The sequence below is a fragment of the Meles meles genome, chromosome 8 (assembly GCF_922984935.1).
Source record: "Meles meles chromosome 8, mMelMel3.1 paternal haplotype, whole genome shotgun sequence".
Lineage (NCBI taxonomy): Eukaryota > Metazoa > Chordata > Mammalia > Carnivora > Mustelidae > Meles > Meles meles.
The window spans coordinates 16715802-16787890 of NC_060073.1; the positions used below are offsets into that span (position 1 = coordinate 16715802).

A 72089-nucleotide genomic window follows, 5' to 3' on the forward strand; every position below is an offset into this window, starting at 1 on the left:
CTGTCTGCCTCTCTGCCAACTTGTGATTTCTCTCTGTCAAATAAATAAAAATAAAGTCTTAAAAAAAAAGAAAAGGCTGATTATCCTCAGGACCTACCCCCCACTACCCTCTTTACTCCTAGTCCTATAAATAAAACATGAGTCCCAGCAGACCTAAAGGTGAGGTTTAAAATGAGACCCTTGGGGAGCACACTACATTATAAAATAACCACGTGCTTTCTAATTTAAAAGGGCAGAAATAGGATAATCATGGAAGAAACACAAAATTCAATCAAGCCAAATTTCTTGATATGGGTTCACTAAAAAGAGATTCTTTTTTTTTTAAGATTTTATTTATTTATTTGACAGAGAGAGATCACAAGTAGACAAAGGGCAGGCAGAGAGAGAGAGAGAGGGAAGCAGGCTCGCTGCTGAGCAGAGAGCCCGATGTGGGACTCGATCCCAGGACCCTGAGATCATGACCTGAGCTGAAGGCAGCGGCTTAACCCACTGAGCCACCCAGGTGCCCCTAAAAAGAGATTCTTTATTTAATATTGTAGCTGGGGAACTGAGTAAAAGCTAACAATTTTTCTGCTTGGAGGCTGAAATATGGACCATATTTCACAAATTAGAATTTGACCTGACTTGATTCTAGGAAAGGGAGAGATGTAAAGACATAGGAAGGTTGGAATGTTAGATTGGATTTGGCATTTGAGATCTGCTTAATCTCCCTGGGAGGGTCCAGAAGACATATCTTTTATCATGACAGTGAGAAATAAATTTGTCATGCTAGTCCCAGCACCCTTGAAAACCTCTGTGATCACTGTAGTTTTGTAGACCAGATCATTCGTGTCACTAAACTGGGAAGTCTCCATGCAAAGGGAGATAGTTTACCCCGTGTAGTAGTTGCCAAGTGGTAGCACTCAAGTTCCTTAAAGGCAAGGTAGGCATGCCTCCCAAAGAGGAGAGAAGACTCAATACAACAATCAGAATAATCAATATACTTCCATGAGGTAGGCACGTGCTGTGACGATACAAACAATACACTTGTTGTGATGTAATGTTCCAAGATTCTTGTTTACATATAACACCAGTGTTCCATGCAATATGTGCCCTCCTTAATACCCACCACAAGGCTCACCCATGCCTCTACCCACTTCCCTCTAAAACTCTCATTTTTTTTTTCTCAGGATCCACAATCTCTCATGGTTCAACTTACTCCACCCACACAACTTTTCTTTTCCTTCACCTAATGTCCTCCATGTTATTCCTTATGTTCCACAGGTAAGAGAAATCATATGATAATTGATTTTCTCTGCTTGACTTATTTCACTCAGCATAATCTCCTCTAGTCCCATCCATGTTAATGCAAAAGTTATGTATGTATTCATCCTTTCCGATGGCTGAGTGATATTCCATTGGATATATTATAGACCACACTTTCTTTAACCATTCACCTGCTGAAGGGCATCTCGGCTCTTTCCACATTTTGGCTATAGTGGAATTGCTACTATGAGCATTGGGGCACAGATGACCCATCTTTTCACTACACCTGTATCTTTGGAGCAAATACCCAGTAATGCCATTGCTGAGTCATAGGGTAGCTCTATTTTTAACTTTTTGAGGAACCTCCACACTGTTTTCCAAGGTGGCTGTATCAACTTGCATTCCCACCAACAGTGTAATAGGGTTCCCCTTTCTCCACATCCTCCACAACATTTGTTGTTTCCTGCCTTCTTAATTTTTGCCATTCTACCTGGTGTTAGGTGGTATCTCACTGTGGTTTAGATTTGAAGTTCCCTGATGGCTAATGATGATGAGCATTTTTTCATGCGTCTTCTAGCCGCATGTATGTCACTTCTCCAGAATTCTAACGTTATCATAAAAACAGAGATTCATGGCCTCACACTCAATTCCCAGACTGGAACCAGTTTATAGACTCAACATTCCATCAATAAAGGGGGGGGGGACTGGGTCTCCTTCAGGAAGGATTTTGGGATATTGTTAAAAATGACTTAAAATAATCTTTACCTTGACTTTCTCCAAAAGACGCCTACAACCATTTTTCACTCAAATTATGCACTGGATAAAAGAAAATAAGCAGCTATTTCAGAAAATTCTGGACACTCTCTTTGACCTGAAATTGATTCCTAGAAACCCACAACAAAAGTATGATCCATCTGCCAAAGCGGCAGCTTACAGAGGACAAGTGATCGTTGGAGTTTTATCCCAGGCTTACTTTGCACTGGGTCCAGTAAGTCACTGAACAGATTCGATGGTTACCTCCCAAGCTCTAGAATGCATAATTTGAACAAACATACTTTGCACATGACAGAATACCCACATTGGTTCCCTGGCATGTGGACAGAGGACTATTTTGGCAAAAAGCCAAGTGGGAGCCTCTAGACCTGCCTCTACATAGGAAAATAATACTCCAAAAGTGATACCACATTCCTGGAGGAATCTGAGATTAGTGCCACCATCAAAGACTTGAACCATGAAGAGGTGGTGATTCCAAAACATAAACATTTAACTCACTTATTTGCCCTTCCCAGGAGATAGATGGATTTTGGAGAATGACAGTGGATATTTATAAGCTTAACCAGGTGGAAACTCCAGCTATTTACAACTGTTGTACCAGATGTGGTTTCCTTGCTTAAAGAAATTAGGACATTCTCTTTTACCTGGTAAGCAACAAGTTATTTGATAATTGCATTATCTCCTTTTCAGTAAACATCATCAGAAGCCATGTGATTTCAGCTTACAAAGTCAAAAATATGTCTTCCCTGCCTACCCTAACAGTGTTTCAAATTTCCAACACTATGTCATGTATTATTTCATTGGGAACTCTATTGTTTCTCATTCTAAATAATATCAATATTGGTCCATTATATGGATGACATTATGCTGAGTGGTTCTAATGCTCAAGACTTAACTACTCTAGATTTGGTGGTATACTTCTGAGTCAGAGGTTGGAAAACAAATACAATTAAAATTCAGGGAACTGAAAGTCAGTGAAATCACCATGGCCCCAGTGGTATAAAGCATATCAAGGTATTTCCTTTGATGGAAAAATAAAATAGGATAAAAACATAGAGGAAAAAGACCATAAGACGCTCTTAACTATAGAGAAAACCTGAGCGTTGCTACAAGGGTGGTGAGTGGGATAAGGGATAATTGGATGATGTGCTTTAAGTAGAGCAACTGACATAATGAGCACTGACTGGTACACACCGCTGATGAATCACTAGTTTTACCCCCAAATTAAGAGTCCATAACTTTAAATAAAGCCAAAGAAAACAAGAACAACAACAACAATGATATCCCTTTTAAGGTAAAGGGTTATCTTACTCCATCTCTCTCCTCCAACATCAAAAATTGTACAGTACTCACTCAGCCTCATTGGACTGGGGAGGTCAAAGGTACTTCATATGCATGGGATAGTTATCAAGTGACTCAAAAAGCTGCTAATTTGTCTGGAGCTCAGAAAAATAAAAGGCTCTGCCACAGATATAGGCTTTGTCCCAAGCTTCTATTCAAGGTGGGTGTTAACAATTCTTCACATCACATGCTACAATACTTGATGTGTCAAGAAGAAAAGGATGTTATTGGAGTCTTTGGCAGTCCTCCATACATGAATTGTACTTCAGGTCCTCAAGTTTTTGGAACAAATTCCTGCCATCCTGTACAGATAATCACTCTCCTTTTGAGATATGGCTCTTGGCCTCCTACTGGGCCTTAGTAGACACCTAACCACGGATAATCAAATATCTGTGAAACCTGAACGTCTCATCTTGAACTTGGTGTTTTCTAACCCATAGAACCATAAGGTTGAGTGAGCAAAGCAGTAATCTCTTATCAAATAGAAGAGTCTCCTTGTATATAAGGTTTTGCTTTCCATGGTTACACTTACCTGAAGTTCAGCAGCAGATGATCCTCCTTCTGACATATTAGAGAAAGTAAGTAGTAGCTTCATGCTACAACATAATGCCTTTGTCATTAATCACACTTCATCTTATCAGAACAATATTTTATCATCTCGCATCATCACAGGAAGAAGGGTGAGTACAGTACAATCAGGTATTTTGAAAGAGAGAGCGGGAGAGAGACAGAGATCATATTAGGGTAACTTCTCTTATAGTATATTGTTATAAATTTTCTATTTTATTATTATTGTTGTTACTCTCTTACTGCATCTAATTTATAAATTAAACTTTATCTGAGGTACAGATGTGTAGAAATACCATATTATATATATAGGATTCAGTACTATCCATAGTTTCAGGTATCACAGTGGGTCTTGAAACACATTGCTCCCCACAGATAAGGAGTGACTAATGTATAGGTGATCTGCCCCAAACAGGAACTGAAGAAAATGTTACATAAGAAGTACCCAAATGCTCACATTCCCCACTTTTACTACCATGCCTTCCCTGTCCCAGCCTGTGCCCAAGGTCTTATGAGAAGTTCACCATGATCACATGATAGAAGAAGAGAAGATGTGGTCCTGATACACAGATAATTCGGCAGTGATGTGTTGGTATAGCTCGAAAGTGAATAGATACAGCACTCAGCTGCATTCTGGAAAATGTGAAGGCAAATTTTTTCAATGGGTAGGACGTGAAGCAATACACCTGGTATTCACTTTCTTGGAAGGAGAAATGGCTGGATATAGAAAGTATACTGATTCATGGGTTTTGGCCAAAGGTTTGGATGAATAATCAGGGACTTGAAAAAAATATATATTAGGTCATTGGTAACAAGAAAATTTGAGGAAGAGTCAAGTTTCCATACCTTTCTGAATGAGTAAAAACACACAAATTTTGTCCATTGTGAATGCTCACTAAGGACTGACCAGAAGAGGAGGATTTTAAGAATCAAGTGGAGCTAATGACGCAGTTTGTGCATACCAGTCAGCCTATTTCTCAAGCACTCCTGTCATAACTCAATGGGCTCATGAACAAAGTGGCTGTGGTGGCAGAGAGGAAGGTTGTACATGAGCCCAACAGCATAGACTTCCACCCACTAAAACTACTGTGGACATGACCACTGCCAAGTGCCAACTCAGCAGATGCAACCTGAAGTCCCCAATGTGGCAGCATTCCTTGGCATGATCAGCTTGGGTGCACGTTGACTACATTGGAATGTTTCCATCATGGAAGGGCAGTATTTTATTGTGACTGCCATAGACCTTCCTTCAGAAAGGGATTTGCATTCCCTGCATGCAATGTTGCTGAGAAAATTACATCTATGGACTTATAGAATTTTTTTTAATCAAAAATCACAGCATTTCAGGCAACATTGCTTCTGATCAATAATCTCTCTTCACAGTAAATGAACTGTCACAATAAATCCATGCTTATGGTATTCAATGGTGATATTTATCACCCTGCTGAAGCAATTGATCTCATAAAATGGTGGAATGACCTTCTGCAGAATTAGTTATAATACAAAGTAGGTAACAATATGTACCAGGGATGGTGCAAGGGTCTTCAGTTGTCTGAAATTCCATATATGCTCTGAATAAGCATCCATGCCATATTCCTGCTCCTCCCATAGCAAGGTCCTGTAATCAAAGGATAGAAATGGGAGAGGCAACATGCATCACTACCCTAAGTTACCCACTAGCAAAATTTGTGCTTCCTGTTGCCATTTACTTACGCTTTTGTTCCTTTGAGGTCTGCATTCCAAAGGGACAAATGCTTCTAGTAGTAGACCCAAAAACATTCTATTGAACAGTGTTAAGACTGCTGCTTGACCACTTTGGGTAGCTCATGCATTTAAATCCATAGGGATAGAAGAAGGTTGCTGTGCTGGCTGGGGTAATTAATTTTGGCAAACAAGGGGAAATTGGACTACTACTCCACAATGGAGGTAAGAAAAAGTATATCTAGAGAACAGGAGATCCTATAGGACCACACTTAATATCACCATACTCTGTGATTAAGGTGAATGGAAAATTACAATACCCCCAAATAGTCAAACTATTAATGACCCAGACCCTTCGGTAATGAAGTTTTGTGTCACCCCATCAGCTAAAGAAGCATGACCAATTTTGGTGCTTATTGAAGGCACATTGAATATAGAATGGGTAACAAAAGAAAGTATTTATAAATTAATCATGTGACTTACAAAAATGAAGACTGTAATTATTGTATTTAATCCTTATATTATGAATATGTTTGTGTATGAATATATATATATCAAAATCTTTGTGCTCTTCCTTTTTTTATTACCTTATCATGAAAATCATTTAATATTCTTATTTGCCACTGTAGCATTTGTCTTACTGAATATCAAGGGGAAAGTAAAAATCACCCAATATTTTACTTTCTTATCCTCTGGAACTTTTAGGGCATTTTCAGTTCTATGCAGGACTATGATGATAGGTGGAATTACTACCTTGTTTGTTTGTTTGTTTGTTTGTTTGTTTATTTAATCTAGAGATTAAGTATGGTTTAAGGAGATGTGTCTAGGTGTTAGTGGATAAACAATGAACTTGTACTGGTTAATTTTATCTGTTAACATGACTTGATCACAGGATGCTCAAATACTTGTTCAACTATTGTTTTGTGTTGTTACTATAAGCTTTTTCTGGATGATATTAATTTTGAATTTGTAGACTGAATAAAGTAGATTGCTTTCACTAATGTGAAGTCTTCATCTAACTAAAGGAAGTCCTGACAATTACAGAAGGCTAACCTCCCCTGAATAAGAGGGAAGTCTCCTACCTGAGAGCCTTCCAACTAACCATTATCTCTCTCTGTCTGATGACTTGCTCTCTGATACATTAAGTCTTCCTGATCTAAGGAGCCTCCTGCCTATGGCCCTCTACTGGGACTTTGGCTTTTACTGGTTTATAGCAGTTTCTGGTCTTTACTAAAAATGGAACATAGACTTGCAGATTTTGCCCTTGCCAGCTTCTATATGCATGAAAGTCAGTTCTTTTTCAATAAATCTCTTTGTGTGTGTATGCATGCGTGTTTGTGTGTGTGTACTCTGAATGATTATACATATATATTTTAAAGATTTTATTTATTTATTTGACAGACAAAGATCACAAGTAGGCAGAGATGTAGTCAGAGAGAGGAGGGAAGCAGGCTCCCTCCTGAGCAGAGAGCCCGATGTGGGGCTCGATCCCGGGACCCTGGGATCATGACACAAGCCGAAGGCAGAGGCTTTAACCCACTGAGCCACCCAGGCGCCCCTGAATGATTATATATTTTCATGGATCAGGAGACTCAATATTGTTTAGAAGTCAATAATATCTGAAACAATACACTTTTAATAAAACCCATATCAAAACTCCAATGGCAACTTTTGAGGATATAAGAAAATCACCTGACAGTTTCATATGGAATCTCAAGAGATCTTAAGTCTAAAGAAAAGAAAAAAAAATATTGAAAAGAAAATGTGTAGGTTTCACATCTCCTGATTTTAAAGCTTATAATAATGTTACAGTAATGAAAACAGTACGCTAATAGCATTATCTGAAAGATGTTCTTGCAACTGGCAGAATCCCTACATTGGTTCCCTGACATGCAGGCTATAATAATGAAAAGACAAGTGGAAGCCTCTAGAACTGCCTGTATTGAGGGAAGAAGTACAACAAAAGCAATACCACCCCCCTGGAGGAATCATAGAGATTAGTGCCACCATCAAGGACTTGAAAGATGCAGAGATGGTAATTCCCGCAACACACACATTTAACTTACTTATTTGGCCATTGCAGGAGAGAGATGGATCTTAGGGAATGACAGTGGATACTTACAAGTTTAATCAGGTGGAGATTCAAAGAATTGCAACAGCTATAGCAGTTGTGGTTTCCTTGCTTCAACAAACTGACAGATTTTCTACTATGTGGTATGCAGTGCCTGACTTGGCAACTGCTTCTTATCTCCCTGTCTGTAAGGACCATCAGAAGCAGTTTGATTTCAGGTTACAAGGCCAGCAATATGTCTTCCATGCCCTACCACAGGGTTGTGTCAACTCTCCAGCAGTATGTCATAATTTAGTTCATAGACATCTCGATTGCCTTTTATTTTCCCATACTGTACCCGTATGTACATTATATTAGTGACATTAAGTCACTGATCTAATGATCAGGACGTATAGACTCTAGATTTATTGGTAAAACATTTTTTATCAGAGAATGGAAAATAAGTGCCATTAAAAATCAAGGGAATAAAAAACAGGGAAAAATCCAGTTCCAGGAGTATAAAGCATATCAAAATATTTCTTTTGAAAGAAAAGTAAAACACAATAGAAGAAGAGAAGGAGGCAAACCTTAGGAGTCTCTTAAGTGTATAGACAAACTGTGGGTTGCTGGAGGAGATGGGGGTGGCTAAATGGGTAATTTAATGATGGATGTTAAGGAGGACAGTTGATGTAAGGAGCCCTGGGTGTTATCAGCAACTAATGAATCACTAAATTCTCTCCCCCGCCCAGAAATAATACTTTGCATTTACCTAAACTGAATTTAAATAAAACCAGAGAAATAAAGATATCTCTTTGAAGGTAAAGCTTGTCTTGGTCCATCGATCCTCTCCAACATCAAAAAGATAGAAAATACCCTAAAGGACTCTTTAGACAGGGAAGGCAACAGCTTGTTTCTTATTTCTTTATTACTTTGGCCTATTTTTCAAGTGACTCAAAAAGGTGCTAGTATGAGTTGGAGTAAAGGAAAGGCAATGCCGCATGTCCAGACTGTGGTGCAAGCTTCTATTCCACATGAAGGTTAAGATTCTGCACAACCAATGTTTTTTCAAGTGTCAGTGGAAGAAAGGGATGCTTTTGGAGTCTAGCTGTTCTCCATATATGGTTGCAGTGCAGACCTTCAGGATTTTGGAGCAAATTCCAGCCAGCCTATACAGATCATTACATTCCTTTTGAGTAATGGCTCTTGGCCTGATACTGGGCCTTAGTACAGAATAAGACTTAACTGTGGGCTACAAGTTTCTGTGAAATTTGAACTGCTCATCATGAATTTGGTGTTTTCAGAAGCAGAACCATAGAGTTGGGGTCCAAAGCAGCACTTTTTTATGGAACAGACAGTCTCCTTTCATATATGGTTTGCTTTCCATTTTACAGTTACCTGAAGTTCAAAAACAGATGATCCTCCTTCTGACATTATGTCAGAAGGTCAGTGGTAGTCTAATGGTACAACACAATGCCTGTGTCATTCACCACATTTCACCTCATCAGAACAGCATTTTATCATCTCACATCATCAAAGGAGTAAGGGGGAGTACAGTACACTCAGGTATTTTGAAAGAGGGAGACCATACTCAGATATATTTGTTAAAATATTTATTATTATTTACATTATTGTTATTATTATTATTATCTGTTACCTTGCCTAATTTCTAAATTAATCCTTATCACAGGGATGGAGGTATACGAAAAAACTTTATGTACATAGGTCTCAGTAATATCCATAGTCTCAGTTATCCACTTGGGGTCTGTTTTACATCACTCTTCCCACTTAAGGAGGGGATATATTTTGGGGGATTGTCCCAAGCAGGAACTGAAGAAAATGTCATGCAAAGAAGTGCCCAAATTCTCATACTCCCCACTCTTGCTACCATACTTTATCTCTCACAGCCTACACCTAAGGCCTTGTTGGGAATTCACTATGATCAAGCGACAGAAGAAAGGATTTGGGACTGATATATAGAAAATTCAGCAGTGATGTGTAGGTACACCTCAAAAGTGAATAGATACAACACTATATCCGCATTATAGAAAAATCCCTGAAGGTCCATGGTGAAGGGAGTTTCTTTCAATGGGTAGAACTTGAAACAATGCACCCAGTGTTCACTTTGTTTGAATGAGAAATGGCTGGATGTAGAAAGTATACTAATTCATAGGTTTTAGACAAAGGTTTGGCTGAATAACCAGGGACTTGGAAAAACAAACAAACAAACACTATTGGAAAACTGATAACAAGAAAATTTGAGGAAACGTCATGTTTCCATACCTTTCTGAATGAAAAACACATACAAATGTATTTATGTCCATTGTGAATGCTCACCAAAGACTGACCAGCAGAGGAGGATTTGAAGAATCAAGTGGAAAGAATGACCCAGTTGGTACATACCCGTCAGCCTATTTCCCATTCATTCTGTCATTACCCAATGGGCTCAGAAACAAAGTGATCTCAGAGGCAGAGATGGAGGTTGTACATGATCCCAACAGCATAGACTTCCACCCACTAAGGCTACCGTGACCACTGCCAAGGGACAACTCAGCAGATGCAACCTGAAGTCCCCAATATGGCAGCATTCCTTGGCACAATCAGCTTGGGTTCAGGTGGATTCCATTGGAATGTTTCCATCATGGAAGGGCAGTGTTTTGTTCCTACTGCCATAGACACTTCCTTCAGATAGCGATTTGCATTCCCTGCTTGCAATGGTGCTGACAAAACTACTATCCATGGACTTAGAGAATTTTTTTTAATCCCAAATCATAGCATTTCACACAACATTACTTCCAATCAACAATCTCACTTCACAGCAAATGAACTGCCACAATGGGCCCATGCTCATGGAATTCACTGGTCTTATCATATTTCCCACTATCTTGAAGGAATTGGCCTGATCAAATGGGAGAATGATATTTTATAGAATTAGTTCTAGTATGAGCTATGTAGCAATGCCTTCCAGGGTTGGAGCAAGCGTCCTCAGTTCTCAGGAAGACCCTATATGCTCTGAATCAGCATCAATTTCATGTTGCTCTTCCTCCCATAGCCAGGTCCTATAATCAAAAAATAGAAATGGGAGAAGCACCACACATTGTTACTCTTAGTGACTCACTAGCAAAATTTTTGCTTCCTATTTGCTTATGCTCCTCTTGCTTTGAGGTGTTCATTCCAAAGGGAGAAATGCTTCCAACATGATACACAACAAGATTCTATTGAAAAGAGTGTTAAGAATGCTGCCTGACCTCTTTGGGTAGTTTATGCCTTTAAATCAATAGACAAAGAAGATTTATGTGCTGGTTGGGGTGAATGATCCTGACAACCAATGAGAAACTGGACTACCACTCCACAATAGAGGTAACGAAGAGCATATCTAAAATATGGAGCTCCTGTAGACACTTATCATCATGTTCTGTGATAAGGTCAATAAAAACTATAGCAACCCAATCCATGTAGAGCTATTAGTTACCCAGACCCTTCAGTAATGAAGGTTTGTGTCACTCCAAAAGCTAAAGAACCACAACCAGTTTTGGTACCTACTGAGGGCATTTTGAAAACAGAAGGGGTAACAGAAAGAAGTAATTATAAATAAGCCATGTGACTGTTACAAAAATGAAGACTATAATAATTGTATTTACTCATTGTATTATGAATAATTCTGTGTCTGAATATATATAAAGAAAATGTCTTTGTTTTCTTCCCTTTCTTATTACCTTATCATGAAACTGAGGATATATTGATATTCTGCCCTAAATTTACGATTTTATTTTCCATCATAGTTTTTAACTAATGAAATATCAAGGAGAAAGTCAAAATCACTCCCAAATTTTATTTTTTCTTCTTGTGGAGGTTTTAGTGTATTTTTGTTTATGTATAGGATTGTGATATCACATTAGTTTGTATTATAACAATTTGTAGTGTGTATTGGAGGTTAAGTATGATTTACAGAGATGTGTAAAGGTGGTACGTAGATAATCAATGGGCTTCCAGTGGTTAAATTTATGTGTTAACTTGAATAGACCACAGGGTGCTCACATAGTGGCTTGACTTGTTTTCAATTATGACTATGAGAATTTTCTGGATGATATTAACTTTTGAGTTGGCAGAATGAAAAAAAAGTAGATTGTTCTCATTAACATAGGGTCTTCATCTAATGAAATGAAGGCCTGAACATTACAAAGGGCTGACCTCCCCTGAGTAAGAGGGACTTCTCCTGCCTGAGAGCTTTCAGACTGAACCATTAGCTCCTCCTGTCTGATGACTTGCACTCTGACACATTAACTCTTCCCTGATTTTATATTTGTCTCCTGCCTATGGACCTGAACTAGGACATCGACTCTTTCTGTTAACTGAAGTTTCTGGTGTTTAGACTCAAAAGGGGACTTATATTATGCAGATTTCCTACTTGATAGTTTCCATATACACAAAAACAAATGTGTGTGTGTGTGTGTGTGTGTGTGTGTGTGTGTGTTTACAGAGAGATATCAGATCTTCATGGATCAAGAGACTCAATATTGTTCAGATGCCAATAATATCTGAAACACTATACATTTTATACTATCCCTATTAAAAACTCCAATTACAATTTTTGCAGACAAAAAAATCAGCTGAAAGTTTCATATGGAATCTCAAGGGATCTTTAATCAAATAAAAATTCTTGAAAAGAAAAATTTGTATGTCCCACATGTCCTGATTTTAAAGTTATTTTATAAAGCTATGTTATCGGGGCACCTGGGTGGCTCAGTGGGTTAAAGCCTTTGCCTTCGGCTCAGGTCATGATCTCAGGATCCTGGAATCGAGCCCCACATCGGGTTCTCTGCTCAATGGAGAGCCTGCTTCCTCCTCTCTCTCTCTCTGCCTGCCTTTCTGACTACTTGTGATCTCTCTCTCTCTCTCAAATAAATAAATAAAATCTTTAAAAAAAAGCTATGTTATCAAAACTATGGTAATGGCATTAAGCCAGGGACTTAGAAAAATGGAATAAACTGCAGAGCCCCAAAAATGTACCATCCCTTATATGGTCAACTGAATTTCTGCAAAGGCGCCAACACCATCCAAGAGGAACAAATAGTGTTTTCCGCCAATAGTTTAGCTAAACTAGATATTCAAAATCTAGTTATGCAAAAGAAGACTAGATATGCGAAAGAACAAGGGCAGGCGTGCCTGGGTGCAGTGAGTTAAGCCTGTTCTTCCACTCAGATCATGATCTCAGGGTCTTGGGATTGAACCCCATATGGGGCTTTCTGACCAGCAGGTATCCTGTTTCACCCCTCACTCTCTGCTTGCCTCTCTGCCTACTTGGAATCTCTCTGTGTCAAATAAATAAAATATTAAAAAAAAAAAAGAATGAAGGCAGATCCCTAAATTACACTATAGATAAAATAAACTCCAAATGGATCAAAGACTTAATTAGAAGAATAAAACTATAAAATGTTTAGAAGAAAAAACTAATGATGTATTTTATGTTGGCTAGCCAAACACAACAACAAAAAAGAATAAAATATAAATGAAATGAAAGCTTCAGGACATTACCTTAGGAAATAATTTCTTGAATATGACACCATAAATACACGGGTTTACAGAAGAAATAAATTAATTAATTAAACTATCTCAAAATTAAAAATTGCTATGCATCAAAGGCACAATCAACAGAATGAAAGGCAATTCATGGAATTCCTCAAACTCAGTATCAAAAAAAGACAAACTTTTCTCTAAATATATATATATATATATATATATATATATATATATATGCAATGAGCAGCTGAACAGACACTCAACATCATTCACACTGTCCATAAGAATATAAAAATGTTGAAGCAACTGTGAAAGGCAATAAGAACTTCTTTAGAAAGTTAACAATAATGACCAAGCTATCCAGCCTTTCCATTTCTGGGAATATAGCAAAAGCACTGGAAGTGGGGACTGGAAGAGATGTGTGTAACCTCATGACCTTATCAGCATTAGTCATGATAACCCAAATGTGTAAGCAACCCATGTGCCCATCAATGTATGAATAAACACAATGCAGAAGGCATACAATGGAATATTATTCAGCATGGAAAAGGAAGAAATTTTTGACCCATGCTCAACACAGCTATACTCTGATGATATATTAAATGAAATAAACTGTGTATCTTCATGTCTAATTCAATACCTCCAGACACTGACAGATTCTCTAAATATCCTTTCATTTATTTATTCCAGTTATGTTGAAAATACAAAGTTATATATTAGTTTCACTTGTGTATATAATGATTCCACAATTCTAGAGCTTAGTCAGTGCCCATCACAATAATTCTACTCAACATTCCTTGTTTTTGATAAACTTGAAAGTTTTGAGGAGAACTAGTTAAATATTTATACAAAAAAACTTTATTTAGGGTTTGTTTTATATTTTATTCGAGATCGGACAGGACTTATGGGGTTTTCGGAGAAGACTCACAGAGGCAAAGTGCCATTTGCATCGCATCACGTCAGCTGGTACCTACTTTCACTGTGACTCATCATCCTTCAGGTTAACCTTGATCATCTAGTTGATGTAGTGTTTGCCACATTTCTCCATAAATTTATTCCCCTGCTGCATTCTACAATATGCCTTTTGGAAGGAGTTCACTTGTGTGCAGCCCACAAATAAGAGATTGAGTGTTTCCTATAACCCTGTGAGAGCAGAATACCAACAAAATAATTAATATAATTTTAATGGAAACTTTCTCTATTAGACCCTATTTGTTAGCTATTTATTTAAGTATTCATATCACTACAAACTTGTGGATTTTTTTTAAACTATGAGTTATATAACAATTTGTGTTATTTATTTTGTTGTTCAATTCTTTTCTAGCTCTAGGCATTGTGGGCTCTTTCCAGTGGCTCTTGTGTCCCTTTTGCATATACTTATCACAGTGTAAGTTACCTGTGTGTGTGTGTGACCACATTCTTGCCAGTTTATCTTGTACATTCCCCACCTGAGACCTAGAATCAGCCTTTTGCTTAAGAAATCCTGCCTTTTTTTTTTTTTTTTTTTTTTTGGTTAAAGGTATCAGGAATCAAGTCCTGCCCCTAGATCACTAGATAATCACTGCTTTTTTATTATTATTATTATTCTAGTCAAAACTTGTCATTTATGGCCCATGTAAGCACTTTAATTGCAAGAAGATGTCATCTTTTCCCAAAAATCCAATAATATAGAGTGAAGATTAAGTTCTTATCACATCTAGCTCATGAGTCGTAATTAAAAGGGAAGGAACACTTTAGGGAATGACCTCCCCAGACTCCTATATTTTACATCACTCATGTTTAAGTACTGCTGTAGGAATGGCAAAAGACAAATATTTCCCTTTCAAAATTACAAATGAGAGTCGATATCAGAAAGTGTGAGAAGAATGCTGGACCAACTTTGTTTTCTGGCATGCAGGTGAGAACCTGAGCCTCAGTGACATCAAAAGAGATCAGACAGAATTTTAGAAGGATATTTTTTATTCTCATTGGAGTAAAGAGTGACCGAATTACATTGAGAAGAAAAGAGAATGACAGAACACCCCACCCTTTGCATAAGCTCTTAACACAACTGGTGAGTTTGTGTTGGGGATTAATTTAGTTGTATTTAATACTCAGAGATAATTCATCTGATCTATGCCAAATGTGCACCTAACACATAAAAGGCATTTGTGGACAGACAGACAGTTTAGGTAATTTTCTACAAGTGCTTGACAATCTAAACTGAGAAGACAGAATAAAAGAAATACACAGTAGCTCCTGGTGGAGAGAGAGGCAAATGAAAATTGTATCTAGTCCAGTATTCCAGGATGCTCCATGGAGATGATGATTTTACTTGTAGTAGGCTTCCCTTTTCAGCGGTAACAAAGTTTTGCAGGACTAAATACTTTTGGATTGTATCAAAAGGGGATTCTCTTAACACTTTCTTTTGCTTTATAAATACTTATTATTAAATATGTACATTTTTCTAGATGCTTGAATTCAGCAGTGAACAGATACATATTACTTTCCTTATGTTGCTTCTTTAGGATATATGCCACTCATATCTATTCTTATTTGAGTTATACAAATCTTTCAGTCTGTATCTTTGTAAGATAGATGATAGGTAATAGATGATAAATAGAAAGATTGATTGATAGATATGTGATAGGTAAATAGACAGATGATAGAAAGGTAGTAAATTGAAAGTAGATGTATGGATGAATGTACAGACAGACATCACTTTACAATACTTAAAATTGTTAGAATCCACAGACAGGTTTTCACTCCTGTTTTCTGAAGAGTTGGACAAAGAGCATATTTTGCAAACTCCTAAGAGTGTAGGGGAACATGAAGTGAATGGCAGTGTGGTGGGGGCATGATGTAGTAAAGACCCCTGAGTCCAGAACTGTCTCTACTGTGACTCACCCTCTTACACAGACATTTAAATCTTACTCTAACCCTAGAAATTTTGTTGTTTCTGCAGCCTGTGTCAGAATACAGTTGTTATGTGCCAGTAATATGCCAAAGGCAGTAATAAACCAACTGCTAAGAGAAGATCTTTAAAAGGCTTTATTTTGTTGCAGTACCACTATGACAGATTTTCAACTACCAATGGGACTATTATAAAAGGTAAGTCATCCTCCTAACTTTGATCCCAAGAAAACAATTTCCCCACCCTGAAGCCACACATATGCTATCTCAATACTCTCGTAAATAGGATTAATTGATATGACTCTGTGTGTGTATGTGTGTGATATTATTCTGCTGTCAATGAAAATATTACCATTTTCAACAGACAGTCCTGAACTCTGCCATTTTACAACATATTTTAGAAATCATTGTATATATATACACTTCCCTTTGTTTGATGATTCCCTAAAATACCATCCCTGAATCATTTAGCTTCCTTTTGGTGGGCATTGAAGTTGTTTCTTAACTTTGCTCAACATGGAAAGGATTTCTGTGATGATCTTCCTGCCTACGAGTAAGATTATCTGCAGAAAATGCATACACTAGACCTGTGTCTATGTGACATTGAAATATCATCAATGCTAAAAATCATTCCAGTAGAGATTGTATCACATTAAACTCCTCCCAAGAATGAGTGGAATCAATTGTGTCCAATATCATTTCAGAACTGTTTGTTAAGAGACATTTATCAACACTGTCGTTTTGTTAATCTAAGTGAAAAGATAAATAATTGGATTTGAATGGAATGTATTTTTCTATGAAAGAAATTGATAATCTTTTCACATTATTTCTAATAAGAGTTCCTTTGAGATCAGTTCTTTTGCCCATTTTCATTTTAACTGTTTTCTTTTTTTTTAATTTTTGTGACTTATTTAGAGAGAGAGAGAGAACACAAAAGCAGGGGAAGCGTTAGAGGGAGAGACAGAATCTTAAACAAGCTCCATCCCCAGCTCAGAACCTAGCATAGGGCTGGATTCCAAAATCTTGAGATCATGACCGAAGTGCAAATCAGGAGTCGAATATTTAACAAGCTGAGCTACCTAGGCACCATATGGATTGTGTTTTCAATCTTGAGATCCATTTATATTTGAGAAAATTAGGATTTTGTCTGCAATACATGTTGTAAATATACTTAAATGCCTTGGCAAATATACATTTAATTGTGCTATTATATGGGAAATATAGGTGATGAATACAGAAAAGGATTCTTCCAGTTTGGTATATATAAATGAATATTCATTCCTTTCCTGTTTCTATCTTTTACTGAAGTCAGGGCTTGGGACTTACAAGACCATATGTTCCAAGAGTCATATGAAAAATTTTAGCTATGACCTGCAGTTTATTTAGCTCATTGTCTAAATCCCTGGTGCTGAAAATAACATGAAATTTGAAACAATATTTTGATATATGCCAAATGTTCCCTATTTATCCTTTATTTTAGAATCAGTCTCTCCTTGTGTCCTAAGAAAATATGCTGAAAGACCCATCAAAATACTGATGAAGAATTCCACTTTGGACAACATAGGATAATTTAAAAAGTACAAAATGTTATGATAGAAGCTGAATTCACAACTATAAGCAACTATAAATTATAGAGAATTAAAGTAAAAGGAAATAAATTTAGTCAAGGAAACAGATCAAAATAAATTTAGTAATGGACTAAACAAATTGACCGAACATTCACTGCTAAAATATTTCTTGTTTCTCTCTTGTCGTTTTTCTCTTTCCCTCACCCTGTCTGAATCTCTCTCTCATAGATTTCATTAAAAACAGACAAACAAACAAACAAAAAACTATTAAAACTAGACGGTATCATGCTTAGTGAAATAAGTCAATCGGAGAAAGACAACTATCATATGATCTCCCTGATATGAGGACATGGAGAGGCAACATGGGGGGTTAGGGGGACAGGAGAAGAATAAATGAAACAAGACGGGATTGGGAGGGAGACAAACCATAAATGACTCTTAATCTCACAAAACAAACTGGGGGTTGCTGGGGGTAGGTGGGGTTAGGAGAGGGGGAGGGGGTTATGGACATTGGGGAGGGTATGTGCTATTGTGAGTGCTGTGAAGTGTGTAAACCTGGCGATTCACAGACCTGTACCCTTGGGGATAAAAATACATTATATGTTTATAAAAAAAAAATTGGAAGGGGAGGCTAACCATAAGAGACTATGGACTCTGAAAAACAACCAGAGGGTTTTGAAGGGTAGGGGGTGGGAGGTTGGGGGAACAGGTGGTGGGTAATAGGGAGGGCACGTATTGCATGGAGCACTGGGTGTTGTGCATAAATAATGAATACTGTTACGCTGAAAAAATAAATAAATTTAAATACTGAAAAAAAAATAAAAATTAGAAAAAAAATTTCCCTGTCACTTATTGAAGTTTTAGTATATTTACTAGAAGATACTTTATAAGTATATATCAAGTTCAAAAAAGTATGAAAGCGCATTATATATATCATGCATGAGTTCTCTCCTTTTCACAACATTCTAACTTAATGTGTCCATGGTGTTAAATAAGGAAGGATATTCAGCTCAGAAAGATACCCTTTTGTAATAAATCATTAATTTAATGTTTATTATGCCTGAAGAATTGGGTACTTTCTCATTATTAATATATTTCATTCTTTCCATAAGCAATCAGGTGAATAGATTGTGAATAAATATTATAATCCCTGTGTTAGTCAAGGGAAAACAAAACACGGAAGATTAAGGGTTTACCCACTGGTACGCGGCTCTTCCATGAACAAGCATATGAATTTCATCTCCAAATGGAGTATTCATTTCCTCATATTTCTTTCTTTGCAGATTATTTCTAGCCTGCATTTTCTACACTTGGATTGAAATAATGGAGGAAAATAACACTGTTACTGAGTTCATACTGCTAGGATTGACCCAAGATCCAATAAAAAAGAAGATGGTATTTGTAATCTTCTTCATTTTTTATTCGGGAACTGTGGTAGGGAATTTGCTCATTATTGTGACCATCAAGTCCAGCCGCACACTTGGGAGCCCCATGTACTTTTTCCTATTTCATTTGTCCCTTGCTGATTCCTGTTTCTCAACGTCCACAGCCCCCAGACTCATTGTGGATTCACTCTCTGCACAAAGAACCATATCTTACAATGAGTGCATGACTCAAGTCTTTGCAATACATTTCTTTGGCTCTGTGGAGGTCTTTGTTCTCATCTTCATGGCTATTGATCGCTATGTGGCTATTTGTAAGCCCTTACATTATCCAACCATCATGAGACAGCAGGTTTGCACAATCCTGATCATTGTTGCATGGATAGGGGCTTTTATCCATTCCCTCACTGAGATCATGCTGGCCTTGAAATTGCCTTTCTGTGGGTCCAATTTGATTAATCATTACTGCTGTGATTTGCAGCCCTTGCTAAAACTTGCATGCGTGGACACCTATATGATCAACCTAGAATGGGTGTCTAACAGTGGGAGCATTTGCACAGGCAGTTTTGCGATTCTGATGATTTCATACATTGTCATCTTGCATTCCCTGAGAAACCACAGTGCAGAAGGGAGGAGAAAAGCTCTCTCCACCTGCATTACTCACATAATCGTAGTAGTCTTATTCTTTGGTCCATGTATATTCATATATGCACGGCCCCCAAGCACTTTCCCTATGGACAAGATGGTGTCTGTATTTTATACTATTGGGATCCCTTTTCTCAACCCATTCATCTACACACTGAGAAATGCAGAAGTGAAAAATGCCATGAGAAAGCTATGGCATATCACAACTACCTCAGAAAGCAAGAGAAGAATTGAGGGTTTTGGTTGATTCTTTAATCTGTACGGATATCAAATATAATAGTGTCTATCCTCACTTGTCGATCATACTCTATTACAATGCACCTGATTTCCTTACTTTTTCTGTAATTCTTCCCTCAAACTTGTAGCCTCCCTCGTAATGCCAGTCAGGTTCTTCCCTCTCCTAAGAGTTCAATTCTGACTTTGTTGATATGAATACTCCTCACATTTCAGTCTACACTCTGGTTTGATGATAAAAAAGATATTTATAAACTCACAACTGTTCAAACAGTGAGTATTCATAAATAAAAAAGAGCATATTCTCTATGATTTGTAATTCTCTCTATAGAAAATTTCTAACAAGGTATTCTGCTTTCTCTTGAACACATCAGAACAAAGGAAATAACTTTGTGTGTCAAGAATTATTTTTATTATATCATTCATTCATTTTAAAAATTCCCATAATGGTGAATCCCTCAACAAAAAGGTATATATAATTTATTATTTATAATAAATTATTGTTACTGTTCTCCTTATTTTTTCCTTTGATTCTCAGGTTAATTGAAGCATTATGTATGGGATTTTTTTTTAAAAGATTTTATTTATTTATTAGACAGAGAGAGATCACAAGTAGGCAGAGAGGCAGGCAGAGAGAGAGAGGAGGAAGCAGGCCTCCTGCTGAGCAGAGAGCCCGATGCGGGGCTCAATCCCAGGACCCTGAGATCATGACCTGAGCCGAAGTCAGCAGCTTAACCCACTGAGCCACCCAGGGGCCCCTGTATGGAATTTTTTAAATGTAGCATTACATGGCTTGGAGATAATCAGCTAAGTTGTATTATTTGTATATAGGAGCTACAAGGAAATTGTACAACTCTAAAAGGAAAAGAAGCAAAATAATGTGTGTCATCAAAACTAAATAATAAATTAAAATACACCATAGATAAAACACATTTTCTCAGGTTGACATACAGAAATGTAGAACCCACTTTGAAAGGGGAGGAAGCATATTTCTATGGTCCAAATAGTTAGCTATTTCACTAACTGCTATGTTTTATAAATGGAATAAGAGAAATTACCAGAGGCATTCAAAAATACTCACTTGAATATCTCTAGTTAATGGAGTTAGAGTGAACCTGCTTTTGCAGTAGGAAGCCACTTTGTTTCTCTGTTTGTCCTTTCCTAGGGAAGTGGTAGTGCGATTGATAGGTTAGAATTACCAATAGAATTTTGGTGTTCATAGTTAATGGAGCAGATTAGCAACCATGCCTTGAATATGTGCATTCCAGGGGTTTTCTATTGAATTTTTAACTCATTGATTTCAGAGAGTACAAGAGTGTTAATTCAAAGGTATACATGCCCGTGATCTTTATACCAGCATTATCTGCAATAGAAAAACTATGGACACAGCCCAAGTTTCCATTGAATGGTGAATGGAAAAGACATGGGGTATATATTACTCAGCCATTAAAAAGAATGATATCGTGCCATTTGCCATGACAAAGTTTGAGCTAGAGACTATTAAGCTGAGCTAATCAAGTCAGTCAATGAAAGAGAAATACCACATGATTTCCCTATGTGGAAATTCAGAAAAAAATGAGTATAGGGAAAAACAGAGAGATGTGGGCAAATCAAGACATGGGTTCTTAACTATAGAAAACAAACAGATGGTTACCAGAGGGGTGGTGGCTAGAAAGAGGGGTTAAATAGGTGATGGGGATTAAGGAGTGGACATGTTGTGACGAGCACTTGGTATGGCATGTAAGTGTTGAGTCTCTAAATTGTACACCTGGAAATCATACTACACTGTATGTTAACTAACTGTAATCTAAACAAACAAACAAACAAACACACAGAGACACTTAAAAATAAATAACAAATAAAATTCATTCCTTTCAATGTATTCCAGTTTACAACATCTTTAGTAACTGTTACAAGATTCCATTTTATTTTTAGTTCCGTTGCCCATTTTTTACCTGCAAAAACCTTTTCAATGCCAAGAGTTTCCTTTTGTCAAAGGTTATTTTAAAATAAATTCATGGAAGTATCATGTTTTCAAAGTTCTCACTACTTTTTGATATCTGGGTTATTATGAAGTTAATGATGGCACTAGTGTCCAAAGTCAGCATGTTGATGTACAAAAATGGTATCTCTCTCTCTCTCTGTGTGTATATATATATATATATATATATATACACACACACATATATGTATATATATATATATATTTAGTTATAAAAATTGATGTTTCATGTACTTATAATATGAAAATATCACCACAATCTAAGTAATTAGCACTACTAACTTCTCTATATAGTTACTACTGTGTGTGTGCATGTGTGTGTGTGCGTAAAAATTTTTTTTTAAAGATTTTATTTATTTGTCAGAGAGAGAGAGGAGCGAGAGTGAGCATAAGCAGTCAGAGAGGCAGGCAGAGGCAGAGGGAGAAGCAGGCTCCTCGCCAAGCAAGGAGCCTGATGTGGGACTCGATTCCAGGGCGCTGGGATCATGACCTGAGCTGAAGGCAGCTGCCTAACCAACTGAGCCACCCAGGTGTCTTTCTGCATAAAAAATTTTAATTCAAATCAATCCTGGTTGCAATTTCAAGTATTCATTATGGTGTTGTTAGCAATAGTGACCATGCTATATATTAGATTTCTAGAACTTATTTATTATACATAATTTATTATTTTTTAAAGATTTTATTTATTTATTTGGCAGAGAGAGAGATCACAAGTAGGCAGAGTCAGGCAGAGAGAGAGGGGGAAGCAGGGTCCCCACTGAGCAGAGAGCCCGATGTGGGGCTTGATCCCAGGACCCTGAGATCATGACCTGAGCCGAGGGCAGCGGCTTAATCCACTGAGCCACCTAGGCGCCCTCTACATAATTTAAACCTTGCACAATTGGGGAAACATCTCTCCATTTTTCTCAGTCCCTGGCCCCTGGTAACCACCCTTCTACTCTCTGTTTCTGTGAATTGAACTATACCATTTCCGCATATAAGTGAGATCATGCAGTATTTCTCTTTCTGTGTCTTTCTTGTTTCACTGAACATCAAGACCCCAGTGCCATCCAGCTCTGATTTGTTACTGCAAATGGCAGAACTTTCCTCTTTTTGATATCTGAATACTACAGATCTCACATTTTCTCTCTTGATTCTTCAGTTAGGGGTGAAGTTGTACCTATACCTTAGCTTTGGTGAATAATGATGCATTGAACTCAGGAATGCACATAGCCCATCATAATCATGATTTCAGAAACTTTGTTTATATACCCAACATTATGACTGATGGATGGCTGTTCTACTTTCGATTTTTTGAAGAACCAGTATATTCTCTATAATGACTGCACCAGTTTATATGCCCATCAGTAGTGTACATGGGATCCCTTGATTCCCCATCCTCACCAATATTTTGTATCTCTTATCTTCTCAATGACAACTAAGATGATGTGATAATTCATTATGATTTTGATTTTGATTTCCCTGATGATGAGTGCTGAGGAGCACCCTTTGAGGCACCTGCTCACCATGTGTAAGTCTTTGAAAAATGTCTCTCTGCTCATTTTGTAATCAGAGGAGATGAAGGAAATTGCCATAGCTTCTGCTCCATTTTCCTGTGAGCCTGAAACTGCACTAAAAAATAGTCCTTTATTTAAAAGATGTTAAGAAGAAGAGAAAATTGAATATTAGATAAAAATCATCTACTCAGAAGAACAGAAAAAGAAAGAAAATAAGTTACAAAGAGGAGAAAAAAAGCAAATTTTAATAATATGAACTGACTCCCAAATACATAATAATTACATTAAATGCTAATACAATGTACTTGAAAGGCAGAAGTTGATGGAATAGACAGAATAATCTTCAGCACGAAAAGTAAAGGACTGATACAAACATCAATATGATAGATCCCAGAACAAAGAAACCATGCACTACGAGTACATGCTGTGATTCAATGTGCAGGAATAGACACTACTAAAACGGAGTGATACAAATCAGGACAATAGTTGCATCTGAGGGAATTAACTGCAAAGGATAATGACAGAACTTTCTGGGTTAATGAAAGTATTCTAGGTCTTGAATTTCTTAATGGCTATGTGAGTATATACATTTATAAAAAACTTATCAAACCATATACCTAAAAGTTCTGCATTTCATTATGTGTAAAATTTATCTCAGAAAAAGAATTGTATTACTAAACAAAACAAAAAAACTTACTAATATATATAAGCACCCCCCACCAAAAAAAAAAAAAAAAAAAAAAAGCCTTTCAAATTTAGTGGTCATTTCCAGGGCGGGGGAGGGGGTGGTGGAGAAACAGTGACTGTCATTAAGAATGTCACTCCCATGAGTGGAAGATTACAAATATTTTATTGAAAATTATTATATCATGGTTACTCTGAATGGTGGCCTTAGATTTCACAAAAGTGAAAACATTTGTAATGAAAATTACATCATCAACAAAGTGTAAAGCCAACCCACAAACTGAGAAAAAACACTTGAAAATCATGTTTTTTTATTTCTTTTCAGTGTAACAGAATTCATTGTTTATGCACCACACCCAGTGCTCCATGCAATATGTGCCCTCCCTAATACCCACCACCTGGCTCCCCCAACCTCCCACCCCCCGCCCCTTCAAAACCCTCAGGCCGTTTTTCAGAGTCCATAGTCTCTCATGGTTCATCTCCCCTTCCAGTTTCCCTCAACTCCTTTCTCCTCTCCATCTCCCCATGTCCTCCATGTTATTTGTTATGCTCCACAAATAAGTGAAACCATACGATAATTGACTCTCTCTGCTTGACTTATTTCACTCAGCATAAGATAAGGAACTTGTTTGCAGATTTCATAAAGAACTTGTTAATACCACTTAGTAATAAAAAGGCAACAACCCAACTTAAAAACTGGCCAAATATCTGAGTAAACATATCTCCACAAAAATATTCAAATGGCAAAAAGAACCTGAAAATATACTTAACTCCTTTAGGTAATAGGAAATGCAAACCTCATCCATTATGAGATACCAATTTCCACCCACTAGGATGTCTAGGAAAAAAAAAGTAACAAGTTTTATTGAGGTGGTAGAGATATTGGAATCCTTATAAATTGCGGATAGTAATGTGAAATGGTGCAACCGCTTTGGAAAACAATTTGTCAGCTCCTCACATGATTAAACATATAATAACAATGACCTAGCAATTCTAAATAATCTTAGGCATCTACCTAAGGGAAATTAAATATATATGCACACAAAAACTTGTACGTGATTGTTCATTGCATCATTATTCATAGTAGCTAAAGTGGGAGAACAATCTACATGTCAAACAACTGATGCATGTGTAAATTATATACTCATAAATTGAAGTGTTACTCTTCTACAGGGTGAATAAAACTTATGGTAAGAACATTACTCTAAATGAAAGAAACAGGTTAAAAAACAACTGTCTAATTCCTTTTATATAAAATGTTTAGAAAAGCTAATCTATAATGAAGCAAAGGAGATTACGGGACACCCTGATGGCTCAGTCCTTTCAGCCACCAACTCTTGATTTCTGCTCAGGTTATGATCTCATGATTATGGGATCAAACCCAGTTGTGTTTTGTATTCAGTGCTGAGTCAGCTGAAGAGATTCTCTTTCTCCCTCTACCCCTCCCCCAGTGCTCCAAAGGGGAGATCTTTTTCTCTCTCCTTAAAACAAAAGAAAGAAGATTAGTACTTGTTTAGGACCCCTTGTGATGGTGATGTAGAGGAATGATAAGTGACTATAATGGGTATGGAGTTTCTCTTTAGGGTCCTAAGGGTGTTGTAAAATTAGATAGTGTCCATTGTTTCCCAGCCTTCTATACTAAAAACCTTAAACTCTATACTTTAAATACATGAATGGTATAGTATGTGGAATATATCTCACTGATAAGGCAAAGCAGGAAAGAGGCAAATACCCATGGGGTGAAGGTGAATGTCACCTGACCGGTCAAGCAAGATTTTGCCCTTGCCAGCTTCTATATGCATGAAAGTCAGTTCTTTTTCAATAAATCTCTTTGTGTGTGTATGCATGCGTGTGAGTGTGTGTGTATATACTCTGAAAGATTATATATATATATATATTTTAAAGATTTTATTTATTTATTTGACAGACAGAGATCACAAGTAGGCAGAGAGGCAGTCAGAGAGAGGAGGGAAACAGGCTCCCTCCTGAGCAGAGAGCCCGATGTGGGGCTCGATCCCAGGACCCTGGGATCATGACCTGAGCCGAAGGCAGAGGCTTTAACCCACTGAGCCACCAAGGCGCCCCTGAATGATTATATATTTTCATGGATCAGGAGACTCAATATTGTTTAGAAGTCAATAATATCTGAAACAATACACTTTTAATAAAACCCATATCAAAACTCCAATGGCAACTTTTGAGGATATAAGAAAATCACCTGACAGTTTTATATGGAATCTCAAGAGATCTTAAGTCTAAAGAAAAGAAAAAAAATATTGAAAAGAAAATGTGTAAGTTTCACATCTCCTGATTTTAAGCTTATAATAATGTTACAGTAATGAAAACAGTATGTTAATAGCATTAAGACATGTACACAGACAAATGTAATATATTGGAGAGCCCAGGAACACAACATCACCTATATGGTCTCCTGACTATCTACAAGGGTTTCAACATCATGTAATAGAAAAATAATAGTTTTTTCAACAAATAGTTTGGAAAAACTAAAGATTCATGTGCAAAGGAATAAAGGTGGGCTTAACTTACACCCTATGCAAAATAAATGCCAACTGGATCAAAGACCTAAGTATAAGAGCTAAAACTCTAAAATATTTAGAAGAAAATAAAAGTGAAAAAAGTTTCAAGACATTACTTTAGGAAATAATTTCCTGAATATGACACACAAAAAAGCTTACAGAAGAAATAAATGAATAAATTGAATAAGGTCAAAGTGAAAAACTTCTATTCATCAAAGGCCACAATCAATAGAGTGAAAAGGCAACTCATGGAATTGCTAAAACTCAATATCAACAAAACTCCTGAATAAACGTTTATCAAAAAAATACGTACAAATGTGCAAAGAGCAGATGAGAAAATACCCAACGTCACTAAACACATATGTTCATACGAATATAAAAATGGTGGGGCCACTGTGAAAGACAGTATGACATTCCAGAAAGTCAACAATAAATGAGAAAGTGATCTCTAATTTCCAACTTCAGGTATATAACAAAAGCATTGGAAGTGGGGATTGGAAGGGATATGTGTACCCTCATGTCCATATCATCACCAGTCGTATTAATAAAAATAGGTAAGCAACCCAAGTGTCCACCAACATATGAACAAACAAAATGTGTTACACATACAATGAAATATTATCCAGCATAGAAAAGGAAGGTTCCTGGGCCATGGCACAGCAGAGATACATTTTGATGACATATGACGTGAAATAAGCCATTTATGTTTTAAAAACTTCATATTTTATAACAGGTTTATATTAACAGGTAAATGGTGTAAAAGAGATTTCCCACATGCTCTTTCCATTTCTCTTGTGTCCTTTTGTTTCCTCTGTTACCATCTTACATAGAAGAGTATATTAGTTCACAAGTAATTAACTTCATGGGAACCCATTATTTTTAACCAACAACCATATTTTATTCAGATTACTTTCACTAATGGCATTTTTCTTCTCCAGAATCTCATCCAGCATGCCACATTAAATTCAGTTGACATATCTTCTTCAGCACCTACAGACAGTGAGTTTCTCTAGATATTCTCTTATTTATTTCAAGTGCAATTAACATACGGCATTTTATTACATTCAGGTATGTAAAATAATGATTCTACATTTCTATAGCTAATGCAGTGCCCATCACAATAACTCTGCACAACTGTTTTTGTTTTTGATGAACTTGACTGTTTTGAGCAGAACCAGTGAGACATTTTATATAAAGACATTCACTTGGGATTTGTTTGATATTTCACTCAAGATTGGACAGGGGTTATGGCTTATTAGAAGAAAGATCACAGAGGCCAAGTTCCATTTGCATCGGATCATGCCAGTGGGTACATCATTTCAATGTGACTCATAATCATTGATATTAAACTTGATCACCTGCTTAAGGTAGTGTTTTCCACATTTCTCCTCTCTAAAATCACTCCTTCCATCCCACTCCGTAGTAAGCCTTTGGATGGTACTCATTTGTGTACACTCTACAAATAAGAGACTGAGAAGTAGCCTACAATCCATTGAGAGCAGAGTAACTACAGTATCATTAGGGATTCTTTTATTATGAAGGATTAGTCTATTGTTCACTATTGATTATTTACTTATTTAAGTGTTTAATATCATTATGAACTTGCGGATTGTTTAAACTATGTGTTATATTTCAATTCAGTGTCATTTATTTTGTTCCTCAATTTTTTTCCAGCTTTTGTCAACAGGGGCTCTTCCCATTTCTCTTGTGCCCTTTTGCCATATTCTCATCACAGTGTGTGTGTGTGTGTGTGTGTGTGTGTGTGTGTGTGTGTGTGTTAGCACTTCCTTACCTTCCATCATTTCCATCATCTTGGACATTCCCTGAACCAGTCCTAGAATCAGCCATTTACTTAAGAAGTTCTATTCATTTTCTTGGTAATGGTATGAAGAACCAAGCCCTGGCAGCAGAGCACTAGATAATCACTGTTTTTATTTATTTTATTATTCTAGCCAAAAGACATCCTTTATGACCCAAATAATCACTTTTAATTTAAAGAAGAGATCACATTTTTCCCATAACCTATAATACATGTTGAAGATTTAGTTCTTTACTACTTCTAGCTCAGGATTCTTAATTTAAAAGGAAGGGGGCAAAAAAAGAACAACAAAAAAAATAGGAAGGGAGATTTCAGGGAATTACCCTCCCCAGACTCCAATATTTTGCATCACTCATGTTTAAATACCACGGCAGGAAAGGAAAAAAAGGAAGTGTTTCCCAGTCAAACATTCCATGTGCTATTTGATTTCAGAAAGTGTGGAATGAATCCAGGACCAACTTCTTCAAGCATGCAGGTGAGAAGCTGAGCTTCAGTGACATCAAATGAGATCAGACAGAATTTTAGAAACAAGTTTTCTTTTTCTTTTTCTTTTTTTTTTTTAATTCTCATTTGAGCAAAGAGTAGCGAAATCACCTTGAGAAGAAAGGAGGAGAACTGAACATCCTAACCTTCAGGTAAACTCCTGTCAAAGCTGCTAAGATTTGTGTTAGGGATTAACATAACGGTGTATATAACTCACAGAAAATTAATCTGATCAATGCCACAGGGTGCATCTGACACAGAAAAGCCGTTTGTGGAAGGATAGAAAGTTTAGGGGATTTTCTAGACATAGATTACAATAGAAACTGAGAACACCGAATGATAGAAATGCACAGCAGCTCCTGGTGGAGAGATAAGCAAAGAGAAATGATATCTATTTGAGTGTCCAAGGAAGTGCTCCATGGAGATAATGATTTTACTTGGGATGGAGCAGCTTCCCTTTTCAGTGGTAAGTGAGTATTTTTTTTTTTTTAAAGATTTTATTTATTTGACAGAGAGAGTGATCACAAGTAGACAGACAGGCAGGCAGAGAGAGAGGAGGAAGCAGGCTCCCTGCGGAGCAGAGAGCCCGATGTGGGGCTCGATCCCAGGACCCTGAGATCATGACCTGAGCCGAAGGCAGCGGCTTAATCCACTGAGCCACCCAGGCGCCCCGGTAAGTGAGTATTGGATGGGACTGAAAACTATTGGATTGTATCAACAGGAAATTCTCCTACATCTTTCATTCCCTTTATTAATACTTATCAATAAATATGTACTTTCTTTCTGGATGATAAATTTAGCAGTAAATAGATAAAAATTGTCTCTGTTATGTTGCTTCCTTTGAATGTAAGCCTCTCTTATATCTGTTATCGTGTGAACTATACAAATGTCTCAGTCTCTATCTCTATTATATAGATAGATCAATAGGTCTGGATGAATAAGGATGATAGATATGATAGATGGTTGATAGATAGATGGATAGATAGATGATAAATACAGCATATATCAATAAGTAGATGGGGGATAGAGACAAAGATACCTTTTTATAATATTTAACTCTTGGAAACCACAGACAAGTTTTCACTCCTGTTTGCTCAAGAGTTGGACAAAGAGCATATCTGGCAAACTCCTAAGAGAGAAGGGAGTTGAGGGAAATTGGAAGGGGAGATGAACCATGAGAGACTATGGACTCTGAAAAAGAACCTGAGGGTTTTGAAGGGGTGGAGGGTGGGAGGTTGGGGGAACCAGGTGGTGGGTAATAGGGAGGGCACGTATTGCATGGAGCACTGGGTGTGGTGCAAAAACAATGAATACTGTTACACTGAAAATAATTTAAAAAAAAAGAAAAGGAAAAAAAATTATCCAAAAAACAAAGAAAGAAAGAAATCATAGTGAATGGCAGTGTGGTTGGGGCATGATGTGGTTAAGATCTGTGAGTCCAGAACTGTCTCTACAGTGAATCACCCTCTCTGGTCCTAGGAATCTTGCTGTCCCCGTAGCCTATGACAGAAGAGAGCTGTTACAAACCGCTAATATACCAAGGTGATTAATAAACCAGCTATTACGAGAAGGTATTTAAAAGCTTTATTTTTAATGCAGCATTGTTATGATGTATTTTCAAAAACCGAAGCGGGTAATTTAAAAATTAAGTAATCCACCTAAATTTGATTCTAAGAATGCAATTCCCATACCCTGAGGACACAAATATTATGCTATCCCCATGCTCTCTTAAGTAAAACTAATGGATATGAGTCCGTGTGTGTGTGTGTGTGTGTGTGTGTGTAATATATATTATTCCGTAGGTAATCAAAATATTATCATCCTCAGCATACAGTTCAGAACTCTATCACTTTTCAGCATATTTTAAAAAGCATTGAATATATATCCGCTTCCTTTTTTTTTAATGATCGCATAAAACACCATCCTTGATGCATTAAGCTTCCTTCTTATGGGCATTGAAGTGGTCTCTGGCCTTTTGCCAACAAAGAAAAGACTGCTGTGATTGTCTTTGTGCCTCTGAGTGAAATTACTTGTAGCAAATAGAAATGCTAGACCTGTGTCTATGTGACATTGAAATATCAATGCTGAAAATCACTCCCTGACAGATTGCATCCCCTTAAACTCCGACCAAGAATGTGTGGGATCAATTGTTTCCTACATCATTTTCATCTGTGTTTGTTAAAATACATGTATCAAAAAGGTCACTTTATTTATATGATAGGTGAAAGGATATAGAATTGGAATTTAAACTGAGTATATTTTTCTGTGAATAATATTGACAATCTTTTCAAACTATGTTTAATAAAATTTTCTTTTGGAGTCAGCTCTTTGGTCCATTTTCATTTTCTTTTTTTTTTTAAGATTTTATTTATTTATTTGTCAGAGAAAGTGAGAACAGGCAGAGTGGTAGGCAGAGGGAGAAGCAGGCTCCCTGCTGAGCAAGGAGCCAGATGCGATGTGGGACTCGATCCCAGGACACTGGGATCATGACCTGAGCCGAACGCAGCCGTTTAACCAACTGAGCCACCCAGGCACCCCATTTTCATTTTTTTTAAAGATTCTATTTATTTAGAGAGAAAGAGAGATACACAACCTTGAGACCACAACCCAAGTGGAAATCAAGAGTGGGGCACAAATGACTGAGACATCCAGGCACACTATTCAATGCGTTTTAAAAGATTGATCTCTGAAATCCACTTATATTTGACAAAATTGTGCTTTTCTCGTAATACATGATGTAAATATACTTAAATACCTTGGCACTTAAGCATTTTATTGTGGTACCGTTTGGAAAATATATGTAAGTAGGATGGTGAAGGTGTTTTTTTTTTTTAATTTAAAAATTTATTTTTTTTTCAGTGTAACAGTATTCATTGTTTTTGCACAACACACAGTGCTCCATGCAATACATGCCCTCCCTATTACCCACCACCTGTTTCCCCCAACCTCCCATTCCCACCCCTTCAAAACCCTCAGGTTGTTTTTCAGAGTATATAGTCTCTTATGGTTCGCCTCCCCTTCCAGTTTTTTGTTTTTGTTTTTGTTTTTTTTTTAATAAATATATAATGTATTTTTATCCCCAGGGGTACAGGTCTGTGAATCGCCAGGTTTACACACTTCACAGCACTCATGATAGCACATACCCTCCCCAATGTACATGACCCCCTCCCCCTCTCCCAACCCCACCTCCCCCCAGCAATCCCCAGTTTGTTTTGTGAGATTAAGAGTCATTTATGGTTTGTCTCCCTCCCAATCCCATCTTGTTTCATTTATTCTTCTCCTATCCCCCTAACCCCCCATGTTGCATCTCCATGTCCTCATATCAGGGAGATCATATGATAGTTGTCTTTCTCCAATTGACTTATTTCACTAAGCATGATACCCTCTAGTTCCATCCACGTCATCACAAATGGCACGATTTCATTTCTTTTGGATGGTGAAGGTTTATTCTGATGTTTAGTATCTATAAATAAATATTAATTCCCTTCTTGTTTCTATCTCCTCTTACTGAAGCCAGGGTATGGGATACTCCAGAAAATAGATTCCAGGAATTCTATTGAAAAGATTCAGCTATGACTTGAAGCTTTCTTAGCTCATTTTCTAAATACCTGGTACTAAAAATAGCATGAAATTAAAAAAAAAACAAAACTATATTTTTTCATGCCAAATGTTCTCTATCCTTCATTTTAGTCTCAGTCACTCTTTATGTCTTAAAAAATATATACTGAAAGACCCATTAACATATTAAAAAAGTGAAGAATGTAACTCTGAACAACATAATAGAATATAAAAATGAAAAAAAAAAAATCTAGATGATCTTGAGTTTGGTGGTACATTTTTGTTACCATCTGAGGTGAGTGATCCATGAAAAAATTAATATGTTGGAATTCACTAAAATTAAAAATTTATTCTCTGTGAAAGACACTGTCATGCAGGGATGACTGGGTGGCTAAGATGTTAAGAGTCTGCCTTCAGCTCAGGTCATGATCCCAGGGTCCTGGGATTAAGCCCTGCATCAGGCTTCCTGCTCGGTGGGAGGTCTGCTTCTCTCTCTACCTCCCAGTCCCACTCCACCTGCTTTCATTCCCACTCTCACTAGCTCTCTCTGTGTCAAATAATTAAAATAAAATTAAAAAAAAAAGAAAAAAAAGTTTATGATAGAAACAGATTTTAAAACTGTAAACAACTGGAAATTATTGTGAGTTAAAGAACAGGAAATAAACAGTCAAGCTGATAGATTAAAATAAATTTCATGATGGACTGGACCAAATGACTGAATGTTCACAGCTAAAATATTGTTTGTTTATCTCTCTCTCTCTCTCTCTCTCCCTCTCTCTCATCTCTATCTCTCTTTTAGGTGTCATTACGGAAAACACTATCAGAAGTTTCTACATCATTCCTTGATTGTTCCGAATACTTACTAGAAGATACTTCAGAACTGAACTACAAAGCTCAAAAAGTATGAAAGAACATTATGTAAATCATGCATGAGTTTTCTCCATTTGGCAACATCCTGTACTAATAGGTCCTTCTGTAAACTGAAGAAAGACATTCACTTCAGAAAGATACTGTTTCATACCAATTCCCTAAATTAATATTGATTATGTCTGAGGAATCACATTCTCTTTTATTATTGATATGTTTTGTTGTTTCCATAAGCACTCAGTGAACAGATTGTGAGTAAATATTTTGATTTCCACCTTTATGTCTGAGGAATCACATTCTCTTTTATTATTGATATGTTTTGTTGTTTCCATAAGCACTCAGTGAACAGATTGTGAGTAAATATTTTGATTTCCACCTTATTCAGAAGAAAACAACACAGAAGATAAGGGATTACACACTGGTAATTGACATATCCGTGATCATATGGATTTGATCTCCAAATGGAGTAGTAATTTCATAATAGATTATTTCTAACCTTCCATTTCTCCACTTTGCCTGAAATAATGCAACAGAATAACAGTGTAACTGAGTTCATTCTGTTAGGATTGACCCAAAATCCCATGAGACAGAAAATGGTATTTGTAATCTTCTTCATTTTTTATATGGGAACCATGGTAGGGAATTTGCTGATTATTGTGACCATCAAGTCCAGCAGGACACTTGGGAGCCCCATGTACTTTTTCCTATTTTATTTGTCCCTTGCTGATTCCTGTTTCTCAACTTCCACAGCCCCCAGACTCATTGTGGATTCACTCTCTGCAAAAAAACTCATAACCTACCATGAGTGCATGATTCAAGTCTTTGCCCTACATTTATTTGGCTCTATGGAGATCTTTGTGCTCATCCTCATGGCCGCTGATCGTTATCTGGCCATCTGTAAGCCCTTACATTACCCAAACCATCATGAGACGACAGGTCTGCACCGTCCTTATTATTCTTGCATGGATAGGGTCTTTGATCCATTCTATATCCCAGATTATCCTGGCCTTGAGACTGCCTTTCTGTGGACCCAATTTGATTGATCATTACTGCTGTGATTTGCAACCCTTGCTGAAACTTGCTTGCATGGACACCTATAGGATCAACCTACTGTTGGTGTCTAACAGTGGGGCTATTTGCTCAAGCAGTTTTGTGATTCTGATGATCTCATACATTGTCATCTTGCATTCCCTGAGAAATCACAGTGCAGAAGGAAGGAGAAAAGCTCTCTCTACTTGCACTTTTCACATCATCGTAGTAATCTTATTCTTCGGTCCATGTATATTCATATACACACGCCCCCCAACCACTTTCCCCATGGACAAGATGGTGGCCGTATTTTATACTATTGGGACCCCTTTTCTCAACCCATTCATCTACACCTTGAGGAATGCGGAAGTGAAAAACGCCATGAAAAACCTATGGCATATCACAACTACCTCAGAAAGCAAGAGATGAATTGAGGTTTTCTTTTCTTTTTTTTTTTTTTTTGATTCCATAATCTGTATAGTTATTAAATACAATGGTGTGTATCCTCATTTGACCAATGCACTCTACTACAATGCACCTGATTTCCTTACTTTTTTCTGTACTTCTGCCCTCAAACTAGGAGCTTCCCTCATATCAACAGCCTGGTTCTTACTTTTCATGTGAGCTCAATTCTGACATTGCTGATTATGAAATACTCCTCACATTTCATTCTACACTCTGGTGATAAGGAGAAAGATATTTATACAATCACAACTGGTCAAACAGTGAGCATCCATCAATGAAGAATGGCCTGTAGTCTATGATTTGGGATTCTCTCTAGAGTAACTTCAAATTAAGTGTTCTGCTTTCACATGAACACATATAAGCAAAGGAATTAACTTTGTGTGTTTAGAAATTTTTTTCGGTGTATCATTAGTTTATCTTAATAACTTCCACATGAGTGGACCAAAGGCCAAAAAGATTGTAAAAACTATATGTCACTTATTTCATAAACAATTTCTCTTATTGTTTCCTTTGACTATCAGGATAATCAAAGCATTATGGATGGGATTTTTTAAATGTAGTATTACAAAAGCCTAGAAAGATTCAGCTAATTTATATTAGCTACATGAGCTATATAGGAAATACAACAAGAGAATAGTGCAACTCTAAGGCAGAAAGAAGTAAAACTATTGTGAAGACTAAATATGAATATAAAATACAACAGAGATAAAATGTATTTTCTGTGATTATAGTACAGAAAAGTAGAACCCTATTTGAAGGGGGAGAAAAGCACATTATTTCATTTACTGCTATGTTTTGTCAGTGGAATAAAAGGAAGTACCGGAGACATTCAGAAATACACACTTGAATGTCTCTAGTTAATGGAGTTAGAGTGAACCTGCTTCTGTAGCAGGAAGCCACTGGTTCTCTGTCTGTGCTTTCTTAGTAAAGGAGTAGTGTGGATTGACAAGTTAGAATTACGAAGAGAATTTTGGTGCTCATAGTGAACAGAACAGATTAGCACACATGATTTGAATATGTGTATTCCAGAGTTATATCATGAGTTTTAAAAATTCATTGATTTGGGAGAGTACAGAAATGTTAATTCAGAGTTATCCATGTCCCCCGATGTTTGTATGAGCGTTATCTACAATAGTGGAACTATGGACACAGCTCAAGTTTCCATTTTTGTTGAATGTTGAATGGATAAAAATGTGATATATAAACTAATGTCCTATTATATATTTGTAATGGTATATTTTTCAGCCATCAAAAAGAATGAGGTCTTGCCCTTTGCAATGACAAGGTCTGAACTGAAGAATATCTTCAGGAATCTCCACACTGTTCTCCAAAGTGGCTGCACTAACTTGCATTCCCACCAACAGTGTAAGAGGGTTCCCCTTTCTCCACATCCTCTCCAACACACGTTGTTTCCTGTCTTGCTAGTTTTGGCCATTCTAACTGGTGTTAGGTGGTATCTCAATGTTGTTTTAATTTGAATCTCCCTGATGGCTAGTGATGATGAACATTTTTTCATGTGTCTGATAGCCATTTGTATGTCTTCGTTGGAGAAGTGTCTGTTCATATCTTCTGCCCAATTTTGATATGATTATGTGTTTTGCGTGTGTTGAGTTTGAAGAAATTAAGAATAGAGCTTCCTTATGACCCTGCAATTGCACTGTTGGGTATTTACCCCAAAGATACAGATGTAGTGAAAAGAAGGGCCATTTGTACCCCAATGTTTATTGCAGCAATGGCCACGGTCGCCAAACTGTGGAAAGAACCAAGATGCCCTTCAACGGATGAATGGATAAGGAAGATGTGGTCCATATACACAATGAAGTATTATGCCTCCATCAGAAAGGACGAATACCCAACTTTTGTAGCAACATGGACAGGACTGGAAGAAATTACGCTGAGCGAAATAAGTCAAGCAGAGAGAGTCAAGTATCATATGGTCTCACTTATTTGTGGAGCATAACAAATAACATGGAGGACATGGGGAGATGGAGAGGAGAGGGAGTTTAGGGAAACTGGAAGGGGAGATGAACCATGAGAGACTATGGACTCTGAAAAACAACCAGAGGGCTATGAAGGGGTGGTGGGGGTGGGGGGGTGGGGGGGTGGGAGGTTGAGGAACCAGGTGGTGGGTAATAGGGAGGGCACGTACTGCATGGAGCACTGGGTGTGATGCCAAAACAATGAACACTGTTATGCTGTAAATAAACAAAAAGAAAAAAAAAGAATATGAGGCTAAGCAAAACAAGTCAGTCAGTGAAAGACAAATACCATATGATTTCACTCATGTGGAATTTTTTCTAACTTTTTGTTTAAATTTTATTTATTTAAAGAATGTGTACAGGGAAAAACTCAAAGAGGGGGACAAATGAAGAAATGGTTTCTTAATTATAGAAAACAAACAGATGATTACCAGTGGGGAGGTTGCTAGAATGATGTGTTAAATAGGTGCTGGGGATTAAGGAGTACACATGGTGTCTTGAACATTTGGTGTGGTCAGTAACTGTTGAATCTCTAAATTGTACACCTGGAACTCATATTACACTGTATGTTAACTAATTGTAATCTAAATAAAAACTTGAAATTAAATAACAAATAAAATTTGTTACGTTCAGTGTACCCAAGTGGTCCACATCCTTAGTAAATGTGAAAAGACACAATTTCACTTTTAATGTCGTTTCCCATTAATTACCTTGAAAACTATTAATGCCAATAGTTTCCTCCTGTCAAAGATCATTTTTTGAAAAAAACCTTAATATATCATGTTTTCAATGTTCTCACTACTTTTTGCTTTTTGGGTTATTATGAAGCTAGTGACCGCTAGTGTCCCAAAGGTGGCATGCTGACATAAAATGTTATATAATATATATATCTATATATATATACACACACATACATATATATATATATTTGTACAAATAGATATATATATGTACAAATAGATTTTTTATACACACATGTATATAATGTGAAAAGATCACCACAATTTAACTAATTAGTACATCTATCTTCTCTATATAGTTACCATTGCATGTGCATGTGTATGTGTGTGTATAAGATTTAATTTAGGTCTATCCTCTTGTAATTCCAAGTATATATTATGGTATGATTAACTATAGTGACCATACTATATATTAGATCTCTATAACTTATTCATTCTACATAACTGAATCCTTATACCCTTTGGGCAACATCTCTCCATTTATCCCTATCTCTGGCCCCTGGTTACTGCCATTTTACTCTCTGCTTCTGTGAATTGAACTATATCATTTCTACATAGATGTGAAATCATACAGTATCTCTATTTCTGTGACTTTCTTGTTTCACTTAATGTCAAATCCTCCAGCTCCATCCAGCTACAATTTTTTATTGCAAATGACAGAGTTTTCCTCTTTTTAATGTCTGAATAATAAAGATCTCACATTTTCTCTGTTGATTCATCAGTCAGGGATGAGGTTTTGTTCATACTTTGGCTACCATGACTAATGATGTCATAAACCTAGGAATATAGGTAGCCCTTCACAAACATGATTTCAGATCCTTTGGGTATATATTTACAGCAGGAATGATGGATGGTAATTCTACTGTAAATTTTTTGAGGACCATCTATACTCTTCTCCATAATGACTATATCAATTTATATGCCCATAAGTAGTATAATGGGATCCCTATACTCCACATCCTCACCAACATTTTTTTATCTCTTGTCTTTTTGATAATAGTCATTCCAACATGAGAGACTCTGGACTCTGAAAAACAACCTGAGGGTTTTGAAGGGACACGGGGTGGGAGGTTGGGGGAGCCAGGTGGTGGGTATTAAGGAGGGCAAGTATTGCATGGAGCACTGGATGTGGCGCAAAAACAATGAATACTGTTACGCTGAAAAGAAATTAAAAAAAAAATAGTCATTACAACAGATATAAAGTGGTATCTCTTTGATTTTGATTTGCATTTTCCTGATGATGAGTGTTGTTGAGCACCCTTTGTCGTGCCTGCTGGACATTTCTATGTTGTTGGAAAAATTACTATTTTGTCCCTCTGCCTATGTTTTCACAGAAGACATGAAGGAAATCTCCATAGCTTCTGCTCAATTTTCCTGTGAACATGAAACTGCTCTAAAAGTAGAGTTGATTATTAAGAAAATATGTAAAGAAGAAGAGGAAATAGAATATTCAAAAAATCATCTAGCTCAGAAGAATAAATAAAAGAATTAAAATAAGGTATAGAGGACAAAAAAGTAAGCTACAGTAAGATGAACTATTCCCCAGCATTTAACAATTACATTAAATTCAATACACTGCACCTGCAAGGCAGAGTCTGACAGGATAGATGGAATAATCTTCAGCAAAGAAAAGTGGTGGACCAATGATATACATGTCAATATGTTAAATTCTAGAACAAAGGTACCTTGTTCTATGAGTAAATGCTGTGACTAGAGTTACATGAAGTTAAAGAATAGACAACACTACAACACAGTGATACAAATCAGGCAAATTGTTACATCAGAGGGAATTAACTGAAAAAGGAACATGACAGAAATTTCTGGGTGAATGAAAGTATTCTAGATCTTGAATTTGTTAATTGTATGTGATTATATACATTTATCCAAACTTGGGACACCTGGGGAGGGGCTCAGTCAATTATTTAAGCCTCTGCCTTCAGTTCAGCTCATGATCCCAGGGTCCTGGGATAGAGTTCTACATTGGGGTCTCTTCTCAGTGGGGAGCCTGCTTCTCCCTCAGTCTGCCACTCTTCCTGCTTGTACTCTCATTGTGAAAAATAAATGAATAAATTCTTAAAAATGCATTTATCAAAACTCATCAAACCATATGCTTAAAAAGTCTGTATTTCATTGTATGCATAATTTACCTCAGAAAATGAATTGTATTACAAAAACAAAACAAAACAAACAAACAAAAACAAAAACAAAACCAAAGAAATAAGGCCTTACTAATAACTCAAAGTTACTTTCCCCAGAGTGCCTATCCAATAAAGTGACCAAAACAGAGAAAAAACCTGAATAGTGACCATCATTAAGAATTTCAGTCTTGTGAGTGGAAGATGTCAAAATATTTTATTTGAAATTTGGACACCATAGTGACTTTTTTTTTTTAAAAGATTTTATTTATTTATTTGACAGATAGAGACCACAAGTAGGCAGAGAGGCAGAGAGAGAGGGGGAAGCAGGCTCCCTGCTGAGCAGATAGCCTGATGCAGGGCTTGATCCCATGACCCTGAGATCATGACCTGAGCCGAAGGCAGAGGCTTAACCCACTGAGCCACCCAGGCGCCCCACCATAGTGACTTTGAATAGCAGCCTTAGACTTCACCAAAATGAAAAAATTTTGTACAGAAAATTATGTCATCAACAAAATGAAAATCCCATCCAGAGATTGGGAGAAAATGATTGCAAATCATGTATCTGATAAGGAACTTGATTTCACACTCTAGAAAGAACATCTATCACTTAATAATAAAAGGACAGTAACCCAACATAAAGGTTGACAAAATATTTGAATAAATCTATCTCCACAAATATATACAAATGGCCAAAAAAAAAACCATGAGATGTTGAACATTCTTAGGTAACAGGAAATGCAAACCTTGGCCATAATGAGATACCACTTTCCACCCACAAAGATGTCTAGAACCATAAAATGGAATTTTAATCATCAACATAAAGAAAAGAAATACTGATACTTGCCACAATGTGCATGAAATTATGCCAAGAACTTTATGCTAAATGAAAGAAAAAAGTTATCAAATATATCAGACTGTAGAATTCATTCATATGAAATGTCTAGAAAAGCTAATGTATAGTGAAAGGAAGTAGATGATGCGGCCCGATGGCAGCTTAGTTCATCAGTCTTTGACTCTTGACTTGGACTCAGGTCATGATCTCAGGAAATTGGGATTGAGGCCCAGGTCTGGCTCTTTACTCTGCTTAAGATTTTCTCTCTCCCTCTGACCCACCCCCACCTCCACCCTTCCCCTCTCCCAGTTCACACATATGCATGCTCTTTCTTAGGGGGAAAAAAAAAAAAAGGTAGATTAATATTTGCCCAGGACCACTGGGGATGTTGATGGAGAGGCGTACGTGCCTATAGATGGTTATGTAATTGTTTTTAGTGTGGCAAAGACGTTATGAAATTAGCTAGTGTTGATTGTTTCATAGGCTTTATATATTAAAATCCATTAAATTATTTATTTGAATACATGAATTGTAAACTATGTGGAGTATATCTCAAAAAGGCCATTAAAAACAGATAGTAAATTTAGTGATCATTTGCACGGACTAAAAGGCAATACAGGAACTATTATTAAAAATTTATTTCACATGAACTGAAGATGTATAAATATTGTATTAAAAACTACTCCCAAACAGTGACTTTGGATTTCTATTACGAATAAATTTGAAATGATCAACATTGTATTTGGTAACTTTGTTTTTCTATTTTATTTTTTCAGTGTTCCAAGATCCATTCTTTATGCACCACACCCAGTGCTCCATGATAACTCAATTTGTATCATTCATACAGAATAACTCTCTAATATTTTATTATTGAGAAATAAATAGTATGTGGCATAAGAAAAGGAAAACTTTCGAATCTGAAAAATGGTGCCATATGAACTATACCCAAGAAATCTGTTTTAGCAGCCTTGCCGAGAACAATGGTGCCCATTAAAGACATTTCTCTGTGCTGCTGGAGAAGTCCATGATCCAGTTGCTTGAGGAGCATAGCATGAACTCCAGATGGAGCTTAGGAGTATAGGTGAGGACAAAACATGAGATTCAGGTGATCCTCACTGGTCCATCTAAAACTAAACAGCCCCAAATGTCTGGCCTCATAGAAATTAGATATTGTTCTCCTCTTGAGTATTGCCATTTGTGAAAACAAGGTCAGATCATTATGGGCATTATGCTAAATAAAGCAAATAGAAAGACATATACAGTCTGATCTCATTTACATGGGGAATCAAGGATAAAATTTCACCATTTGCATGAAAATGAAGATATCATGCTGAGTAAAATAAGTCAATCAGAGAAAGACAATTATATGGTTTCACTCATATGTGAAATATTAGAATAGCCCAGGGGATCATAGAGCAAAGAAGGGAAAAGAGAATGGGAAGAAATCAGAGAGGGAGTCAAACCATGGGAGACTCTAAACTATAGGAAACAAATTAAGGTTTCTGGAGGAGAGGTGGGAGAGGATGGGATAACTGGGTGGGCATTAAGGAGGGCACCTGATGTGATGAGCACTAGGTGTTACGTGCAACTGATGATTTACTGAACTCTACATCTGAAAATAATGACGCACTATAGGTTAGCTAAATGAATTTTTTTTAAAAAGGAGAATTGTTTTAAAAAAATCAACAGGTGATGGGTAATAGAGAGGGCACGTTTTGCATGGAGCACTGGGTGTTGTGCAAAAACAATGAATACTGTTACGCTGAAAAAATAAATAAAAGGGAAAAAAATCAATAAACTGAACTCACAAATACAGCGAAAAGATGGGTGGTTGCCAGAGTGAGGATGAAATGGGTGAAGGTAGTCCAAGAAAGAAACTTTCACCTGTAAAATAAACAAATATTACACCATGGAAAGGTAATTATGTACAACATAGTGACTATGGTTCATAACGCTGTATTTTTATTAGAAAATTGCAAAGACTAGGTCTTAAAAGTTTTCACCACAAGAAAAACATAACTGTGTGAGGTGGTGGATCTAACTAGACTTACTGTGCTTATCAATTCCATAAGCCCACCTCCCCACACTCCTCTCCTTTGAAACCATTGGTTTGTTTCCTGGAGTCCAGAGTCTCTCATAGCTTTCCTCCCACACTGATTTTTTCCCTTTCAGTTTTCTATAGTGTTTCAAAAGAGTTCATTATTAATTCAAATCCCAGATTTCTATGAAGCGTTTTCAGGCTTTAGGCTAGAAGGAACATTGTAGTCTAAAAGAAACATTTTCAGAAGAAATGCTGATTGCTTACTGAATTACCTAAATAGTCCATGTATGAAGGTGTCATATCTTTCATATTGAATGTTTCTTAACCAGGAAGAGGTCAGTTTGAGATGGAATTATATCTCATAAGCCCTAAACATAAATAAGACAATCTAAGCCTCTTAGGTCAGTTTTTTAATTGTGCTGAAATATCTTGAACGATTGATGCTTTCTACATAGCAATCATTAAGTTTCAAAATTCTTAAATATATTAATATTTTATCCTTACACAACTTCTTCAATAGATATTGGTAAATGTTATTAACCTAACTTGGCAAATGAAAATTTTGAGGTTTATGCAGATTACATAATTTTTAGGACCCAGATCTCTGACACCAAGTGCTTTCTTTTTCCAAGAGACACCTCCTTTAACAATCAGGAGCATGAAAATCAAAGGTAAATACACTCCACACACAGAATGACATAAGTATGACTAATAAATGACAAAACACATGAGTCACTTAGTGCAAGGAAGACCAGGGTCAGACCTTCCTGAGGATAACTGCTATGGATTAAGTGAATCTCAGTGGCTTCTTGAGAAGTAAAATTGGAGATGAACCTTCATGAGCTGATTGCATGGTTAAATATTTATGCATACTTCGCTCAAAATACAAATTCTTCAAATCTCCTAGTTGCATGCACAGTCACAAAACTAGGTGAAAGTTCTTACCTAACCCCCTTAATGTGGTGGGTATGTGTGCATGTTTCTTCAATCAATTTTCGTAACACCTAGGGGATAGAGATATGATCATTCTCACTTTATAGATGTGGAAGCAAGGGTATAACATGCCAAGAAATGTGCCCAGGATTTTAAAAAAAATGGTGGGTTCAAAAGCAAGATTCCAATCTTGTCTTTGTGATTTTCCAAACCAATACAGTACATTTAACTACTGTGGTAGTCATTTTCAACATTGTGCAGAAATCTGGGAACTCAAGCATGAAAGGACATTGAGAAGGAAAGGGGAAAAAATGGAGCCACATCAGATACCAAGGGAAAGTACTCTTCAATGAGAGCAACACCCATGTTTTATTAATATTTAGGAATCCAATTTGTGTGTGTGTCTGTGTGTCTGTGTGTGTGTTCATGAAATTGCTTCATGTACACATGTCTGAAATAGCATTAGAGACATTATAAGTATTATGATCTTGTCAAAAAATTACTAGTTCAACATTGTGTATTATAACATAACAATGTAGGGAAAGGATTAAAAATTTCCAGGAAAATTTCACAAGTATAATTTGATCTTACCTTGGCTCTAACATTTATTAACTGCTTCATCTTGGGCAGGATCTTTAAATTCTTCTCTACGTATATATCTCTTACAGTGTAGAAGAATTATAAAATAATAGTGATAATTATCTCACAGATTTGTGGTAAGGATTAAATAGCCACATTTCTGCAAACACTTAGCACATGTCTAGTAAATTTTAGTTGATATGATCATTATTATTACTATTATCATCAGTCTCTGTAATGGTTTCTTCATTTGAAGAATGAAATAATACTAACTCCACACGTTACTGCTATGTCATGCACATAACAATCATTAAAAATATATATATCAGCTATTATAATGTTATTGGCAACAATGCAACAATACAACATGTATTATCTATTCATTTGTAGTAGTTCCTGGAGCTTTTATTACATTCTCATAAAAAACACCCTGTTACACTTTTTGGCAACTGTTATAAATAGTGTGATACTGGGCTTTCTGTCACTGACTTGCATCCCCTCTCTGAACCTCCGCTGACTTCAGCAAGGCACACAAAGTTCTTACCAGAGTTATATGAAACAGTCTCTCTGCCTCCAATCCCTGATCATCCTTCCACTAATACTCTCAATTACCTTCCATGTGTCCCCATTCCCCTAGGATAAAGGAAAAGTACCTAGCTCTATATTCATAGCTTTGACATCTATTACTGACCACAATTTTTAGACTTAACAGCCAGTAGGACTACATCAAGATAGGTTCTTCGTTATCTCAGACAATGATGTGTGCACTGACGCTCTTCAAGAACTCAAAACCACTTCCTACCTCAAAAACTTCATGAGAATCCACAGCTCAGTAGAATTTATGAATTTGTTATTTATAAGGTGAAGAAAGTTAATAACGTCAAGGTTACATTAATTAAGAGGATTTTTTTTTCAGGTAATGTAGTTAAACATACTATGAAATGATGGAGAATAGGAACAACCTGAGAGAGTTTGTTCTGCTGGGCCTCACAGAAAATCCAAAGATGCAGAAAATCATGTTTGTTGCAGTTCGGGTTATCTATATCATCTCTGTGGTAGGTAATGTGTTCACTGTGGTCACTATCACTGCCAGCCCATTTCAGGGTTCCCCATGTCCCTTTTCCTGTCCTCTGTCTCTTTCACTGGCACCTGCTCTTCTTCTGTCAATATCACTACAGTGATCTCAGATTCACTCCGTGAAAAGAAGATGACTCCATTTAATGCCTGTATTACCCAAATATTTGGAGAGTATTTTTTTTTTTGGAGGTGCTGATGATATCCTGTTTACTGTGATGGCGTAGGACAGGTATGTAGCCATCTGCAAGTCATTGCACTACATGACCATCATGAATTGATGGGTTTATGGCCTGCTAGCAGGAGAGGTATGGGTGGGAGGTTTAGTACATGCAACCATACCAGTTCTTTTTAGCATCCTATTATCCTTCTGTGGCCCTAACATCATAGATCACTTCATGCATGATCTGAACCCTTTGCTCAATCTTCCCTGCACAGATATCCATACTCTAGAGCTCTTTGTGGTTCCAAGAATCGTTTCATCTGTCTGTTAAACTTTCTCCTCTTGATGGACTCCTATGTGGTCCTTCGGCGCTCCCTAAAGAACTACAACTTGGAGGTGAGGCACAAAGCTCCCTCCCTCTGTCTCCTACATGACAGTGGTCATCCTATTATTGTGCCCTGCACATCTTTCTACACGAAACCCAAAGCTATGTTGTCTATTGATAAGACAGTAGCATTGCTCTATACTACAATGATGCCCATGTTAAATCCTTTAATCTACACCATGTTAAATGACCAGATGAAAAGTACCATTAGGAAAATGTGTAGTAAGAAAATTATTTTAGGTGACACACTAAATCTGCTTCGAGTTCTCCATTGATGCAACTCAAGGAAAGTCAAAAAGACATTTTGAATGATCTCAGCAAAGAACACCTATGAAGAAAAGAAAAATTGACTGCTATGAATCATAGATTTTGCATTGAGAAGAGAAGAAATAGGTACAAGAAAAGGAAAAATAATCTTAACTCAAGATCATTCCTTGCATATGTGGACATTTCTACCAAATTAAATTTTAGCTTTACTAGCTTCATTCATATATATGGATTTATAAGCTTTCATCCTAATTGAACAATTAAAAATATTTTGGGGAAAAAAAGAAAAAAGAATTTGGAATTGAACTGTAATCTCTATAAAAATCAAAAGAGGCAGCCACTGCCATTATTCCAATTTTAAAGCAGAGTAAACACAAAGGTGAGTATCAAAATAACTATACTGGAAATTCAGTGATCAGAATCTACCAGATTTTTCAGGCCATGCTCTTCAGTGTTGTGATACAGTACCAAACAATGATGATAGAAAGATGGTTACAATAGTTACCATTTATTGATGTAGGGATTTCAAAATATTATACATTTTATATAATAGTATAATATTTATGTATTATATATGGTATAGGTATACATTTTATATTATTTTATATGTGATATATCTTAATTACACACGTGTGTGTGTGTGTGTGTGTGTGTATTTATATTAATCCATTACCTATAACAAAATTCTGTGGACATTTCATTAAAACTCTGCTCCTTTTTGTCATATTTGATAATAATATATCCACAATAATATTGTGGTATGTAACTACATTAGGAATGTGAAAACAATGGCCCACTAAATCCTTAAGGGGTAGGTAACAAATATTATACTATGTTTCCAAGTTTCCTTGTAGGCTTCTGAATCATTTTGTATTATTCACATCACCCATCTTGTGCTGATAAGCCATTAGAAAATGCAGTGCTTCAAATACAGGATTATTTTATTGTCAGACCGGAATTTTTATTTTAAAATATACATTTATCTCATAATGTTCTTGTCTGCTAACAAAAAAATAATTTCTGTGTGGACAACAATGACTGGTGCATAACAAATATGGAATAAAAATTAAATTATAAAGGGAGATGAATAAAGTAAATAAAATGTACAGGGAAAAAAAATTACTGGGTTGAGGGAATTTTCTTCCATTTATCTGATTCAGACTGAGACTTCAAGCTAGATCTCTTTGAGAAACCACAATTTGTTGTAATTTCTGCTTAAACTGTGTGATGAGAAACAAATTGAAACAGATTCTCAGTGAAGGATCCAATAGCTTATCTGCATACTTTTCCTGCTCTCAGAAAGATTTCATCATATGATTAGGAGCTGTGTCATTTTTCTCTTTCAATTAGCTTAATTTTGGTAACATTTCATTATGAGAATGTATTGTTAAAAATATGTGGTTCCATCTACAGACAAGACTATGGCAGCAAAAATATATTCCACTTATTCCTTCTATCCCTCACTAATTAACGAACAGAAGTTTCTTGAGCCCAAAGAATATATCAGACACATCGATTGCTGCTGGGCTTATGATGGTAAGTAGAGAGGAACATGGGTCTTGCCTTCCCAGACTTCATATCCACTGAGAGACTCCCAGAGGGGAGCAGAAAATGACAGTGCAGTGTGATAAATGGTAAGGTAGTGGCAGCACAGGGGCTATGAAGGCATGTTTGAGGGACACACAGCAAAGACCCGGGGATTCAGGCAATGTTCCAAGATGAAAGGGCATACAAAATGGAACTGGAAACTAGAAATCAAGTCAGGAGTCTGAATAGTACACATAAGTTGGAGTAGAAGCATTCTTACAAGAGAAAATACCTAACAAAGGCCAAGGTGTGAAAATCAGTATTCATAAAACCTCATGAATGCAGTGTGACCTTCGAACCAGCAAGTGATATAGTTTGATTTGTGTTTGTCTTCATAACTGTATGGGTCATTAGTGTGTGAAATGGATTGAAGGGAACAAAAGTGACATCAAGAGGTTCCTGAGGGGCGCCTGGGTGGCTCAGTGGATTAAGCCGCTGCCTTCGGCTCAGGTCATGATCTCAGGGTTCTGGGATCGAGCCCCGCATCGGGCTCTCTGCTCTGCAGGGAGCCTGCTTCCTCCTCTCTCTCTGCCTGCCTCTCTGCCTACTTGTGATCTCTCTCTCTGTCAAATAAATAAATAAAATCTTAAAAAAAAAAAAAGAGGTTCCTGAAACAACTTGAGTATGAAACATGGAGTTCTGAAGTACGGTGATGCTGGTGGGGATGCAGAGTATGGTGATCCCCACTGTGTCTAGCTCATTTCCCTTCAATCCTGTAATGCCCCAGCTGCTGTGTGTCTTGGCTATAAACAACTCAGAGCTCAGTGACCCACCTTCTCTGTGGATTTGTTCCAGAACAAAATTTTATGCTTTGCCCACCATTCCAGGCCCCAGTGGAAACCAATGAAAAACAAGGTGGACACTTTGCCTCAAGGTGGAACTGGTCCTGTACTAAAATATATTTCCCAGGGATTTTATGGCTACAGGTGGAAGCCAAGGACCTGTTGGGACCATAATCTTCTTCTGGAACTGTAGTCAACTTCCCTAAACCCTCGTACTTAAATTCACTTGTATGAAAATCCCCAACTCAGAGTCTACACCTAGGTAACACAAACTAACACAGAGAGATAGAAGAGTTTAAGAAATATTTAAGAGTCTAAACAGAAGAACTTGACATGGGATGAAGATTTTAGAGAGATGTCATGGATGAAAAGTAGATTCTTCCTTGGATTACTGGGAGGATAAGGGAACAAAGATGAATCTTCTTTGCCCATTGAAGTGGCTTCTCCCTCTTAGGCTGAAGGCTTAACTCTGCATTGTCTAAGGAAACTCTAATGGGTTCCCTAGAGGCAGTTGCCCTAAAAGAATGTGCTGATTCTTCTCAGGATCTTCCCCCACTACTCTCTTTGTTCCTAGACCTAGAAGTCGATGTGAGTCCCAGCAGACCCCTAAAGGTGAGGTTCCAGATGTGACCAAGAGGAATACACCATACTCCAAAACAATGATGTCTTTTCTAATATGTAAATACAGATATAGTATACTCATGGAAAAAAACACAAAATTCAATCAAGCCAAATCTTGATATGGGTTCATGAAACCGAAATTCTTCTTTTAATTTTGTAGCTGGGGAACTGAGGGAAACTTAACAGTTTTCCTGCTTGGTGGCTGTTATATGAATCAAATAGTGGCTCCTATTAAGCAAATTAGAATTACCAGACCTGACTTGGTTTAATGGGAAGGGAGAGATTGAAAGGCATAGGGAGATTGGAATGTAGAATGGATTTGTCAAGTGCTTTTTCTACATCAATTGAGAGGACCACGTTGATCTTCTCTCTTTTCTTATTGATTCGTTCTATCACATTGATTGATTTGCTAATGTTGATCCACGCTTGCATCCCAGGGATAAATCCTACCTGGCCATGGTGGATAATCTTTTTAATATACTGTTAGATCCTATTAGCTAGGATCTTGTTGAGAATCTTGGCATCCGCATTCATCAGGAATATTGGCCTGAAATTCTCCTTTGTGATGAGGTTTTTGCCTGGTTTGGGGATCAAGGTAATGCTGGCTTCAGAGTAACAGTCAGGAAGTTTTCCTTTTGTTTCTATTATTTTGAAAAAAAATCCAGGAGATTAGGTATTATTTCTTCTTTGAAAGTTTGGTAGAATTCGCCAGGCAATCCATCAGGTCCTGGACTCTTTATTGGGGGGGGGGGGTTGATCACTGCTTTAATTTTGTTACTAGATATTGGCCTATTCGGGTTGTCAGTTTCTTCCTGTTTCAGTCTTAGAAAACTGAATGCATCAGTTTTTTTCTAGGTTGCTTAACTTATTGGTATATAGCTGTTGATAACAATTTCTAATGATTGTTTCTCTTTCCTTGGTGTTAGACATTATTTTTTCCCTTTCATTCATAATTTTACAAATTTGGGTCCTTTATCTTTTCTTTTTGATTAGTTTGGCCAGTGGTTTATCAGTCTTTTTTTTAAGATTTTATTTATTTATTTGACAGATAGAGATCACAAGTAGGGAGAGAGGCAGGCAGAGAGAGAGGAAGAGGAGGAAGCAGGCTCCCTGCCAAGCAGAGAGCCTGATGTGGGGCTTGATCCCAGGACCCTGGGATCATGACCTGAGTGAAAGGCAGAGGCTTTAACCCACTGAGCCACTCAGGTGCCCCGGTTTATTAATCTTTTTAACTCTTTCAAAGAACCAACTTCTAGTTTCATTGATGTGTTCTACTGTGTCTCTAGTTTCTATCTCATTGATCTCTGTTCTAATCTTAAATGTTTCCCTTCTTGTGATGGGTTTAGCTTAATTTGTTGTTGACTTCCCAGTTCCTCAAGGTGTAAAGAGAGTTGGTGTATTCAGGACTTTTCAATTTTTTTTGAGTGAGCCTTGACCTTTGCCATATCAAAATGGATTTGGCCTAATGTGTCTTCATTCTCATTAGTTTCTGTGAATTCTTTAAGCTCTTTTTTGGTTTCCTGATTGATCCAAAGAAACTTGGGTGTCTTTAGGAGAAGGAAAGGAGGTGAATTGGGATAAATCTGAGAGGGAGATGAAACATGAGAGACTCTGGACTCTGAAAAACAAACTGAGGGCTTTGGAAGGGAGAGGGATGTGGAGATGGGTGATCCTGGTGGTCGGTATTATAGAGGGCACATATGGCATGAAGCCCTTGCTGTGGTTCATAAACAATGAAACTTGGAACACTGAAAGAATAAAATAAAATTGATAAAAAATAAAAAAATTAAAAGGGGCAAACACCAAATAATAATAATAATAATAATAATAACAAAGAATGGATTTTTTATTTAAGATCCCCTTAACCCCCTGTGAGGGTTCAGAAGATATACCTTTTATCATTTTTGTGATAAATAAATTTGGCACAGTAGTCCCAGAACCCGTGAAGACCTTTATGATCACTGTTTTTTTTTTTTTTTTGTAGACCAGACCTTTAGTGTCACTAAACTGGGAAATCCCAATGCAATGGGAGACAGTTGATCCCAGATAATAGTGGCCATGTTGAAGTACTCATGCTCCTCAATGGGAAAGTAAGCATGCTTCTCATAAAGGAGAGAAGATGCAATATATGAATGAGGTAATCAATACAAGCAGACTAGAAGTTTTGGGTGGTTTTTGACAATGTTCTTAGAAGTAAAATGGAGAGGAAGCCTATTCAAGTCTTACTTATCCAAGGTGGCAAAATAGGTCTAGGTTAAGCAAACAGAAGTCAAACTTAATCATAAAATCAGATTCATGGCTTCACATTAATTCCCAGGCTGGAACCAGTATATGGACTCAAATTTGTAGAATAAAAGGGAGATTGGAGTCCCTTGAGGAAAGACCTGGGACATTTCTGTATATTAATCTTCCCCTCAGCCTTCCTCAAGAGAGACCTAGGCATTCTCTCATTAAAATTGTGCAGTGGAGAAAGAATATAACCAGTCTTTCAGGCACTTCTGGACATACTGACCTGAAATTGATTCTAGGAAACCTAAAACAACCATATGATACACAAGTCAGAACAGGAGCTTATGGAGGAATGTGGTCATTGGAGTTTTAGCTCAGGCCTAATCTGTGTTCTAGGCAGTAGGTTATTGAATTCATCCTATGGTTACTTCCCCAGTTCCAGAACGCATTATTTGAAAGATGTTCTTGCAACTGGCAGAATCCCCACATTGGTTCCCTGACATTAGGCTATAATAATGAAAAGACAGGTGGAAGCCTCTAGAACTTCCTGTATTGAGGGAAGAAGTACAACAAAAGCAATACCACCTCCCTGGAGGAATCATAGAGATTAGTGCCACCATCAAGGACTTGAAAGATGCAGAGATGATAATTCCCGCAACACACATATTTAACTTACTTATTTGGCCGTTGCAGGAGAGAGATGGATCTTAGGGAATGGCAGTGGATACTTACAAGCTTAATCAGGTGGAGACTCAAAGAATTGCAACAGCTATAGCAGTTGTGGTTTCCTTGCTTCAACAAATTAACAGATTTTCTACTACTTGGTATGCAGTTCCTGACTTGGCAACTGCTTCTTATCTCCCTGTCTGTAAGGACCATCAGAAGCAGTTTGATTTCAGGTAACAAGACCAGCAATATGTCTTCCATGCCCTACCGCAGGGGTGTGTCAACTCTCCAGCAGTATGTCATAATTTAGTTCATAGACACCTCGATTGCCTTTTAATTTTCCCATACTGTACCCGTATGTGCATTATATTAGTGACATTATGCTGAGTAGATCTAATGATCAAGATGTATCGACTCTGGATTTATTGGTAAAACATTTTTATCAGAGAATGGAAAATAAGTGCCATTAAAAATCAAGGGAATAAAACACAGGGAAAAATCCAGTTCCAGGTGTATAAAGCATATCAAAATATTTCTTTTGAAAGAAAAGTAAAACACGATAGAAGAAGAGAGGGAGGCAAACCATAGGAGTCTCTTAACGCTAGCGAACAAACTCTGGGTTGCTGGAGGAGATGGGGGTGGCTAAATGGGTAATTTAATGATGGATGTTAAGGAGGACAGTTGATGTAAGGAGCCCTGGGTGTTATCAGCAACTAATGAATCACTAAATTCTCTCTCCCCCCCAAAATAATACTTTGCATTTAACTAAACTGAATTTAAATAAAACCAGAGAAATAAAGATATCTCTTTGAAGGTAAAGCTTGTCTTGGTCCATTGATCCTCTCCAACATCAAAAAGATAGAAAATACCCTAAAGGACTCTTTAGACAGGGAAGGCAACAGCTTGTTTCTTGTTTCTTTATTACTTTGGCCTATTTTTCAAGTGACTCAAAAAGCTGCTAGTATGAGTTGGAGTAAAGGAAAGGCAATGCCGCATGTCCAGACTGTGGTGCAAGCTTCTATTCCACGTGAAGGTTAAGATTCTGCACAACCAATGTTTTTTCAAGTGTCAGTGGAAGAAAGGGATGCTATTGGAGTCTAGCTGTCCTCCATATATGGTTGCAGTGCAGACCTTCAGGATTTTGGAGCAAATTCCAGCCAGCCTATACAGATCATTACATTCCTTTTGAGTAATGGCTCTTGGCCTGATACTGGGCCTTAGTACAGAATAAGGCTTAACTGTGGGCTACAAGTTTCTGTGAAATTTGAAATGCTCATCATGAATTTGGTGTTTTCAGAAGCAAAACCATAGAGTTGGGGTCCAAAGCAGCACTTCATTATGGAACAGACAGTCTCCTTTCATATATGGTTTGCTTTCCATTTTACAGTTACCTGAAGTTCAAAAACAGATGATCCTCCTTCTGACATTATGTCAGAAGGTCAGTGGTACTCTAATGCTACAACACAATGCCTGTGTCATTCACATTTCATCTCATCAGAACAGCATTTTATCATCTCAAATCATCAAAGGAGTAAGGGGGAGTACAGTACACTCAGGTATTTTAAGAGGGAGACCATACTCAGATATATTTGTTAAAATATATTATTATTATTTACATTATTGTTTTCATTATTATTATCTGTTACCTTGCCTAATTTCTAAATTAATCCTTATCACAGGGATGGAGGTATACGAAAAAACTTTATGTACATAGGTCTCAGTAATATCCATAGTCTCAGTTATCCACTTGGGGTCTGTTTTACATCACTCTTCCCACTTAAGGAGGGGATATACTATGGGTGATTGTCCCAAGCAGGAACTGAAGAAAATGTCATGCAAAGAAGTGCCCCAATTTTCACACTCCCCACTATTGCTACCATGCTTTCTCTCTCACAGCCTACACTTAAGGCCTTGTTGGGAATTCACTATTATAAGCGACAGAAGAAAGGATTTGGGACTGATATATAGAAAATTCAGCAGTGATGTGTAGGTACACCTCAAAAGTGAATAGATACAACACTATATCCGCATTATAGAAAAATCCCTGAAGGTCCATGGTGAAGGGAGTTTCTTTCAATGGGTAGAACTTGAAACAATGCACCCAGTGTTCACTTTGTTTGAATGAGAAATGGCTGGATGTAGAAAGTATACTATTCATAGGTTTTAGACAAAGGTTTGGCTGAATAACCAGGGACTTGGAAAAACAAACAAACAAACAAACACACACTATTGGAAAACTGGTAACAAGAAAATTTGAGGAAACGTCATGTTTCCATACCTTTCTGAATGAAAAACACATACAAATGTATTTATGCCCATTGTGAATGCTCACCAAATACTGACCAGCAGAAGAGGATTTGAAGAATCAAGTGGAAAGAATGACCCAGTTGGTACATACCTGTCAGCCTATTTCCCATTCATTCTGTCATTACCCAATGGGCTCAGAAACAAAGTGATCTCAGAGGCAGAGATGGAGGTTGTACATGACCCCAACAGCATAGACTTCCACCCACTAAGGCTACTGTGACCACTTCCAAGGGACAACTCAGCAGATGCAACCTGAAGTCCCCAATATGGCAGCATTCCTTGGCACAATCAGCTTGGGTTCAGGTGGATTCCATTGGAATGTTTCCATCATGGAAGGGCAGTGTTTTGTTCCTACTGCCATAGACACTTCCTTCAGATAGCGATTTGCATTCCCTGCAAGCAACACTGCTGACAAAACTGCTATCCATGGACTTAGAGAATTTTTTTTAATCCCAAATCATAGCATTTCACACAACATTACTTCCAATCAACAATCTCACTTCACAGCAAATGAACTGCCACAATGGGCCCATGCTCATGGAATTCACTGGTCTTATCATATTTCCCACTATCTTGAAGGAATTGGCCTGATCAAATGGGAGAATGACGTTTTATAGAATTAGTTCTAGTATGAGCTATGTAGTAATGCCTTCCAGGGTTGGAGCAAGCATCCTCAGTTCTCAGGAAGACCCTATATGCTCTGAATCAGCATCAATTTCATGTTGCTCTTCCTCCCATAGCCAGGTCCTATCATCAAAAAATAGAAATGGGAGAAGCACCACACATTGTTACTCTTAGTGACTCACTAGCAAAATTTTTGCTTCCTGTTCCCATTTGCTTATGCTCCTCTTGCTTTGAGGTGTTCATTCCAAAGGGAGAAATGCTTCCAACATGATACACAACAAGATTCTATTGAAAAGAGTGTTAAGAATGCTGCCTGACCTCTTTGGGTAGTTTATGCCTTTAAATCAATAGACAAAGAAGATTTATGTGCTGGTTGGGGTGAATGATCCTGACAACCAATGAAAAACTGGACTACTACTCCACAATAGAGGTAACGAAGAGCATATCTAGAACACTGGAGTTCCTGTAGACACTTACCATCATGTTCTGTAATAAGGTCAATAAAAACTATAGCAACCCAATCCAGGTAGAGCTATTAGTTACCCAGACCCTTCAGTAATGAAGGTTTGTGTCACTCCAAAAACTAAAGAACCACAACCAAGTTTGGTACCTACTGAGGGCATTTTGAAAACAGAAGGGGTAACAGAAAGAAGTAATTATAAATAAACCATGTGGCTGTTACAAAAATGAAGACTATAATAATTGTATTTACTCATTGTATTATGAATAATTCTGTGTCTGAATATATATAAAGAAAATGTCTTTGTTTTCTTCCCTTTCTTATTACCTTATCATGAAACTGAGGATATATTGATATTCTGTCCTAAATTTTAGGATTTTATTTCCATCATAGTTTTTAACTAATGAAATATCAAGGAGAAAGTCAAAATCACTCCCAAATTTTACTTTTTCTTTTTGTGGAGGTTTTAGTGTATTTTTGTTTATGTATAGGATTGTGATATGACGTTAGTTTGTATTATAACAATTTGTAGTGTGTATTGGAGGTTAAGTATGATTTACAGAGATGTGTAAATGTGCTACGTAGATAATCAAGGGCTTCCAGTGGTTAAATTTATGTGTTAACTTGAATAGACCACTGGGTGCTCAGAGAGTGCCTTGACTATTGTTTTCAATTATGACTATGAGATTTTTCTGGATGACATTAACTTTTTAGTTGGCAGAATGAAAAAAAAGTAGATTGTTCTCATTAACATAAGGTCTTCATCTAATGAAATGAAGGCCTGAACATTACAAAAGGCTAACCTCCCCTGAGTAAGAGGGACTTCTCCTGCCTGAGAGCTTTCAGACTGAACCATTAGCTCTTCCTGTCTGATGACTTGCACTCTGATACATTAACTCTTCCCTGATTTTATATTTGTCTCCTGCCTATGGACCTGAACTAGGACATCGACTCTTTCTGTTAACTGAAGTTTCTGGTGTTTAGACTCAAAAGGGGACTTATATTATGCAGATTTCCTACTTGATAGTTTCCATATACACAAAAACAAATTGTGTGTGTGTGTGTGTGTGCGTGTGTGTGTGTGTGTACAGAGAGATATCAGATCTTCATGGATCAAGAGACTCAATATTGTTCAGATGCCAATAATATCTGAAACACTATACATTTTATACTCTCCCTATTAAAAAATCCAATGACAATTTTTGCAGACATAGAAAAATCAGCTGAAAGTTTCATATGGAATCTCAAGGGATCTTTAATCACATAAAAATTCTTGAAAAGAAAAATTTGTATGTCCCACATGTCCTGATTTTAAAGTTATTATAAAGCTATGTTATCGGGGCACCTGGGTGGCTCAGTGGGTTAAAGCCTTTGCCTTCGGCTCAGGTCATGATCTCAGGGTCCTGGAATCGAGCCCCACATCGGGCTCTCTGCTCAGTGGAGAGCCTGCTTCCTCATCTCTCTCTCTCTGCCTGCCTTTCTGACTGCTTGTGATCTCTCTCTCACTCAAATAAATAAATAAAATCTTTAAAAAAAAGCTATGTTATCAAAACTATGGTAATGGCATTAAGCCAGGGACATAGAAAAATGGAATAAACTGCAGAGCCCCAAAAATGTACCATCCCTTATATGGTCAACTGAATTTCTGCAAGGGCACCAACACCATCCAAGAGGAAAGAATAGTGTTTTCTGCCAATAGTTTAGCAAAACTAGATATTCAAAATCTAGTTATGCAAAAGAAGACTAGATATGCAAAAGAACAAGGGCAGGCGTGCCTGGGTGCAGTGAGTTAAGCCTGGTCTTCCACTCAGATCATGATCTCAGGGTCTTGGGATTGAACCCCATATGGGGCTTTCTGACCAGCAGGTATTCTGTTTCACCCCTCACTCTCTGCTTGCCTCTCTGACTACTTGGGATCTCTCTCTCTCTGTCAAATAAATAAAATATAAAAAAAAACAAAAGAATGAAGTTAGATCCCTAAATTACACTATAGACAAAATAAACTCCAAATGGATCAAAGACTTAAGTAGAAGAATAAAACTATAAAATGTTTAGAAGTAAAAACTAATGATGTATTTTATGTTGGCTAGCCAAACACAACAACAGAAAAGAATAAAATATAAATGAAATATACATGAAATGTAAGCTTCAGGACATTACCTTAGGAAATAATTTCTTGAATATGACACCATAAATACACAGGTTTACAGAAGAAATAAATAAATTAATTAAACTATCTCAAAATTAAAAATTCCTATGCATCAAAGTCCACAATCAACAGAATGAAAGGCAATTCATGGAATTCCTAAAACCCAATATCAACAAAAGACAAATAAACATTTCTCTAAATATATATATATATATATATATATATATATATATGCAATGAGCCGCTGAAAAGACACTCAACATCACTAAACACCCTCATGCACACTGTCCATAAGAATATAAAAATGTTGAAACCACTGTGAAAGGCAATAAGAACTTCTTCAGAAAGTTAACAATAATGTCCAAGCGATCCAGCCTTTCCATTTCTGGGAATATAGCAAAAGCACTGGAAGTGGGGACTGGAAGAGATATGTGTACCCTCATGACCTTATCAGCATTAGTCATGATAACCCAAATGTGTAAGCAACCCATGTGCCCATCAATGTATGAATAAACACAATGCAGAATGCATACAATGGAATATTATTCAGCATGGAAAAGGAAGAAATTTTTGACCCATGCTCAACACAGTTATACTCTGATGATATATTAAATGAAATAAACTGTGTATCTTCATGTCTAATTCAATACCTCCAGACACTGACAGATTCTCTAAATATCCTTTCATTTATTTATTCCAGTTATGTTGAAAATACAAAGTTATATATTAGTTTCACTTGTGTATATAATGATTCCACAATTCTAGAGCTTAGTCAGTGCCCATCACAATAATTCTACTCAACATTCCTTGTTTTTGATAAACTTGAAAGTTTTGAGGAGAACTAGTTAAATATTTATACAAAAAAACTTTATTTGGGGTTTGTTTTATATTTTATTCGAGATCGGACAGGACTTATGGGGTTTTCGGAGAAGACTCACAGAGGCAAAGTGCCATTTGCATCGCATCATGTCAGCTGGTACCTACTTTCACTGTGACTCATCATCCTTCAGGTTAACCTTGATCATCTAGTTGATGTAGTGTTTGCCACATTTCTCCATAAATTTATTCCCCTGCTGCATTCTACAATATGCCTTTTGGAAGGAGTTCACTTGTGTGCAGCCCACAAATAAGAGATTGAGTGTTTCCTATAACCCTGTGAGAGCAGAATACCAACAAAATAATTAATAATAATTTTAATGGAAACTTTCTCTACTAGACCCTATTTGTTAGCTATTTATTTAAGTATTCATATCACTACGAAATTGTGGATTTTTTTTAAACTATGAGTTATATAACAATTTGTGTTATTTATTTTGTTGTTCAATTCTTTTCTAGCTCTAGGCATTGGGGTACTTTCCAGTCGCTCTTGTGTCCCTTTTGCATATACTTATCACAGTGTAAGTTACCTGTGTGTGTGTGTGTGAGCACATTCTTGCCAGTTCATCTTGTACATTCCCCACCTGAGACCTAGAATCAGCCTTTTGCTTAAGAAATCCTACTTTTTTTTTCTTTTTGGTTAAAGGTATCAGGAATCAAGTCCTGCCCCTAGATCACTAGATAATCACTGCTTTTTTAATTATTATTATTCTAGTAAAAACTTGTCATTTATGGCCCATGTAAAATACTTTAATTGCAAGAAGATGTCACCTTTTCCCAAAAATCCAATAATATAGAGTGAAGATTAAGTTCTTATCACATCTAGCTCATGCATCTTAATTTGATTGTGGTTTTGATTTGTATTTCCCTGATGCTGAGTGATGTGGAGGACCTTTTCATGTGTCTTTTGGCCATCTTGATTTCCTCTTTGCAGTAATGTCTGTTCATGTCCTCTGCCCATTTCTTTTTAAAAGATTTTATTTATTTATTTGACAGACAGAGATCACAAGTAGGCAGAGAGACAGGCAGAGAGAGAGAGAGAGAGAAGGAAGCAGGCTCCCTGCTGGGTAGGGAGCCTAATGCAGTACGCTGAGATCATGACTGGAGCCAAAGGCAGAGGCTTTAACCCACTGAGCCACACAGGCGCCCCCCTCTGCCAATTTCTTGATTGGATTATTTGTTCTTTGGGTGTTGAATTTGTTAAGTTATTTATAGATTTTGATATGTCATTTGTAAACATTTTTTCCTGTTCTGTCAGTTGTCTTTTGGTTTTGTAATGTTTCATTACAAAAGCTTTGTAAAAGCTGTGCAAAAACTTTGATCTTGATGAAGTCCCAAAAGTTCATTTTTAACCTTGCTTCCCTTGCCTTTGGTGATGTTCTTAGAAAGAAGTTGCTGGGGCTGAGGGAGAAGAGGTTGCTGCCTGTGTTCTCCTCAAGGATTTTGATGGATTCCTTTTTCACATTGAGGTCCTTCATCCACTTTGAGTCTATTTTCATGTGTGGTGTAAGGAAATGGTCTAATTTCATTTTTCTGCATGTAGCTGTCCAATTTTCCCAACATCATATATTTGAAGAGTGTGTGTTTTTTCCCTTTGGACATTCTTTCTTGCTTTGTCAAAGATTAGTTAACCATTGTGCTAAGGGTCTATTTCTGGGCTCTCTATTCTGTACCATTGATATATGTGTCTGTTTTTGTGTCAGTACCATAATGCCTTGATGATGACTGCTTTGTAATAGACCTTGAAATCTGGAATTGTGATGTCACCAACTTTGGCTTTCTTGATCAAAATTTCTCGGGCTATTCGAGGTATTTTCTGGTTCCATATTAATTCTAGGATTATTTGTTCCATTTCTTTGAAAAAAATGATTGGGATTTTGATAGGGATTGCATTAAATGTATAGATTGCTTTTGGTAGCATAGACATTTTCACTATATTTGTTCTTCCAATCCAGGAGCATGGGACATTTTTCCATTTCTTTTTTTTTTTTTTTACAGTCTGGCCACTTTCTTCATAACTCCTTTTTTTTTTTAATTTATTTTTTTTCCATTTTATTTATTTTTTCAGCGTAACAGTATTCATTCTTTTTGCACAACACCCAGTGCTCCATGCAAAACGTGCCCTCCCCATTACCCACCACCTGTTCCCCCAACCTCCCACCCCTGACCCATAGCAGCAATGTCTACAATAGCCAGACTATGGAAAGAACCTAGATGTCCATCAACATTTTTCCATTTCTTTGTGTCTTCCTCAATTTCTTTTATTAGTACATTATAGTTTTCTATGTATAGATTCTTTGCTTCTTGAGTTAGGTTTATTCCTAGGTATCTTATGGTTTTGGGTGCAATTGTAAATCGGACTGACTCCTTAATTTCTCTTGCTTCTGACTTGTTGGTGGTGTAAAGAAATGCAACTGATTTCTTTGCATTGATTTTATATCCTGACACTTTACTGAATACTTGTACAGGTTCTAGCAGATTTAGGGTCGAGTCTTTTGGGCTTTCCACATGGAGTATCATAACGTCTGCAAAGAGTGACAGTTAGTCTTCTTCTTTGCTGATTTGGATGCCTTAAATTTCTTTTTGTTGTCTGATTGCTGAGGCTAGGACTTCTAGTAGTATGCTGAATAGCAGTGGTGATAATGGACATCCCTGCCGTGTTCCTGACCTTAGCAGAAAAGCTCTCAGTTTTTCTCCATTGAGGATGATACTTGTGGTGGGTTTTTCATAGATGGCTTTAATGATACTCAGGTATGTGCCCTCGATCCCTACACTTTGAATAGTTTTGATCAGGAAGGGATCCTATACTTTGTCAAATGTTTTTTCAGCATATATTAAGAGTATCTTATGGTTCTTGTTCTTTCTTTTATTAATGTATTGTATCACATTGATTGATTTGCAGACGTTGAACAAACCTTGCAGCCCTGGAATAAATCCCACTTGGTCGTGGTGAATAATCCTTTTAAAAATAATGAAGGTTCAAAAAAGGTATTTTTTAATGAAATGTACTGTTAAGATAAACTACTAGTTAAAATCATTAAAAGAGGAAAGAGTAAAATTTTAAAGATTAGCATAAGAAAAAAATAATGTTAAAAAAATTAACTCTGCAAGACTAAAGAATCATGGGGATAAAGCCATGATTTCCATGCTTTGCTTTCTCCTCCTCTGGAATTCCGCTGTTCTCCTTTGTAAGTGAACTTGGTCTTGCTTGATTTCTTGCTGATCTCCTGGGGAAGGGGCCTGCTCTAATGATTCTCAAGTGCCTGTGCCTAAGGCGGAATTGCACTGCCCTTACCAGAGGCCAGGCTAAGTAATCTCCTCAGGTTCACTTTTGGGAACTTTTGTTCCCTCAATGCTTTCCATAGAGCTCCGGATGGGAATGTAAACAAAATTGGTGGCCTCCCAATCTCTGGCCTGGAGGAGCTGAGAGCTCAGGGCCCCACTCTTCAGTGCACCCTCGGAGAAAAGTGCTCAATCACTCCTGTCTCCCTGGCCTCTGGCCACACTCCGAGCTCACCCAGCCTGTGACCAAGTGTCTCTGTCTCTGCTGCACAGCCCTGCCTGGAATCTCCAAACCCCATAGATCCCTGCACTCTTCCAAGGGAGTATGCCCAGATCTTGTGAGGTCTCTTCTCACAGAGCAGTGGCCTGACAGTGCCACAGAACACAGTTTAAGGTAACCCCGAGTTGAGAGCTCACTCCTTGGCTCTGTCTCTCTAGTCAGCTTCCCCACTCTAATACCTGGGAGCTCTATGACAATCAGTCATCCCTGATCCTTCTGTGACCCCATAGGTCCTGAGACCACGCTGACCCTGCATGGGCTTTTCCCCGGCTTAGCCTCTGGAGCAATATCCCTCTGTGGAGCAGACTTTTAAATGTTCTGATTTTGTGCTCCGTTGATCCACCACTTGCTGGGAGCCTGCCCCTTCCCCCAGTCTATCTTACCTTTACTTTGGATTCACTTCTCTGCAGGTCCTACCTTTCAGAAAGTGGTCGATTTTCTGATCCTAGAATTGCTACTCTTCTTCTCTTCAATCCCCTTGTTGGAATTGTAGGTCTTTGGAATGGTTTCGTAAGCTATCTCACTGATCTCCTGCTACCTGATGTGATCTCAGTCTGCTACTTCTCCAGCATTTTGACTCCTCTGATACAGTAATTTCAATAGAATAATTATATATTTTCTGTTCATGGGAACTAGATTTTTAATAATTTTTGCTGTATGGATTTTTATTCTGTACAGATGACTGTTAGATTAAACATTTATCTGATTTTAACAACTTTATTGATACATACTCCTCATACAATATAATTCACTTATTTAAAATATATAATGTAATATTTTTTGGTATAGAAGGCTGTCAATCATCATTATCTGATTCTGCAACATCTTTGCCACTCTAGAAAGAAACTCTCCTGGGTGTTATACTCAAACAATGAGTCATGGAACACTACATCAAAAACTAATGATACACTATATGGTAACTAACATAATAAAAATTAACAATTAAAATAAATAAAATAAAATAAATAGAAGAAACTTCATATCTGATTTAGTCACCTCTCATTCACCAGGAGTCCCCGTCAAGTGTAACCTATTTTCTGTTTTGTTTTTTCTTTTCCTTTTTCTTTCTTTTTCTCTTTATCTCTCTCCCTCGATCCTTTTTGGTGATTTCTTTTGTTTTTAAGAGATTCAGAGATCGATTTCAAGAGCTTTGGCAGCAGGGAGCAGGAAAATGTGAATCTCTTAAGCAGACTCCATGCTGAATGCAGAGCCCAATATAAGGCTCAATCCAGGACACTGAGATCATGATCTGAGATGAAATCAAGAGTCCAAAACTGAACAGTCTGAACCACAAAGGGGCCCCCAAATCTACTTTCTTTCATTATAGATAAGCATCTCTAATCATTTCATTAAAAAAAGAATTATACCATATGTTTTCTTTCTTAACACTTTGAGGAGCTGTCACACTGTTTTCCAAAGTGGTTGTACCATTTAACATTATCACCAGCAACTTATGAGAACCCCAATTTCTTTACTATCTCAGTAAAACTAGATATTGTCTGTTTTTGTTTGTTTGTTTGTTTCTTTTATTTTTGTTTTGATTCTTTTTTAATTCTAGACATCCTAGTGGGTGGGAAGTTTATCTGATTATGGCTGAGGTTTGTATTTCCTGTTATCTAAAGGTATGGAACATCTTTTCACTCTCTTTAGCTTTTGTATATTTTTGTGGAGATATGGTTTTTGGCATATGTTGCCAGCTTATAAGATTTTTGAAAAAATATTAATTGGTTTTATTAAGTTCTTTTTTTGTTTTGTTTTGTTTTATTAAGTTCTTTAAACAACTTGATATATCTGAAAACAAGTTCCTTTTCAGATACATGATTTGCAAGTATTTTCTCCCAACATGTGGGTTGGTTTAACACATCGTTGATGACATATTTTTCAGTACATAAGTTTTTCATTTCGGTGACATCTAAGGCACTATTCTCTCCTTTTTCAATAGACTTTATATGGATTTTTTTTTACATATATTGGAAAGGTTTTGTTTAATTTTTGTTTGTGTTTTTTAGTCATACATTTTTTTTCTCTGAGACAAATAATACATATAATGAATAGCAGACCTTTTAAGTATATGGTTTGATGCATTTTAATAAATGTATGTACTCCCATAGCCAATAACAAATTCAAGATCTAGAATACTTTCATTAACTCAGAAATTGCTATCATGCTCTTTTCCAGTTAAGTCCCTCAGATGCCAATATTGTCCTCATTTCTGTCACTCCCTCTTAGTATTGCCTACTCTATTATGTGCCCATCACATATCTAACCTGTCCTCCCACCCACCTACCCTCATAACCATCAGTTTTTTCTCTATATTTAAGCATCTGCTTGTTGATTTGACACCCTCTCTCTGTTTTTTCCTATACTTATTTGTTTTGTTTCTTCATTTTCACATGAGTGAAATCATATGGTATTTATCTTTCTCTGACTGATTGCTTTCACTTTGCATACTACTTTCTAGCTCCATACTTTTCATGGAAAATGGCAAGATCTCATTTCCCATTCTTGTTGATAATTGAGTCACATGATATTATATCTATCTAGCTATCTATCATCTCCCTAGATATAGATATATATTAAAAACACACCATATACATATATATGTATATATATACATACATATATACAAACATATGGCATATATATTTGTATATATGTATGTATATACATATATATGTATATATATACGTATATATATTTATGTGTGTGTGTGTGTATATATGTATATATATACCATATGTTTTCCAATTAATCATTTGATGGACTCTACAGCTATTTCCACAATTCGGTTATTGGAGATGATGTTGCTGTAACCTTTAGCAGGCATGTATCCCTTTGAGATAGGTTTTTGTATTCTCTGAAATGAATGAGTTTTAAAGGTTCATGATACAACCCCTGGTATGCATCTATTCAAAGCATGGCCATGAATCTGCTCTGCTCACTATGAGCATCACATTCTATTGGCAATTCTAACTTGACAATATACACTACCCATTTAGTAATGAAGCACCAAAAGGAAAGCAAATGGCTTCTTGCTGCAAAAGTAAGTTCTCACACACTCCATTAACTAGATACAAGGATACTGAGTATTTCTGAATGCCTCTCAAACTTTCTTTTATTCCATTGATGCAACCCAATTTTAGATGGAATTACATTCATTTTTTTTTTTTTTTCTTTAAGGTCGTTTCTATCTTTCTGTACTTCAATCTTGGAAACTAGGTTGTATCTATGGTGTATTGTAAATTCTTATTTAGTCTTGACAGCATAAATAGTTTCACTTCTTTCCCTGTTACAGTTGTAGAAGTCTCTTGCTGTACCCTTATTTAACAGTCATAGAAATTATCTGAATATCATGAGGCCTTTGTAATACTACATTTAGAAAATCCCATATATAATGCCTCTGTTATACTAATAGCCAAAGGAGACATTAAAGCAATTATATAAGAAAAAAAATTACTTATATTCATATATATATATATATATATATATATATATATATATATATATATCCTTTTGGTCTTTGGTTCATTAGGATGAAACTTTTTTCAAGATAAACTAATGAGATAAAGAAAAAACTTCTTAACTCACATTTAGTTCCTTTGCTCTGAATGTGATCAAAGGAAAGCAGGATTCCTTAATTGATATGTGCTTTAAGAGAATTACAAGCCATAGAGAACAAGTCTGTTTGTTCGTTCTTTCTTTCTTTCTTTCTTTTCTTCCTTCCTTTCTTTATTTTTCTTCCAGCTGTTTATTGTTTGAGCAGTTGTGATTGCATAAATATCTTTTTCTTTACCAAAACAGACTGTAGCCTAAGATGTGGGAAGTATTTCATAATCCATTGTGTCAGAGTTGAGCTCTCAGGTAAAGTAAGAACCAGGCTGGCATTATGAGGAAGTTTGAGGACAGAAGTAAAGAGAAAAGTAAGTAAATCAGCTGCCTTTTTTAGAGTGCATCCAGCAAGTCATGATATACACTACTATATTTGATATGAGTACAGGTTATGTAATCGACCAAAGTCTTCAATTCATCTTTTGCTATCTAAGGTAATTTTAATATGCCAGAGCTTTCTCATGGCATTTTTCACTTCTGTATTCCTCAGGGTGTAGATGAGTGGGTTGAGAAAAGGGGTTGCAATAGTATAAAATACGGTCACCATCTTGTCCATGGGGAAAGTGGTTGGGGGGCGTGTATATATGAATATACATGGACCAAAGGTTAAGATTACTACTGTGATGTGAGAAGTGCAAGTCGAGAGAGCTTTTTTCCTCCCTTCTACACTGTGATTTCTCAGAGAATACAAGATGACAATGTATGAGATCATCAGAATCACAAAACTGCTTGAGCATATGGCCCCACTGTTAGACACCAACAGTAGGTTGATCTTGTAGGTATCCATGCAAGCAAGTTTCAGCAAGGGTTGCAAATCACAGCAGTAATGATCAATCAAATTGGGTCCACAGAAAGGCAGTCTCAAGGCCAGGATAATCTGGGCTATAGAATGGATAAAAGACCCTATCCATGCAAGAATAATAAGGACGGTGCAGACCTGTCGTCTCATGATGGTTGGGTAATGTAAGGGCTTACAGATGGCCACACAACGATCAGCGGCCATGAAGATGAGCACAAAGATCTCCATAGAGCCAAATAAATGTAGGGCAAAGACTTGAGTCATGCACTCATTGTACGTTATGATTTTTTTTGCAGAGAGGGAATCCACAATTAGTCTGGGGGCTATGGATGTTGAGAAGCAGGAATCTGTAAGGGACAAATAAAATAGGAAAAAGTACATGGGGCTCCCAAGCATAGGGCTGTACTTGATGGTCACAATAATAAGCAAATTCCCTATCACTGTTCCCAGATAAAAAATGAAGAAGATTACAAATACCATCTTCTGTCTCATGGGATTTTGGGTCAATCCTAACAGTATGAACTCAGTTACGCTGTTATTTAGTTGCATTATTTCAGACAAAGTAGAGAAATGGAAGTTAGAAATAATCTACAGATAAAAAGTATTATGAAATGACTACTTCATTTGGAGATCAAATCCATATGATCTTGGACGTGTCAATTACCAGTGGGTAATCGCTTACCTTCCCTGTTGTTTTCTTCTGAATAACATGGGAATCATAATATTTCTCACAATCTATTCACCTGAGTGCTTAAGGAAACAATGAAATATGTCAATAATAAAAGTGTATGTGATTCTTCAGGCATAATAAACATTAATCTAGGGGATTGGGATGAGATGGTATCTTTCTGAAGTGAAGGTCTCTCTTTAGTTTACAGCAAGGACCTATTAAGACAGGATGTTGCCAAATGGAGAAAACTCATGCATGATTTACATAATACTCTTTCACACTATTTGAGCCTGGTAGTTCAGTTCTGAAGTATCTTCTTGTAAGTATTCTGAACAATCAAGGAATTATGTAGAAACTTTTGATAGTGTTTTCCATAAGGACACCTAAAAGAGAGATAAACATGAGAGATAAAGAGAGAGAGAATAAGAGAGAAACAAACAATATTTTAGTTGTGAACATTCAATCATTAGTCCCAATCCATTATAAAATGTATTTTAATCTGTTAGCTTTACTGTTTATCTCCTGTACTTTAACTCGCAATAATTTCTAGTTGTTTAGAGTTTTAAATTCAGTTTCTATCATAAACTTATTCATTTTTTATATTATACAATATAAATAATTACTTACCATATTAAAATACCCCTTTTGGTTGTTGAAACTACATCATAATAACTGCATTAAAAATAAAGCTTTTAAATACCTTCTCTTAGTGGATGGTTTAATAATCACCTTGGCATATTAGTGGTTCAGAAGGTTCACAACAACTGTCTTCTGACATAGGCTGCAGAGACAGCAAGATTCCTAGGACCAGTGTAAGATTTAAATGTCTGTGTCAGAGCGTGAGTTACTGTAGAGACAGTTCTGGACTCATGGCTCTTAATCACATCATGCCCCAACCACACTGCCAATCAGTATGATTTCCCTAAATTCTTGAGAGTTTGCCAGATATGCTCTTTTTCCAACTTTTTGGCAAACAGAAATGAAAACTCATCCATGGTTTCTAACAGTTAAATATTATAAAAAGATATCTACCTTTCTATCCACCCAACTACTTATTGATATATGCTGTATTTATCATCCATTTATCAACCATCTATCATCTATTTATCCTCTATACATCAGACCTATTTATCTATCTATATAATAGAGATACAGACTGAGACATTCGTATAGCTCACATAATAATAGATATGAGAGGCTTACATTCAAAGGGAGCAACATAAGAGAGGCATCTTTTTTCTCTTTACTGCTAAATTTATCATCTAGGGAAAAATACATATTTATTAATAAGTATTAAAAAGGAAATGAAAGATCTAGGAGACTTTCCTTTGATAAAATCCAATAGTTTTCAGTCACATCCAATACTCACTTACACCGAAAAAGGAAGCCTCCTCCATCCCAAGTAAATCAATATCTGCTTGTCTCTCCACCAGTTGCTACTGTGCATGTCGATCACTCGATGTTCCCAGTTTCCGTTGTAATCTATGTCTAGAAAAACTTCTAAACTTTCTATCCTTCCACAAATGGCTTTTATGTGTTAGTTGTACACTGGGCATTGATCAGATTAATTTTCTGTGAGTTATATACACAGTTATGTCAATCCCTAACACAAATCTTATTAGCTTTTATAAGAGTTTACCTGAAGGTTAGGATGTTCAGTTCTTCTCCTTTCTTCTCAAAGTAATTTGGCTACTCTTTGCTCAGATGAGAATTAAGAAAAAAAAAAGTGTTTCTAAAATTCTGTCTGATCTCATTTGATGTCACTGAAGCTCAGGTTTTCACCTGCATGTCTGAAGAATTTGGTCCTGGATTCATCCCACACTTTCTGAAATCAAATCTCACATGGAACGTTGACTGGAAAATGCTCCCTGTTTTTCCTTTCCTCCCATGGTATTTAAACTGAATGATGCAAAATATTGGAGTCTAGGGAAAGTTATTACCTGAAATTTCCCTTCCTTTTTTTTTATTCCTTTTTTGCCCCCTTCCTTTTTAATTACAAATCCTGAGCTAGAAGTAGTAAAGAACTTAATCCTCAACATGTATTAATAGGTTATGGGGAAAAGATGATCTCTTCTTGGAATTAAAAGTGATTATTTGGGTCGTAAAGGATGTCTTTTGCCTGGAATAAAAGAAATAAGTAAAAACAGTGATTATCTAGTGCTCTAGTAGCCAGGGCATGGTTCTTGATACCATTATCCAAGAAAATGAATAGAATTTCTTAAGTAAATGGCTGACTCTAGGTCTGGGGCAGGGAATGTACAGGATGAACTGGAGCATCTTGCAGTGATGGAAGGTAAGGAAGTGCAAACACACACACACACACACACACACACACACACAGTGATGAGAATATGCAAAGGGACACAAGAGCAATGGGAAGAGCCCCTGGTGACAAAAGCTGGAACAAATTGAGGAACAAAATAAATGACACTGAATAGAAATGTAACTCATAGTTTAAATAATCCACAAGTTCATAATGATATTAAATACTTAAATAAGTAATCCATAAGGGAAACTAGACAAATCTCTCATAATGAAAGAATCCCTAATGATACTGCAGTTACTCTTTTCTCAATGGATTGTAGGCTACTTCTCAGTCTCTTATTTGTAGAGTGTACACAAATGAATTCCTTCCAAAAGGCTCACTGTGGAGTGGGATGGAAGGAGTCATTTTAGAGAGGAGAAATGTGGAAAACACTACCTTAACCAGGTGGTCAATGTTAACATCAACAATGATAAATCACATTGAAAGTATGTACCAACTGGCATGATCTGATGCAAATGGAACTTGGCCTCTGTGATCTTCCTCCTAATAACCCACAACCCATGTCTGATCTTGAGTAAAATATCAAACAAACACCAAGTGAAGGTTTTTATATAAAATGTCTCACTAGTTCTGCTCAAAACAGTCAAGTTCATCAAAAACTAAAACAGTTGAGAAGAGTTATTGTGATGGACACTGCATTAGCTATAGAAATGTAGCATCATTCTTTTACACATTTGAAATAAATAAAATGCTGTATGTTAATTGCACTTGAAATAAATAAGAGAATATCTAGAGAAACCCACTGTCTGGAGGTGCTGAAGAAGATATGTCAACTGAATTTAATGTGGCATGCTGGATGATATTCTGGAGGAGAAAAATGCCATTAGTGAAAGTAATCTGAATAAAATATGGTTGTTGGTTAAAAATAATGGGTTCCCATGAAGTTAATTACTTGTGAACTAATGTATTCTTCTATGTAAGATAGTAGTAGAGGAAACTGAGCACAGAGCATGTGGGAAATCTCTTTTCACCACGTCTCTGTTAATATAAACCTGTTATAAAATATGATGTTTTTTCATTGTTTATGCACCACACACAAATCAATATTTCTTTTCTTTTTTCTTTTTTTTTAATTTCTTTATTTTCAGTGTAACAGTGCATAAACAATGAATTCTGTTATGCTGAAAAGAAATTAAAAAAAGAAATGATAAAAAATAAAAAATAAAAAAAATATGAAGTTTTTTAAACATAAATGGCTTATTTCACCTAATATGTCATCAAAGTGTATTTCTGTTGTAGCATGGCTCAGGAACCTTCCTTTCCTATGCTGAATAATATTTCACTGTATGTGTACCACATTTTGTTTGTTCATATGTTGATGGACACTTGGGTGGCTTACCTATTTTTGCTAATATGACTATTGCTGATATGGACATGAAGGTACACATATCTCTTCCAATCCCCACTTCCAATGCTTTTGTTATATACCTGGAGGTGGAAATTAGAAATCACTTGATCATTGTATTGTTAACTTTCTGTAATGTCATAGTGTCTTTCATAGTCGCTATGCCATTTTTATATTCCTATGAACAGTATGTACATAAGTGTTTAGTGATGTTGGGTATTTTCTTATCTGCTCATTGCCCATTTGTATGTATATTTTTTGATAAATGTTTATTCAAGGATTTTGTTGATACTGATTTTTAGGAATTCCATGAGTTGACTTTTCAACTCTATTGATTGTGGCCTTTGATGCATAGAAGTTTTTAACTCTGAGCTTATTCAATTTATTTATTTATTTCTTCTGTAAGCTTTTTTTATTGTCATATTCAAGAAATTATTTCCTAAAATAATGTCTTGAAGATTTTTCCCTTTTTAAAAGATTTTATTTAGTTATTTGACAGACAGAGATCACAAGTAGGTGGGGAGGCAGGCGGAGAGAAATAGAGAGAGAGAGAAAGAGAGAGAGAGAGAGAGGAGGAATCAGGCTCCCTGCTGAGCAGAGAGCTAGATGCAGGGCTTGATCCCAGGACCCTGGGATCATGACCTGAGACAAAGGCAAAGGCTTTAACCCACTAAGTCTCCAAGGCACTCCTTGAAGCTTTTTTTTATTTTCATTTATATTTTCTTCTAAATATTTTACAGTTTTAGCTCTTATACTTAGGTCTTTGATCCATTTCCAGTTTATTTTATATATGGTGTAAGTTAAGCCCTACCTTTATTCTTTTGCACATGAATCTCTAGTTTTTCCAAACTATTTGTTGAAAAAAAAGACTATCCTTTTCCTATTAGATGATGCTGATACCCTTGTAGAAAGTCATGTGATCCTATAGGTGATGTTGTGTTTCTGGGCTCTCCAATCTATTCCATTTGTCTATGTACCTGTTTTAATGCCATTACCACACTGTTTGCATTACTATAATATTATGATAAGCTTTAAAATCAGGAGATATGAGACTTACAACTTTTTCTTTTCAATATTTATTTCTTTTCTTTTGACTAAAGATCCCTTGAGATTCCATATGAAACTGTCAGCTGATTTTTCTATATCCTCAAAAATTGCCATTGGAGTTTTGATATGGGTTCTATTAAAAGTGAATTGTTTCCCAATCCCATCTTGTTTCATTTATTCTTCTCGTATATTACTGACTTCTAAACAATATTGAGTCTCCTGATCCATGAAAATGTGACATATTTCAGAGTACACACACACACACACACACACACACAATGATTTGTTAGAAAGAATTTGCTTTTGTTTAGATGGAAGCTGAAGAGTGCAAAATCTGCAGAATCAATGTCCCATTTTGAGTCTGAACACCAGAAACTGCTATGAGCCTGTAAGAGTCGATGTCCCAGTTCAGGTCCATAGGCAGGAGCTCTGTACATCAGGAA

General features: G+C 36.7%; 2 protein-coding genes and 1 pseudogene across 2 annotated transcripts; 2 read left to right on the plus strand and 1 right to left on the minus strand.

Moving 5' to 3' along the window:
• The first annotated feature begins 18978 nt into the window (after window positions 1–18978).
• On the plus strand, window positions 18979–19929 carry LOC123948640 (olfactory receptor 4C11-like). Its single transcript, XM_046015834.1, has one exon. The coding sequence runs from the start codon at window positions 18979–18981 to the stop codon at window positions 19927–19929; it is 951 nt and encodes a 316-aa protein (XP_045871790.1).
• A 13957-nt stretch (window positions 19930–33886) lies between these two features.
• Window positions 33887–34820, plus strand: LOC123949305 (annotated as a pseudogene).
• Window positions 34821–65874: 31054 nt separating this feature from the next.
• On the minus strand, window positions 65875–66807 carry LOC123949274 (olfactory receptor 4C11-like). Its single transcript, XM_046016658.1, has one exon. It carries the CDS (start codon window positions 66805–66807, stop codon window positions 65875–65877), a length of 933 nt encoding a protein of 310 aa, XP_045872614.1.
• Between the last annotated feature and the right edge of the window lie 5282 nt (window positions 66808–72089).

Excerpts from the sequence above, each read along its gene's own strand:
- LOC123948640 (XM_046015834.1), top strand. The coding sequence starts at position 18,979 with ATGGAGGAAAATAACACTGTTACTGAGTTCATACTGCTAGGATTGACC.
- LOC123949274 (XM_046016658.1), bottom strand. The coding sequence starts at position 66,807 with ATGCAACTAAATAACAGCGTAACTGAGTTCATACTGTTAGGATTGACC.